Source organism: Chenopodium quinoa, unplaced genomic scaffold (genome assembly GCF_001683475.1).
Source record: "Chenopodium quinoa cultivar QQ74 unplaced genomic scaffold, ASM168347v1, whole genome shotgun sequence".
NCBI classification, from domain to species: domain Eukaryota; kingdom Viridiplantae; phylum Streptophyta; class Magnoliopsida; order Caryophyllales; family Amaranthaceae; genus Chenopodium; species Chenopodium quinoa.
The window spans coordinates 1,840,684-1,912,772 of record NW_018744501.1 but is presented as its reverse complement, the minus strand read 5'-3'; the positions used below and the strand labels follow the sequence as shown (position 1 = coordinate 1,912,772).

The following is a 72,089-nucleotide window of genomic DNA, read 5'->3' as shown; positions in this document are numbered from 1 at the left end:
GGCTAAGGTGAGTTGAATGGCATGGCTGGCTGTTGCTTCAGCCGGTAACTGTAGTATGCAACCTTTCTTTTCTAGTGATGGCAAGTATGTGGCAAGCTGCTCTTCTTTTTCTTTGTTCTTTTCTTTCTCCTCCTAATACCTATCTTTGTTCCTTTTCCCCCTCCTCTCTTTCACTAGCAACCAGCAATCAGAGTTCCATTTTACTTTATTTTATTTTTTTCATCACATGCATCTCTGTCAATAACTAATTGGGCCTGGTATAGTGGTATCCTAAAACTCCTACGATTTATTCTTTTTTTTTTTTTTTAAATTTCTGTTAATATAACACAAAGACAAACATATGTATGTATGAATTACATAAAAAAAAAAAAAAAATATATATATATATATATATACATATTAAAAGTAAAATAATGTCATATCTTCCTACCCGTGTCTAAATTTAGAATGTTGTCCCCGCACCCTAATATTTAAAAGCTTGTGTATTGAACACTTGGATCCATACACGAATCCGATGCTCATATGAGTCTTGTACCCGTGTCCATGTAGATAGGCTAATTTTCAAATGACTCATTATCCAAAACTTCTATAATGAGAAACAAGATGATAAACCAATCTATGTAATAAAAATTCTAAAAAGACTTCAAGACCAACTAGGAATATTTTCAAGTTCACCTAACTCTAATTATTCAGCAAACAATGGCACACATCCATTTGAATTTTGCTAGAAATTTAGTAGAAACATAAACAGTGTAAATCTTCACATAAAATTATCATGCATGCATTGGGTGAGATTTTACTTCATACAATCTTAAAGAGGTGTCTATTGCTATTTTGAAAATTCTTATAAAGCATAATAAACGTACCTTTAGCACAAATCTCTGCAGTGATGGAGATGCCTTCAATAGCTTTGTGCAGTGGCTAAGGCAAACATCAACATTATCTACTGTTGTGCTCAATTTCAACCATCTAAGTTTAATAAACTTGGGAAGCTTGGGGAAATATTCATGCATCTGTAGAGTTTAGGACACCATGCACCAACCCCAAAATAAACAAGAATGAGAAAGGGAAAGGATAGACAAGATAATATTTAGTGACAATTAATATTCTATTCTGAAAAGAAAAAATTAAAAAGGCACAAAGACAATGAATAATTTTATCCTACTAACCCATTTCAATCGTTGTGGAGGTAGGTTTAGAGATAGTAACTCTAACAGAGAAAAACAACTTGAAAATTGGCAAATATTCTTGACCAAGAAAACTTCATCAACATCTGCTTCGACTAGACAAGGAACTTCCTTAAAATATTTAAGTATATTAGGACCACAATAACCGAAGGACTTAAGATTGACAGCATGAACTTCAAGGTACCGCATAAACCAACAATCCTTTATCACCAGACACCTAAGATTAGGTGATGGGCCAGCAATTTTCAGCTCTACTAATGATAACCCATGGAGGTGCAAAACTTGAAGCAACGGGAAACAGGATAACATATACCCAAGAACTTCTCCAGTCACCACAATGCTTTTCAAATGAAGAGTAGTCAAGCAACTAAGATTACAATTGCTAAATAACTGTGCTCTTAAAGCATACTTTGGATAAGTGTTGAAACATCCATAGCCTAGATCCAATATAAGCCTTTTAGCATGCTTTTCTAATGCAAACTTGATCCAGCTATCTACAACATCTGAACTTCCAATTTCAAAATTTAAGCAAACTTTAAATTCATCTATTGTTGGAGCCTTATGTAGGCATAAGACCAAATTCACCCATTCTACAAACCTGCTCCTTGCAGTTTCAAGTAAGTTCTCCCCTCCATGAGTACGCACTGCATCACATATTGGTACAAATTCAACAAAGTCCAATGCGCCGTTGGTGAGTGTCCACATAAATCTCCATCTGTGAGATAAGACACTTGTTCTTGCCGCTTCCCTCAGCTTTAGGTGAGATATAATTGATATTAGAATATCATCTGGCAAAGCACTAATTCGGTCCTCCAAAACACATTCCCTGTGGCAACACTAATTTTCACAAGAGCATACAAAGTTAGACCATAACAAACTTCTGAATTTCCTGTTCCGTTTGTTTAAGCAAGAAACATTTTCAGCAAGTCATATTCCATGATTAGATCAAGCATAAATTTCAACATACTCCAAATTGCTAAAAGGCATGCACATGTTGATAAACACATGTACGAGACAGTCTGGATATCAGAAGCTGGATCTATATCGGATTACATCTATATTCTCCAACCCCCATCTATCATCTGTAATGAGCCAACCCACGCCACCACTACTCCATACTTACAGCAGGGGATAGAAACAAAGGCAGCAGCAGCAACAGGGGCAGGGGAACACTCTCCACCCACAACAGCAGCCTGCAACACCAACCCCTTAGAGCTGTAGCCGTTGGTGTCTGATTAGTTTACTTTTTGTTGCTTTGTAAATGACAAAATGTAGTAAAGGTAGTAATTAAAGCTTGATGCCACATCACTAGTTAGTGTAGTCCTATATATAGGGGAAGCTTAGGAAGGAGATGGAATTCAGAAAATTGTAGCCTTGAGCTTTGGAGACTTGTGACCTAAAGTCACTACTTTTGTACTTACAACTACTTACTCAATCAATCTGTCTTTCCCTCTATTTTCTCCTTGAACCCGACAATTATTACTTAGTCGCGTATTCCGTTGCATCATCCCAAGGAGAATGTTAAGCTATATTTTCTTATCAATGCTGAATAATTACGTAGTAAGTAACTCTTATTCAAGAGAGCCTTAAAACCCCTATTGGGAAACTTTCTACTTCTTATTATGATGGACTAAATGATATGTTAAATGACCAATACTTTTCAAACAAAGGGTCTTAAGTCTTTTCCCTATTAGAGAGGTATAGTTGGAGCCTTGCAATAAGCATTATGTCAATTGTCAACACAAAGATAAATGTCTATACAATACAAACAGAATATGTTTATCATATTAGCAAGAAACACTTAAACACTTAACTTACAAAAACCAGCAGGATATGAGAACAAAATATAAGTAACTGTTAGGTCTAACCTTCACTAATACAGGTGTGAAGGTGGGCTGGACCATTCTATGAGACTTATAATGTGATATTGATGTGTCATCCATATAAGAATTTATCACCTAAAGACAGCCTGAAAAAAGCACACAACAGCAGACTAAAGTCAATCAAATGTCTACCCAAGTACATAAAAAATATCTAAAAAACAAGGTAATGATAGAGAAGAGAAGACCTGTTGATAACATCAACAAACTTGGAACAAGTTATGTTATAAAATAGTCAAAGAAAATGCACAAAGTATTTAATGGGAAAATGGAAGTAACCTTCAAAGGTTCATAGACAGTATCAAACCAAGGAACATAACATCCTCATAAACAGAACCTCCATCTGGTTGTACCAAATATCCTAAGAAAGATCAATATCCGAGATTGACCACAACTCACACATTCATTGTAGGGGTTGTGTTTTCAATATAAGAATTATCTAACAGCAAGTTCACCGATTTTTGGGAAGGGGAGAGTACTAGATTACTATAACTCTAAAGCTATTATGATATTTCCTAAAAAGTGTATCTGTATGGATGTATGCCAAACATTCTATATTCAAGCCTCAAAGGTTCGATCTTTGTTGGCCAAGTTCATTCCCAATTATCACCCTTCCTCACTTCCAAGTCGATCTATCTCGCAAATCGCAAGTAGGACATTCATGATCATTATGCCTATACCTTCTCTTACCACCCTCCTACCCAGCCACCTACCACCACCCTGTGACAAACATCACGATATCATATGGATTCTAAATGCTTAAGGAGCTCTGTTCATAATCCTCATGCAGGCCCGTCCCTGAGGAAGGGCAGGAGGGGCGGCAGCCCTGGGCCCAGGGAAAAGAGCTCTGATTTCATAGTTGAATCCTAACATTAAAGTGTTGTGCAATACATTAGCAGCCAAATTTGATTCAATTATCTCATAATTTTAGGGATATTTGATGTGATGACAACAAATACAAACAACTTACCTCAACATTAAAGTGTTGTGCAATACATTAGCAGCCAAATTTGATTCAATTATCTCATAATTTTAGGGATATTTGATTCATAATTTTAGGGATATTTGATGTGATGATAACAAATACAAACAACTTGCCTCAGAAGCTGCTTCAATGGAGGATACAAGAACTAGATTCAACGGAGAACGGCAACTGCGCTTCAATGGAGAACGTTGAATGCGCTTCAATAGAGCAATTCAATGGGTTGGACGCCTTGGATCCCTATTAAAAGCAATGACCCATGACCCGCCACAGTTATTAATGGGTTATATCCGTCTAATAAATAAATGGGTAGAGTTGTTATACGATCGTTCAATTAAGGGGCAGGGCAAACCTTTTATGGGTTTAGAGTAAACTGTTTTAAAAAGTACGGAGTATTAGTTTATCTTTACACTTTCCTTACATACTCCTTGTGAACCAACCCATTTCATTTAAATAAACTCAATTCTTTTATTTGAACCTTTGTGGGTCAAATATTTCATAACTAAAGCCTATTTTTTTTTAAGCCCAACCCTAGTCTTTATTCCCTACTCTATAAATACCTCTCAATACCCCAAAATTTTCCCACACAAGAGATCAAAAATCAGATTTTGGGGTAAGTAATCTTTTCTTTTCCCTTAATTTTCTTTTCTTTTCTTTTCCTTCTTTTCTTATTCTTTCTTTTTCTTTTTTTTTATGATGTTGTACGTGAGAGTTTTGGGAGAAACAAACCCCCACCTTGCACCACCTTGCTGCCGCCTCCAACATCCCGCCGGCGAGCCACCTTCGGCCGCCCAAAAATCGCCGGCAACCACCCCACCGTGAGCCACCCTTATCTCCCCTCTTATTTTAATTATTATTCCTATAATTATATACTATGGATTTTAGATTTTAATTATTGAAATGTGATTAGTATGTTTTATAATTGTGTTTTAATGATTAAAGATTATAAATTTCATATTGTAAAGTGTTTTATATTATGATTTTTATAAAGTATTAAAAGTTAGGGTTTTAACTATTAAAGTGTTGATTTTTAGGGTTCTAATAATCAATTAAATTAAGGATTTCATTCCTATTGAATTTATAAAGATTTATTAAACATAAAAACGAATTTTAGGTAATCAAATTCCGATCTCTGTTCTTAATTATTTTTAATCCCGTTTTAATCACACTGATATTGTAACTCGTCCGATTTTTACAAAAAAAATAGTGTTTTTCGTGTGTAAACAACATTCTAATCATTTTTGACGAAGGTTTAATGTTTTAAAAATAATTTTCAGATTTATTTGGGGGGTTTAAATTTTAAAAAGTGTGCTGGAATTTTTATATAAACACCATGAATGAGTTTTTACTTTGTGGTTTTAATTACCCACTTAAAGAAAGAGTTTTAAAGGTTTTAAACCAAAATTTCGGCTTATTAGAGAAGGTTTAAAGTGTTTAAAAGTTGCTAGAAATTTGTGTAATCAAGGAAGTAATTGAGTTTATATATTTGGTATTGTAGGAGACTTTAAGTTGAGTAATTTCTAGCATTGTGGCTAGTTAGAAAGATGATTTAATTAAGGTACGTATAAAAATACGAGAAAACTTGATTTTAGGAGCATGTTTAGGGACTTGGAAAAACCTAGAATCATGCTAGGGAACTTGTGGATTGGTTGACATTGTTTGGTAATGAGTTGATTGATGATAAATGTGATGATTGGTTTAATTTATGTATGAGAAAATTTGCATTGATTTTCCTTATGAGCATTATTTATGCAATAATTTGCTAAGTAAGCTTAGAGGCAAAAATACAAGGATATATGGAATGAATCATTTTAATTACTTATTCATTTGTATTGAAATGGAATGAGTAAAGGAAGAGTTAAAGTCTTATAAGATAAGATTGTGGATATGAGGTGCCTTATGCATTTAAGGTGTTTATACACCGAGGTAGTTAAAGGATTCAATAATAAATGTTGTTTGTCACTGATAAACTAAGAATTGAATTGGAAACTTGAATGATTGATGTATGATTGGTTGTGTTGTTTGCATATGAGTCATCACCAAATTTAAACTGGTAAATCACGTAAAGTGCAAGAAGGATGAGCAATAAAACTCTAGATTTGTGCACATCTAGAGTAATGACAAATAGGGGTTGGGGTTCACGGGGTATTAGTCGTGTACTTTTTAGAGGTCGTCTGATCTACGAGTCTCTTGTTTTAAATTCTCTTAAAATTATAATGAGTTAGATGAGATCTCATACTAGCTATGGCCACGTAGTCGCGCCCGTCTGCCATTGGATGTTTATTAATGTCTTCCGAAAGGAGGCATAGGGTTTTCTTATTTAATGTTCCGGAATGGAGCACAGGGGGACAACCCGATTTATTGCTTAATCCAATCAATTAATGAAGTGGTCAATGCTACTTAAATAAAAACCTTGTAATAAGTAACAATTGAATCATGTGTTCGAGTCAATGGTTATATTGAGTGTATGGAATGCTTGTTAGTATCATGCTAAGGCTCTTTACTGTGTTTCGTAGCCTGTATGTACTCAGCGTTGCTGATGACGTGCTTTTGTGTGTTTCTCTTGGTCATGGTCTTCGCCTTCAATGACCCTGTAATGATCCAATTCTTACACTTGTAAAATTGGGGAGCAGATTAACCACAGGTTTTTGCATAAACTGATTTACATCAGGGTGATGGGATTTGAGTGGAGCGTTGGTTATTCACTTAGCTTATTTTATATCATAAATCGAATTTTATTTTGGTTCTAATTCCATTTACTTTCTATTTTACTGGGTTTAAATAAGGGCCGTTATGGTTCCAACTTGTAAGTCTAAATTTGGTTTTGATTATTAGTTTTGAAACTTACATTTTCTTTTAAAACTAAATTAATTTTCCGCTGCTGATTTCTGAAACTAGCCTTAACGTTTTAACACGTGGCAGTAGCACACCAGTAATTCTCTCACATGTTATTAAAAGTATTTACAGGTTACTACAAGTTATTACAGGTTAATACAGGTTTTGAAGAGAGAATTATTGGAGTGTTACAAAGGTTTATTTTTAATTATTTAATAATCTTGAAAATATTTTATTTAATGATTTAAAAATATTGGGGCATATTATTTTATAAAAAGATAAATTTTAAAGTCAATGATATTTATGGAAAGTCAAAATACAAGTTTGACTAGGAAATGGATCATTAAAGGTAGTAAAGGAATTTTAAGTAGGAGGGATTGAGAGGGGGTATAAATACCCATCATATGCCTAAGGTGGAGTGCACCCAAAGGTAAACTCTCTCTCTCCTCTTATTTTCTTTTCTCCTTAATTTTTCCCCTTCCCCTTAATCTTAATTATTCTATTTTTAATCACCACCCACACACCACCACACACGGCCGACGCCACCACCACACGCCACACACGGCTGACGGCCACCACCACCGGCGCACCAGCAGCGGCGGCCACCAGGCGGGCGTGCGGCAGCCGCCCAGCTATGGTGGTCGTGCGCCATGCTTTTTTTTTTTAAAAAAAAAAAAAAAAACTTCTTTTGATTTTTAATTAAGTCTACCTAAATTTAATTATTGTTTTTGGGTTTTGTGATGATTTTAGGATGTTTAATAATAAGTATTTTGTATATAAATTTTCATATTTGGTTTTGAATTAAAAAGCCCCAAATTGAAAACCCTAGGTTTCTAAATTAATGTTTATTGATGGGATTTGATTGTAGGTGATTTAAATTATTGAAATAGGTGTTTTAAAATATAATTACAGCAATTTAAGATGTTTTAATAATGCTGAAATTTTTATATATTAGCTATAATTAAGTTTCTTGGAAGGATTTTTAATTACCCATTAATTGGGAATAAAAATAAGGGTTTTAAATTAAATTTCAGAATATTTTAGAGGGTTTATGAGTGATTTAAAGAGAGTATATATTGCTGGAAATTTGTGTGAAAGAGGTATTAATACTTCTTAGTAATTTTGGTTTGTAGGAGACTTCCAAATGAGTGATTTTATTTAGTCGTGGCGATTTTGAGATCATATTCAAGGTACGTTCGCGTACTTGGTAATGCTTAAGGGTGTAGAGGCATGGTAGGCTTTGTTTAATTAATACCAAGTAGTATCATGATAGGTGTTGGATGGAATTTATTGATTGGATTGTTGTTGGTGAATGATTTGTGATGTATGAATGATTTGTGATGAGTTGGTGATTAGAATTAATTATGTTGGCATGTTGAATATGAACCACACTTTTATTATGGCATGTTAGAGAGCATTTTTAATTAAACTAAGTGTTTAATTTGGTTTGGAATATTGAAAAGGAATTTTATTATGGTTCATATAATTTTTATTGATGCTATAAGCATGAGGAAGGAGCTATTTAAGTGTCTATGTACACGAGGATTAAATTATATTTTTGGTGCCCAAGTGCACTTAAGGTGTTTTAAACACCGAGGGATAGGATTTGTGGCGCATTATGTGTTTAAGGTGTCTCACACTGAGGTAGATTAAAAAGGGTTCAACATTAAATTTATGTGGTTACTAATTATTCAAGAATTTAAATTGGTATGTTTGAATGCTTGAATAAATTATAGTGTTTGATTTGTGTTGTGTTTGAGAGTCATCACCAAGTCTAATAATTTGTAAATAACGTAAAGTGAAAGAGATTACGCACCAAAACTCTTAGAACGTATATACCTTGAGTATGAGCATATGGGGGGAGTTATGTGACTTTATATTTGACCATAACTTCTACTGGAGTACATGACGCTGTATTTTCCTTTTTATTATGCGCAGGAATTCCGCCACTTACAAGTGGTTTATTTTATACTTTCACGGTTAGCTCCCGTGTTAGTACCCCTTTATTGGGGCAGGTTAGGGGGAAACTCGTTCGATGCGTAATCAAATTTAAATGAACATTGATATTTGTCTAGTTAGGTGTTGGGTGTCTTGTATGCTTGTAAACAGCTGCAACACGGTAAGTTATGTATTTGCATGTTTGTTTGGCCTTGTCTTTGCGTTGGCCTACGACGATCCATTTCTAAGGGCGAGTAGTGGGGACAAGTAGAGAGAAGCTTAGTTCTCATAGGAATGTGATGTGTTTTATTTGCTTTAAGTATTATTTATTTATATTGATCGTGAGACTAACGCAAAGGTTTCAGTATTGTTTGGTTTTAAGGGCCTACGATGGTTCCAAGTTGTAGGTTGACTTTGTTTGACTTTTACTTTCGTTTGGTTAGACTTTTTTTTAGTTGACTTGTTTTAATGGTTTTAAAGAAAGTCTTCCGCTGTGTGAGTCTTTGATATTTGCCTTAGCCGTTTTCACGGTGGCGGTAATGTCTTAGATTTTCTTTCTTCGTATTTTGAAATGGCAAAAATTTGGTATTTTAAGGAAAGGAATTTCTAGGGTGTTACACAATTCTTATTTAATAGAGAGTTAATTATAGTATAAGTCAATTGATGACTTGTTTCTACGGTCACAAGTCAAATCTAGTACTTAAATTATTTATGGAATATAGACATCAATGTTAGACTTATTTTTTAATTCATTAAAGTTGACTTAATATTGGAAGGTCACCTAAAGTTCGACTTATTGTGGTTATTTTTTTCATTATTTTATTATATTATACTTTCCTTTTACTAATTATCTGTATATGAATTTCTATTTTACACAAATATTTTCTATATGAGAATGACAAAAAAAGCAAAAAAAGAATGGTGCATAATCTCACCAAGAATCAACACGAACTTTTTTAGTGTTCATTAAGTATATAATTATTGAAATATATACTTATGGATTATTGATTGTTTATTATTTATTGATGATTACTAGTTATTTATTTAAGTAATATAAAAATATGATATTTAATTATATTTTTTTTCTAACGTATAAATCACAAAAGAAGATCAAAAGAGAAGTGTGAATGAAAATGTCCAAATGGTGCAATTAAAGAAAGAGAGAAAGTATTTAACAAATTATATAAAATTATTTACGAATTAACAAATCACATAACTATTTAACAATTATATAAATAAATGATTTTTTTTAATTATCACCTTTCCCTGGGCCTCCAAAATGTCAAAAACGACGCTGGCTATCATTAATTACAATTGTTATATTTTATTAAAATCTTATAGTACTAATAATCACAAATTAGTAGCACTATAAATTAAATCTCTCTAATCAGCCTTTCATTTCAACAAAATTACGATTGAAAAACTACTTTGAACACCAGAAATTTACATAATCTACATTCAAAAATCAAGATTCATTACAACAAAAAACAAATTAGGAGTTTAAATTCTTACCATAAATTCTTGGGAGTTAGTCGCCATTTATTTGATCTTCAATTTATTTTCTCTTCAATTTCTTCTGTTGCTTTGTTTTTCACTCTCACTAGAATTTTTAAGCTTGTAAATAATAACCCCTCTTTTGTTCCTATATATAGAGAACTAATATTCAAGTGTAGAATTCCCGCGTATTCAATGTTTTAAAAGAGTTAAAAGTAACAAAAATGGTGTGAGTCTAAATTTGTGTTAAAAGTGTAAATTTTCATTTGTGTTAAAAGAGTAGCTAGTTTCTAAATTGGTTTGATGGATTATGGCTGGAGTGGAGGTTTTATTTTTTTTATTATTATGCCCTCCGTTCCTAAAATAATATTACCTTTGGTGATATTACGTGGTAATTAAGAAAAATAAGATAACGATAAACAATAAAGTATATGTTTACTTGTATGTAAATAAAAATAGTTGCATTACGGGTAGTTAAATATTTTAGTAAATGTCAATAATTGTATTGAAAGTTTATGTATGAGGGAAAATGTGTAAAAAAAAATTACAATAATAATTGAAACGTAACCATTATAAGGAATGCTTACAATGACAAATGTAACCCTCTTTTGAAAACAAAGAGAGTAGTTATTATAGGTGGTGTTTTACGGATGTTTATTAAATTATTTCTGTTTTTATATGTTATTATAATAATGATGTACATAAGTAAATTAACTCACTTATAAATGATGACATCATAAAGTTTGATGTTGATTGTACTAAAAAGGTTAAATTGAAGTGTTAATTGTTTACAATGATAGTTATAACAAATGATACTCTGTATTACTCCTTCCATCTCCGAAATAATGACCCTTATGGCCTAAATCTAGTCTCAAAATGATCATCTCATTTGCAATAAATACTTTCTAATTTGCAGCAATATTTGTACAAAGTTAGCTTTCCTATGTAAATTTTGTTTTTCCACATACTTTTATTACTTTCTCTCTCCACTTTTTTGCAAACCCCATGTGAATTTCATTTTCCAATGTACTTTTACTACTATCTTTTTCAACTTTTTTAATGCCCGCGAAATCAGCCCAAAAAAGTCGTTCTTTCCAGGACAGAGGTAGTAAGTATTAATTATTCTTTTTTTTAAACAAGTATTAATTATTCAAAATAATAGTTATAATAAATGATGTTCATTTACCTTTTTCCTTATGTAAACAATAATAATCATATAATGATTAATGAATGACAAATTTAATTTGTTAAACCATATTAATGAAATTATGGTTACTCCGTTTTTTTAGTTGTTCCTAATCACTAGTGTCAATGTCAGTGTGACAAAGTTGAATGTTACAAATGTCATGATGCTAGAAATTGTTTCGGCTACGTTTAAATTTCAATTGCATTTACGTATATTTTTAGTATTATTATTTCAAAAAGTCAGCAAACTACTCACTCTTGACTCTTGTTAAACACATATACTCTCTCTCTCCATATTTTTTAAATGCATCACTTGCTATTTAGGGGCTTTTTTTAATGCAAAACTTTTATATTTAGTACTATTTATATACTATTTTTTTTTAATTATTTTTCTCTCTTTCCTAAAAACATACTCAAAATATTTTATCATTTCTCCCTCTTTCATGGTCCCCAGTTCCTACTTAGGCTTGTTTAGTTCATCTTAATTTTGCTTATATGATCTGATTAGATCTAATCTAATTGTTTGATTTGACGAAACTTTAACCTTATGTTTTTTTTAATGGATTACTTTAACCTTATGTATATAATAATCTATAAAGAAAAAATTATATCAAATGAGGTATTTTTAATTCGTAATAATGAGTATTTTATTAATATGTAATTTTGATAAATAAATTTTTTCATTACGAAATTAAAGATTTTTGGTGACAAAAAACCGCACATAAAACGATAACTTATTTTTTCTGATATGATTTGATTATCTAAACTTATTTATTCTGAAATAAGTAAAATACGATGTTATATAATTACAAAAAACTACTCTCTCACACATATTATCACTCTAATGATCACTGTTGTACTTTAATTCAAATAAAGTATCATTCACTTTTCTACTTGTGCAATATAATATTAAAGGACTCATAATGTACCGTGTCAAGCTCGGGCAACTGTGCAGTGTCGTGGGCGGTGTGAGCGGCGTTGTTGAACAATTGAAGTGGGCGTTGAGGCGTTTAATAACGATACAATTACGGTTTGTGTTTTTTTAGTAACTATTCTAACAGTTAACTGCATCGGTTAAGGATTAACAGTATGGTTAATCTAACGTGAACAACCCTATAACTAGCCGTTTTCAAGGAATCATTTCAATTGTTGGCAACATAATAAGGACAAATATGTAAACAAATATTTTAAGGGTATAAATGTCCTCACACTATTTTTAAGATTTAAAAAAAAGGACAATTAACGTTAATGAGGTCAAATAAGTAGATAAACTATTTAGAGGATATAATTGTTCAAACATTATTGATAAGACTTAAATAATTAAATTACACATATTTAAAAGGTAGGGATACATATTTAAAAATATACTTCATCTCTTTATTTTTTATTGTAACGTTGAGGATTTTAAGTTTGCCAATGCACACATGTTATAACATTAATTAATATTTTAAATTATATTTTAGTAAAAATTATAAAAGCTTGATACTTTGTAAGTATACTATTGAAACGAATCAAACAAGATACCGCATGAGTATATATTTTTTTCCCGACATATATATATATATATATATATCACAAAAGGATGATCAAGAGATTCTCAATAAATAAGAGTATAAACTTACATAAGTACTCCATAGTTTCCATTGGACGTTTTCCCAAATTAAGCCATATTTGCAAAATATTTACGAAAATGGTTGCATGGCAAAAGTATTTACCAAACTAAGCTTACAGGGTAAAACGCTGTCTCGGACAGCGTTTTATGCCCTGGTTTTAAAAAAAAAAATTCAATTTAAAAACGCTGTCTGGGACAGCGTTTTTAGTTGTTAATGAAATGCTGTCTCAGACAGCGTTTCTTGCGTTTTTATTTTTTTGCCGTAAAAAAAGCAGCGTTTGTTCCTCCCTTCTTCATTCCCAAACTTCTTCATTACCAAACTCCCCTTAACTTAATCCCTCTCTCTCTCCAAGATAATTGTGCTCCTCCCTTCAAGCCACCGCCGCCACCTCCATCGTCGCACTCCGATGACCGAACGCCGGAAACCCACTAAACCTAGCCTCCCCTCACCCCGAAATTGGTATTTACTCAATCTCTCTTTGATTTTTAAATTCTAGGGTTTATGTTGGTGGTTTATAATTTTTTGGAATTGTGGTTAAAATCTTGATAATGTTGAGTTGTTAGTGTTAATAATGTTGAATTGTTAGTGTTGATATTGGTAGTGTTGATATTATTAGTGTTGATAATAGTTTGAATAATGTTGAATTGTTGTTGTTGGTTATGTTGAAAATTGTTGATAATGGTTGATAATTATTAGTTTTTGAACAATTGTCATAATCTACATTGTTGTGTAGTAATGGTGATTTAAGGGTTCTTAGTAGTTATTTTGTAAAGTATGTAAACATTTTTTGTTTGATTGTGGTGATTTAGGGATGGTTTAACGTCTTTAAGTAAAATGTGTTTTGGTTGTTATGTAGAATATGGCTGGACAAAATGTAATGTTGTTATGCTGGTGGGAAGGTGAAATTCTGTGCGATGGATATGTCTCCGAGTACAACACCGCGTCCCTCCAAGTGCCCTCAAACCACATTCCATTGAATGAATATGGGATGGGATCTTTCAGTCGAATGCTGTAGGACGAACAATTTCACATGCCGTTAAGTTCTCATACAGCTTCACCAGTACATGCGGGGGGATGTGTGACAATGTTCGGCCAACCCGGCCCTTTGTCATCGAACACCGTGGCACCTTCACCGATGCAATTGCATAGTTATTGCCCTATGCATGATGATGTTCAAGCATCACCGTACCGTCTCGAGAAAAGCCAAATCATTTTGATGATATTGTGAATAATGAATTGTCGGTGTATGATGTGTATGCGGAAACAAATTATGAGGACGAGAACGAAGAGGAGGATGATGAACCTGCATAGATGGAAGTTGGCGAGCCCTTGGTTAGAACTCCCATACCTTGGTTCAGTGAGGTAAACGAGAATTATGAAGTTGATCAGTATTGGGCCGAATCGGGTAGCCATACATCGTTTGTTCCCGAGGGAGAATTTGAGAAGGGAATGTATTTTGAAAGTAAGGAAATGCTTCAAGAAATGGTGAAGATGTATTCTATACAGAAGAATCAATTCTACACCACAGTGACCTCGAATGATAGTGTCCTTCATCTGCGATGCAAGAAGAAATGTGGTTGGATGCTACGGGGTACCAAATCCAGTGAGCACTCGCGTGGTTTTACCATAGTCACGTACAAAGGCCCGCACCGAGAAACATGTGTCACTGAAGTACTATCTACTGATCATCCACACTTGGATTCGTCCATAATAACAGAGTATGTGAAATCCTTTGTGCGGAAAGATCCGTCCTTGAAAGTTGAATTCATACAGGAACCAATCTCCAAGCAATTTCATATCGATGTCCCGTATCAGAGAGTGTGGTATGCCAAGAAGAAAGCTATAGTTGAAATATTTGGGGATTGGGAGAGTTCTTACGGCAGACTTTCGCACTTCATGCAAGCACTCCTACGGTCAAACCTGGGAACATGTGTTGTATGGAAACACAAAGCTTTGGTGGACGGTGTGTACTACAACAACATGGAAGTGTTTGAACGAGTGTTTTGGGCCTTCGGTCCTTGTATCGACGACTTTAAATATTGTATGCCTGTAATCTGTATCGATGTGATGCACTTGTACGGGAAGTATAAAGGAACAATGTTGGTTGCTACAAGTGTTGATGCAAGCTTCCAAGTATTTCCTCTGGCATTTGCGGTGGTTGAAGGGGAAAACACTTCCAGTTGGTCTTGGTTCCTGGGTTGTGTTCGGGATCGTGTCACGCAACGGGATGGCCTCTGTGTTATATCTGATCGACATCCTGGGATCATTGCAGCAATGAATGATCCTAATGTTGGATTCACCCGGCCGCGAGCCTATCACAGGTTTTGTGTCCGCCACATAGCTTCTAACTTGAAGACTCACGTGCGAAGTAACGACATGAGAGATATGTTCAAGGCTGCGGCGTACCAAATGCAGGAAAGAAAACTTCAAGCTGATCCGTGTTTCATTGGTGAGGCATGTACCAAGGCCATGGAGTACATTGCTCAAGTCCCGTTCACTATGTGGTCTCTCTTTCACGACAATGGTCGCAGATATGGGATATGTACTACAAACTTCTCAGAAACATTTAACAATGTGTTGAAGGGAGCTCGGTTTCTACCAATCATGTCCCTTGTCAAGTTAACCTTCCACAGAGTTAATAGGTATTTCACTTTCAGAAGGGAGTCTTCCGAGGCTAGGTCTGATCAGGGACTTCCATACACCCCAAAGGTCATTGCGATCCTGGAGAAGAACACCGCAAAAGCCATATATCATAGAGTGGATGCGTATAATCGCCGTTTGCATATTTACCAAGTGATAATAGAAAGGGGAGAGCGATTTGGTAGTAAAGGAGGCCACAAGCATACTGTTAACTGGCAGTTGAGAACGTGTACATGCAACAAACCGAAGATATTCCACCTCCCATGTTCTCATGTTCTAGCAGTCTGTGCGACGTATTCACTATCGGAGCGGCCATGGGTGGACCCTTTGCTGCAATCGGCCGCCTACACGAACACCTATGCACCACAGTTCTGGCCTATCCCCTATGAGACAACCTGGGCACAGTACGTAGGCCCTAAACTCATTCCGGACGGCACCATGGTTTGTGGAAAAGGTTGTCCAAGGTCTAAGCGCATACGCAATGAAATGGATGACACCAACCGGCCCCCGACCAAATGCATTCGTTGTCACCAGCAGGGTCACAACCGAACTACTTGTCCATCTAGACCGACGTAGGACCTAAGTTTATATTTGTTATTTGTTGTAGTAGTATGTAGTAGTGTTATTTTGATTATTTTGTACCAGATTTTCTAAAGTCTGTAAAATTGCGGTCACTTGGATGATTAATATTTTCTACTTTGGATGTTGTTAGAAATTTTCAGTCTTTGCCTTTAAATCGTCCACCTTATGTTAAATTGCTATTCCAGTTATTGTATTGATGTTTGGCATGTAACGTTTTCAATGAACAGATACCATGGACGGACAGGATAGGACAACCGGACCCGTTGACCGTTCTGTCCTGACTCTATAACACACACATCGGAGCGTCGACATATGGAACCAGACGGTAATATTTCACCTGTTACTTTTCTGGATTTATTGATGTACTATCTAATATTAATTACAAACGGCCAATACTTTTTCAGGGTGACTTAGCGAAGACATTGGGTTGCAGGCACTACACTACCCGGGTTCTGGGCGGCTGGGTGGTAGATGAACGCTGTCTTGCGTACGTCGAGTACGCTGGCTTTGGCAGTATTCATCGAATGGGGTTCAGGGAGATCGACCGAGAGCTTGTCACTGCGCTAGTGGACAGATGGAGGTAGGAGATGCACTCCTTCCATCTACCAGTTGGGGAGGCGAGCGTTACATTACGGGACGTCGCGATACTGACGCGCCTTCCTATACATGGGACTGTGGTGATAGGATTTGCGATAGTCGATCCCGTTGGTTTGGTAGTCCGGGTTCTCGGGGTGCAGTTGGGTCCCGACGATATTAGGGACTCCAGGTTGAGGACCGGCTAGTTACGAGATACTTTCCGTGCCATGCCTGCGGACGCTGATGACATCATAATTCAGAGATACGCTCGAGCATACTTGTTCCTGCTCATATCCAGCGTGTTGTTCGGGAACAAGAGCGGGAGCCATATGCAGCTTATTTACCTACAACTGTTAGACCACGACTGGGATCATATTCGTGGATACAGCTGGGGTAGTGCCTGTTTAGCGATGTTGTATAGCCACCTGTGTAGAGCCTCACAGAGTGGTGCACTTGAGATCGGTGGACCTCTGATCGTGCTTTAGGTAACCAACCTAATTTTTCACAAGCTATTTAGGCAATGACTAACGTCATACTTAACATAGTTTTGTATTTTGCTATTGCAGTTATGGGCTTAGGAGCACATCCACGTAGGAAGACCAGGTAGGCCTACTGTACATCGTCGGGGGCAGCAGGACCAGGATGACCAGTATGAGCCGTACATCGCTCCACCGCTCCCTGCAGCTTGCACATCTACTGGATCATCAGGCAAAGTGGCGTGCTAGGGTCCCCTCTATTTGTTTCGAGGTTGTGGAGAGTCACCTACCCGACCGCGTCATGCGACAGTTCCGACTACGCCAGCCTATTCCCCAGCATTGTGACACTAGTGTATGTTGTCACGGCATTGACCGACGGGGAAAGGGGGAGATAAACTGGTCACTGGAGCATTGGCAATTCCTTCAGCTATAGCAGCAACGGTTGGATTATGTCGTTCGAGGTGATCTGATGCAGGGCGTTATGGATCCTCACGATCCGTACATGGTGTGGTACAGGCGTATTACACGCCGTTTCATTAACCCCAGCTACACACCATCGTCCACACATTACCATCCAGCATATGACATTAGCGGATATGTGAGTTTCTTTTATTCTACTTATTGTCCTCATTTTTTATTTTTTTTATATATCATGTAACTGACTGATCGATGATTACTGCAGGCGGCGGATATGGTGGCGATGTTTGATGCACTGTCACTTGCCCTTGCAGACGGACCCACCAGATCCCAAATCGAGCGGATGCGAGATATGTCCGTGACTTCCTTACAGAGACATGGTCACGGTTATCTCGTCCACCAGTGGGATGGACCCACCAGACAACGTTTTATGTTGTACATAAGACGCTGTCGTTTTATGTGTTTATTAATTTTTTTTTCTTTTTATTTTATAAAAACAGAAATTATAAATTTTTTTTTAAAAAAGTCAACAACTAAAAAAACTGTCCCAGACAGAGTTTTTAAATTGAATTTTTTTTTAAATTTTTTTTAAAAAGCTTAGTTTGGTAAATACTTTTGCCACATAACCATTTTGGTATTTATTTTGTCAATTGGGCTTAGTTTGGAGAAAAAGTCCGTTTCCATTAGAGGTGTCAAAACTTCCGATCTATACGAATTTAAAAAATATTTGATTCAGATCTTGACTCATATGAATACGATAATTCAACATGGCTCAAATTTGAACTTAGACCACTCTCAATGGTGAGCAAAAAAAAAATGTCCACCTACTATCTCTCTACCCATTTTCTCTCTTAATAAATCTGTTTTGTCCATGGGCAAATTTTTTTCACAATTTCTCTCCCAATGGTGAGCAAAAAAAAAATGCTTGTCCACTACTATCTCTCTCTTACTTTTTCAATACCCCACCATTACTTTCTCTCTCCTACACAACACTTTTTTATTTATTAATTTCATTTATATTTTAACAATATTACTCCAAATAAATAAAAACTAGTCTAAATTTGTGTAACTTTTTTTTTTTTATTTGTGTCTGATTTATCGTTAAAATAAAGAATATGAAGGATTTATGGTATCTCTGAAATTATACCAAAATATACCAAAATGCATGTCTATTTATAGAGAATTAAATTTTATGACCGTTGATAATTTTAATTTTGTTTTTAATAAATATTTATTTCAGAATTTGCATTACAAAAAATATAACCATTGCAAATTGTGGGGCCCACCAGAGCACTATTCATCTTAAAAAATGCTGAAGTCTTGGCATTTTCAGAAATGCTCATGAGCATTTTTGGGCTTTTTCTCATTTGCTCACCATTGTAATGCATGAGCAAATTTTATGCCTACCCAAAATGTCCATAAGCAGATTTTTAGCTTACCATTGGTAGTGCTCTTAGAACAGACCCAAAATACATTACTCCGTACTTCGTAATCCGTACCAGGAAAGTAATCCTGGGCACCGTGCCGTGCCGGGCCGCGGGCTGGTTCGTGCCGTGCCGGTCGTGCCGGCGGGCCCAGGATTTCGTGCCGTGCCGTGCCGGCCATTTTCACAGGCCAGCCCACGGCACGGCACGGCCCTCGTGCCTGGCGGGCTCGTGCCGTGCCGGCCACGTGCCGGGCTGCGGGCTGGCCTGCGCGGGCTGGTGCAGTTTTCATTTTTTTTTTTTTTTTTTTTTTTTTTAATGACAACATTATTAATTAATAAGTTTATAATGTATATAAGTTATAAAATTATAATTATAAGTTTTATAAGGTAACTTATAAGTTTATAACTTATAAGTTATAAGTTATTAAGTTATGAATTTTATAATTATAAGTTGAATATTTATGTTTTATAATTTGTATATTCAATATTTATATTTATATATTTACTTTATACTATTACTTTAAAATTTAATGTTTATGATTTATTAGTAATTGGTATAATTTTATTTTTTTTTTAATATGAATTTACAAATTGTAACAAAACGGGGAAAAAAGGCAAATTGGACTTTGGATGTGAATAATGCGTACTTTATATTATTATTACTTGAGTTGAGAAAATTGTACAATGATAACAATGATAAAAATCATACAATGATGGTATTAAACAAAAATTGGAAAATGATAAAATTGATATTTTTAAAATCGTACAATATACAATAATTGTCTATTCTTCTTCTCCTTCTTCTTGCTCGTCTTCGTCTTCGTCTTCGTCTTCGCCTTCGCCTTCAAGGTCATCGGCTAGTTGCATAGATTGGGAACTAGCCGAACCCGAACCGGAAGCGGAGGTTCCTTCTTCGTTGTCGTTGTGGTCGTAAGAACGGTCTTGTGAGCGATTTTCCGCATCCAACCAATCTTTGAAACACATGCACATTTCTAGTGTTTCGGGTTTTAGACTTGTTCTTCTATCGTCTAAAACCCTTCCGGATGCGCTGAAAGCTCGTTCGGAGGCGACGGAGGAAACTTGGATAGCAAGAATGTCTCGTGCCATTGCCGCCAAAGTTGGATGCTTCGAGCTTTGTTGTTTCCACCATGCAAGGAGGTCGAGGCTGTTTATCTCATCGTCGTCCATGCCTTTGGTGAAGTCGTAACTCAGGTACATCTGCAACTCCGAGACGTCGCTTTGCGTTCTCCTGATTGATGAATCACCTGAAAACCTTGAAATCAAGTTAGTAGCTTGTGAAAATAAATGTTTGGCCTTCTTACTTACGTTTTTAGATGGTTGGGAAGGCCCTGAGCGAGGAACGGTGCCATATTTGGCTTCATAGACTCTATAAAGCAAAAAACTGATCCTTCACATTAGTCTTATAGTTTTCTACATCATCGTCAAGAAACATGCATTGAAAGTAAATGTCAACTAACATAAATGTGTTTTCATACTTTTGCCTAGGATCTAATATGGAAGCAAAAATATAAATCAAAGGAATCTGACTATAATATTTACGCCACTTTTTTTCCATTGCTGGAAGATACTGATCATAATCACTTTGATCGCGATGATCAGCGAAAAGTTGGGCGAGTAAGCATGCATTAGAAAGAAAGTTTTGAGCACAAGGATTGTAAACAGTAGAAAAACAATACGTCATGTTATATAATAACTGTAAAAATTGCATATATCTTTCACAGTTATTCCAATCATCATCATACAAAGCATTTTGTGGAAATTTTTGGTTGTAAAATAATGTTAACGGGCCCTTGTACTCAATTGCCTTTGTTAACATGTCATAGGTGGAATTCCACCTAGTTGGGCAATCGGTTCTAATTTTTATTACCCTTATCTTTTGTTGTTTTAGAAAACTCTTCCATTCTTGGTATCTCATGTTAGAGCTATTAATAGACATAATAGCATCTCTGATTTTGCTGTAGTATGGGCCAATTGCCCGAACTCCATCCTGTACACATAAGTTAAGTACATGGCAAACACATCTAGTATGAAGAGCTTCACCGTCTAATAGTACATCGGTTAAGTTTTGTTTGATAAGATTAGCTGTGTATGTCATAGAGGTTGCATTATCAAAAGTCATAGACATCATTTTATCTCGAAGGTTGTATTCGTCTATTGCTTGCATTAAATGGTGAGCAATGTTAATGCCGGTGTGTGGGTATTCCAGCATTTTGAAATGTATTATTCTTTTTTGTAACATCCATTGATCATCTACCCAATGGCAAGTCACACATAAATAGTGATATTTATAACCACTATCCCAAGAATCGGCTGTTAAAGATACTCTACAGTTAAGGTTACTCAATTCGGCTTGTAACCGGACTTTGTACTCTAGGAAATTTTTCATTGCTGCGGAACGAACGGTTTTCCTAGAGATTCTTTTATGTTGGGGTTGTAGTGCTTTGTTAATGTAGGTGTTGAATGCGTCACTTTCCGAGAAAAGAAAAGGTTGTTCGGCGTGTACTATCATTTTTCCTAGTTCATCCCTATCCCTCTCATAGTTGTATGTAAAGCCGTATGGATGGAATTGGGAAATTTTGGGCTGGGTTGGATCACTAGCTGGTTTTGCACAAGCTTTCATGTGTCTAGATAAGTGTCCCGTCCCGTTTTTGGTAACTGCCGTGAATACACTATTACATGTTTTACATTTTGCCCATTGTTCACCATCTTTACTTAGGACAAAATAACGCCATACCTCACTCCTTCGGTTTTTCAAAAGTAGCATCTCAGTTTCGGTTAACCATTCATGATGTGTGTATTGGTTAGTAGGGGGACTAGTGGGAGTGGCAGTAGAAGGGGTAGAACCGGAGGGAATTCGGGTACTTTCTTGGCTACCTTGGCTAGAACAATAGTTTTGTTGATTACCGATATAATTAGGTGGAAATTGGTATGGTGGTAGTGGAAATTGGTTTAGTGGTGGTGCTGGAAATCCCGACGTATTATATGGCTCATAGCCCGGGGGGAAGTAAATGGGGTCATTGGTTTGACTCGTAATTTGGGGGCTCGTTGTATTTGGTGGTTCCCTAGAACTACTACTACGGATAAGTCGGCCTTTCCCCCTAGACCTAGATGATGGGTTGTTCGATGCCATAATTAACAATTAATTTTTTAATAAAAAGTGGTTAACTATAATAATAATAATTAATAACAACAATTTTAACAATAAAAATATCAATAATAATAATTAATAACAACAACTATAACAATAACAATAACAACAAAAATAAATAATAACAACAATTGTAACAATAATAATAATTAATAACAACAATTATAACAACAACAATAACAATTAACAACAATAATAATTAAACAAGATTATTCTAATAATAACAATAAAACAATAATAAATTTAAGATTAGTTTAGATCTTACAACCGTGCTTCAACGCTCCACTAATTACGATTACGAACTTTTTAATTTTTTCCGATATTAGGAAAATAATTAGAGAATTTAAGAGAATAATTAGAGAATTTAAGAAAATAAGGATTATTAGAGATTTAGAGAATATAAGAGATAAGAAGAAGAGATTGTGATTTTGTGATTTGGGAATGAAATGGAGGTGAGTATTTATAGAATTTTTGGCAAAAAACTAGCCGTTTATAGCCGTTTAACTAGCCGTTTAACTAGCCGTTGGCCCGCGGGCCGTGCCTGCGGGCCAGCACGACGGGCCTTGCCCGTGCTCGTGCCGGGCCGTGCCTGGGAATTCTCCACCGTGTCCGTGGCACGGAAGTCGAACTTCGTGCCGTGCTTGACTTCGGGCCGTGCCGGGCTGCTCCGAACGGCGGGCCGTGCCGGGCGGCACGCGGGCCAACCCGGCCCGTGCCCAGGTTTACAATGGACGAGGAGTAGGAGGGAGGAACGAAATTCATGCTAGGTTGTGAGGGAATGCCTTCTTACTGCTAGACCATCCGGGGGTCCCCCCGTGGTCAAATGATGAGGAAAGGATAAACCTTCATCAACTACCATAACTACCAAAATATTCCCAAAATTTGAGCCCTTAACTTTAAAATAATCCTCACCAATGTCCTCCTCTTTCACTCATTTTCTCTCTCCTACTTTACTCCCTCTTTCATCTTCTTCCTCTACTCTTTCTTCTCTTCCAACCCATCAAAACTTTTCATCATTGCTGCAAAAACCTTCTGCAACTCTAACTTCCTCTGCTCCATTTCAAAAATCCACTTCAGAAATCCTCTCTAAGCATTCATGGGTCGAAACCCTTCGTTCCCAAGCGCGTTCTGGGCTTCTCCTGGAAGCCATTGCCACCTACATTTCCATGTTAATGGCGGGTGTTGTTGCGGACAATTTTGTATTTCCGGCCATTTTGAAGGTTGCAGCAGACCTTTATGATTTGAATTTTGGGAAACAGATTCATACCCAGGTGTTTAAACTTGGGTATGGGTCGAATTCAACTACTGTGGATAATACCCTTGTGAATATGTATGGGAAATGTGGAGATATTAGGGATGCGCGTAAGGTGTTTGATAAAATGTCTGAGAGAGATCAGGTTTCGTGGAACTCGATTATTTCGGCTTTGTGCAGGCATGAGGGGTGGGAGGATGCTTTGGAGGCGTTTTGGGTGATGCAAGAGGAGAATGTTGAGCCTAGTTCGTTTACGTTGGTGAGTATCGTGTTGGTTTGTGGGAATTTAGGGGTTGTTGATGGGTTGAGGCTTGGGAAGCAAGTTCATGGTTATAGTTTAAGGAAGGGAGATGTGAGAACTTTTATAGTTAATTCATTGATGGCTATGTATGCGAAATTGGGAAATGTTGATTATGCAAAATCGTTGCTTTACACGTTTGAGGAACGAGATTTGGTCACTTGGAATACTATGATAAGCTCATTCTCACAGAATGATCGTTTCATAGAAGCATTGGAGTTTTTAAAGTTTATGGTTCAGAAAGGGGTTAGGCCGGACGGAGTAACAGTTGCAAGTGTTTTGCCTGCTTGCTCTCATTTGGAGTTGTTGCATTTAGGAAAAGAAATTCATGCTTATGTGATTAGAAATGAAGTTTTGAGTGATAATACTTTTGTGACTAGTGCTTTGGTTGATATGTATAGCAATTGCAAAGAGGTAACTAGTGGTCGCTTAGTTTTCGATAACACCCAAGTGAGAAATATAGCTATTTGGAATGCTATGCTAGCTGGTTATGCACTAAATGGACGTTTTGAGGACGCATTGAAGCTTTTCATTGAAATGCTTGAAGTTGCAGGGGTTTCCCCGAATCCCACCACTATGGCAAGTGTTTTCCCGTCCTGTGTTCACAGTCAAGAATTCTTAGATAAAGAAGGTATTCATGGATTTGTAATCAAATTGGGCTTTGACAGGAATACTTACGTACAAAATGCTCTATTGGATATGTACTCTAGGATAGGAAAGATTGAAATTTCCAAAAACATATTTGATAGCATGGAACAGAAGGATATTGTCTCCTGGAACACAATGATAACTGGCTTTGTTGTCTGTGGACAGCACAGCGAGGCTCTTCTATTGCTTCATGAGATGCAACGACTTAATGATAGTGAGGATGAACATGAGTATGATTTTAGAACTTTTCATAGGGCAAATTCAATTACTCTTATGGCTGTTCTTCCTGGTTGTGCTTCCTTATCAGCACTGGCTAAAGGGAAAGAGATCCACGCCTATGCCATTAAAAACAATATGGCATCAGATGTCGCTGTTGGAAGTGCATTAGTTGACATGTATGCAAAATGTGGATGTTTGAATGTATCGAAAAGAGTATTTGATCTTATGCCGAAGAAGAATGTGATAACGTGGAATGTGCTTATCATGGCTTATGGTATGCATGGGCTAGGAGAGGAAGCACTTAGTCTGTTTCGGGAAATGGCTGCTGAGGCTTTGCAGGGTAGTGACACGAAGCCCAATGAAGTTACAATTATTGCTGTGTTTGCAGCTTGTAGCCATTCTGGCTTGGTTAATGAAGGACTAGATCTTTTTTACAGCATGAGCGACAAATATGGAATTAATCCTACTGCTAATCACTATGCTTGTGTTGTGGACTTGCTTGGTCGAGCAGGGAAACTGGATGCGGCATATGAGCTCATCAGTAGCATGCCTGCTCAATATGATAAAACAGGTGCTTGGAGCAGTTTGTTGGGTGCTTGCCAGGTGCACAAGAATGTAGAACTGGGAGAGGTTGCCGCAAGGAGTCTTATTCAATTGGAACCACACATAGATAGCCATTATGTTTTACTTTCCAATATCTATTCGTCAGCTGGGCTTTGGGAGAAGGCAACAGAAGTCAGGAAAAATATGAAGCAGATGGGAGTGAAAAAACAACCCGGATGCAGTTGGATTGAGTTTGGTGATAAGGTTCATAAATTCCTTGCAGGTGATGCATTGCACCCACAAAGTGAGCAGCTGCATGGTTTCATAGAGGACTTGTCAGAAAGGATAAAAAAGGAGGGTTATGTTCCTGACACTTCCTGTGTTCTTCACAATCTTGACGAAGAGGAAAAGGAGAGTCTATTATGTGGGCATAGTGAGAGATTGGCAATAGCATTTGGCATCCTAAATACGCCTCCTGGATGTACAATTCGTGTTTCTAAGAACCTAAGAGTTTGCAATGATTGCCATACAGCTACGAAGTTTATTTCTAAGATTGAAAAGAGAGAGATTATTCTTCGTGATGTGAGGAGGTTCCATCATTTTAAGGATGGAGTCTGTTCTTGTGGGGATTACTGGTGAACAGTACTTCATCTCTTTCCCTTTCATATCCTCAATATACGAGATCCTCATCCTACACAATATGTATCTTTCATATTTTACTTTGTTGTAGAAGCTGTATAAAATGTATTATTTTCAGTTGTGAAGACTGGTTTGGAAAACTGGACATACAGAATGCTGTCAAAAATGTTGGTGCAATACAATCTTCTCATTTATGGTATCTTTTGTTTGTCTTCTGATTGCCATGCTTCTAAAATGAAGTTGTTTTCTGCTAATGTATTCAGGATCAAAATTTTGTAACCTCTTGTTTGAAAAGAACTACAAAATATATGAAAAAAAAGAAAAGAAAATCTGTGACAGTTTGAAAGATGGACTTTATTCTCTCTGCATATGATTGGGAAGTTAATATGATTATGTAAGCTCACAAGCCATGTATGGTAATCATGTATTTTCTCATTTCTTGTTGTGTAGATGTCATGGACAAAAGATAGAAACTAATGCATGTTTAAAGGTCTCCTTTAAAGGTACAATGCAACAGTGCTACTGCCCTGAGGGGAAAAATCTGCTACAGTAATACTTTAAAGCATCGAATCTCAGTCTCTTGATCCAAGAGCAGGTATAAATATTTCTTTTATTTATATTATTTAATTCCTTGCAATATTGCTAAAGGAATTTATGTCTAATGGTTGTGGCTTTATCTATAGTTCATATGCACTTTGGATTGCAGCCCTCTTCCTCTTTGATTTGTTTAATGGGCCAGATAATTGCTTATGGTATGCTTATGACTGGACAATGAAGCAGTGTATGGCTCTGTTATCTTCACCTGATTTATGAGTATTGAACTGACATATTTTTTACCTGTTAGTCTGATTTTATTATTGATTGCAACTGATAATTACTGATTGCAGCTGGTTTTTGATGATGAAAATAGAATTTTATTGATTAATACTGATTTTTGATGATTCTAGTATATTTAGTATATAAAAGTTATTGAGTTTAATTTGAACTTTATTTAACGAATTTGATTTTTTTCAAAGTTCAAACTCAGATAATTACTTTATTTAACGAATTTGAACTTTATTAAATCTTCACTGAGTTTCAGGTCATGCATGCTATGTCACAAATATTCCAATTATGATATACAACATTTTTTTTGACACAGATATACGATATTAACATTAAGTATTACTCTCTTCTTCTAAATTAAATGTTTGTGCATGTCTTAATGGAAAAATGTTATGCTTGGTTTGCACCCTAGGCTGCTCATTACTCTACTATCTCCTTTCAGTTTGTGACTTTTTGAGCTCATAAACTGTTGGGGTTGCTACAATTTTTTGACATTTATCTGAGGATCTAGGGAATCAACTCCTTATCAAAATCTTTGACAATTTTGATCGGACATGCCTGTATAAGTGGAATAAAATTAGTGTTACTTCAAGTACTGATGGAACATCAGCTTTGAGTCGCCTATTTTTCATAAATTTTTATAAGAGAAAGAAGATCACTAATTCACTACTCTATCTAGTTCTGAGTGTTAGCAATAAATATTTCAAAGAACCCAAACAAAACTGCACCTGGACGAATTAGAGAACACAGAGGGGTAGGAAATACGAATAAAGAGAAGGGAAATTCCAAAGTAACAATAGAGTTCTACATGATAGAGACTAATAGAAAATTTTGTTTCTTCCATTGATTGGAGCTCTGAATTCCTCTGTGCCAGTCAGTCTCCTATTCTATATTTTGCCTTTCAACATATTCTGGAAAAACAAGACTAATTTCTTTTACCTTTGATCATTGTTTTATGGTCCTTTCTGTTCTTTTACTGCACTGGCTGGGGGATTCTCCTCCCGCCCTGTTTTGTTGTTCAGATCTGGTTGTTAATATTCTATAGTGTGATAAGGGATATCTTCGTTCATTTTTAGGATGTGGCAACCTGGCAGAAGAAAGGGCGGAGAGGGGGGGGGGGCATTAGTAAAATTAAGCACAGTATTTCAGCAATTCAGCATTTGCCTTTTCAAACAGGACAAAATCTTCTAAACTTCATTATAAATGTCTATGAATAAGCTGTTGTCTGGTGAGTGGTGGTTCAATGGTCACCTTAGCTCATTATGCTAATTCTTGCTAGTACTCACTTTCCTTTTCCTTATCCTTTTTTCTAAATCTATATGCTAGCTAAGATTTAAAAAAAAGTCAAAAAACAGGTTTAAGAAAGGAAATCAAAAATTACTTATCCTCTCTTAATCCTAATCAATTGCTTGTATTATTAATTGGTTCTGTTCCAAATCCATATGGCACCAGCATCCATTAACATGGGTACGAGTTTGCCTTGGACTTGGAGGCTTATGACATCATTAGCCCCGCCTATGAGCTTTTGGCCTATGAACACAGCTGGTACTCCTGGCTTACACCCTAGCTTTTGTAATGCTCGATCTATTTCCCTTCCATTTGGAAGTTCATCCAGCTCATATACTGTTGGGTTTGCTCCGTAGCTGCTTATCAGTTGTTTCATGGAATGACTCATGCAGCATGAGCTCTTGCTGAAGATGACCACTGGTTTGTCTTCCACTAAACGGTTTACTGTATCCATGATGCAGTTACCACAGCTATGATTTGATGAGAAGGAGAGGTTTTAGCAAGATTAGTGATTCAAAATGTTGGTCTTTTGTTTTCTCTGTTTGAAAGACAAATGGTTCTTTGCATGTATATCAAACTATTGAAGTAAAGGCCTCTATTTATAGAGTGCTAGTCTAGCATTCCTAAGAGTTGTCTGATAAAGAATATGGTGCGGAGCAAAGTAGTCCCTTTCTATTCTTGGTTAAATCCATCGCTGGTGGATGATGACATTTTTCTCCTTTTTAAGACTTTTAACCCTACCTTGCATTGTATATCAACTTGTATATTAGGGCATTTTATTTAAGTAATATGCCCTGTCGCTCAAGGACACATGACGGTCTTGGTTTGTCTTATAAATGCCAGTACCTTAGTATCAGCAGCAACCTTTTATTGGATTGACAGTTTATAGGCAATGACAACCACCTAACCTCTATCCAATTTAACTTCAGAACAATTTTTCGTTTCTTTAATATATCACTAATTTTCTCCTAGGAAAGTTTATCATTTTTCATTTGTATGTCATTGTTCTTTTTTTCCCACTGCAGCAGAAAAGAAATAATTAGTCAAGGAATGGGACAAACTAGGAATGTAATGCAGGTCAAGGATTGGGTGTTACCAGTCTTACCATTGTAATCTTCCCTTAATGCTCTGGATTAATAAATCTCATAATAATTTAAATTGTTCTGTCTTACCCTCTTATAGACATTCTTCTGAATAACCTTTTAACCATTTTTCCTGTTTAGTTAGTCACTTAGTCTGCCTCATGCCTGTTAAGATCTTATAAGACTCCATATTGCACTAAGATTTTAGTACTAAGCCAAAATTAAGAACTTCAATTAAATCATATAGAAAGCTTTGTTGATTTCGAAAAACAATTTGCACACATTGAGGGTAGTGGAGTATTTTGTGAATACATATTAGCAGTCAGTTTGACCAATACATCTGCGTAGAAGACAAAATAGATTATACACACCAGATTTTACTAATAAAGACTAAAACCAGATTTAATTAATTGGTTTTAGATATTCTTGATCTGTGTTGATAGCTTCAAATTAATACAGATATTACTGAGATTCCATCACTTTTTTGTTACAGATATGCCTCATACTATAGAGTTCGTGAAAAAAATCCCTTGCTCAACATTCTGCTGTCTAATACTTGTGTAACCAGCTCAATGTATGCCCAAGGGCCAAAAAAAATTCCTCGCTTTCTGTGACAAGCTAGGGGCAACTGACCTCTTCATATATAAGAGATAGGTATTCTTCTATTTCAGAGATTCCCTGCGCTTCCTTTACTCTTTTTATTTATTTTTAATTTTTTCTTTCACTTTTTGGATAGATGAAATAAGAAAACAACTTAGCCATAACTTTTATCTGCATTTAATTTTTGCTTAACAAAAAAGTGTCTTGCATTTGGACTGTAAAGTAGAGAAACAAATTTGTCATGTCTACTGTCGTTTGTTCAATTGCAAATTACAGGCTGAAAAAAGCTTTGAACTTGATCACAATTATCAATTGGAAAAGTTGGTAAAAATAATCCCAACTTTTACGTATTTGCTTTAAATAATCCCAATTTTGGATTATTTTTAAATAATCCCAATTTTGGATTATTTTTAAATAATCCCAATTTTGGATTATTTTTAAATAATCCCAACTTTTTTTGGTCCCTAACCGATTACTAACCTATTATAACAGGTTATTGGAACATGTGGCATCACGTGATTTGTTATTTTTTTTTTTACATAAAAATAAGTTTAAAAATAAAAATATATAAATTAAAAAATAAAAACCCAGCCACTAATGCCTCCCTTTCTCCACCACTGCCGCCACCGCACTCTCCCATGACCACCACGAATACCCTCTCCTTGCGCAGCCACACCACCCACATCCCCTCCCAGCCAGCCATCGACACTTTCCCCTCCGCTTGCTGCCTAGCCCAAAAACCTTATCCCTCCCCTTGCCCAGCCTCGAAATTGCCGCACCTTTCCCAGCCTTGAAACCATCCTCTCTCACCTTCCTTAGCCACGAAACTACGCCCTCCGATCCCGTCAATTAACCACCGCCCTTTTCTTTCTCTCCCCCTCTCCATTTTTGACCTTTCGGTGCAGGGAGGAGGTCGGCGGCAGTTGGGTAAGGCGGGGAAAGGGAGAGAGGAGGTGGTTTGACACCATTGATGGTTAAGTGGTGGTGGCTAGGAGATTTGGTGGTTGGGATGGAGGCAAAGGGCGGTGGTGGGTATTGAGTGTAGTCAAAGAAGAGAAACAATAAAAATAAAAAAATAAAAAAACGGGTAACTCATAATTCGGATTGTTTAAAAATAATTCATATTTGAGATTATTTAAAGCGAATACATGAAAGTTGGGATTATATTTTACCAATTTGTTATTTATCACTTTTATCATCATGGCTGTAAAGTTGCCTTATCTTATTAATTAGTACTTTCTTCGATTTATAATAATTGCATCATTTAATGATGCACTTTTGCATTACTTTAACCTTAAATATCTTTAATTATATTCAACAAAAATTAACCACAATATATTTTACAATATAGATTCAGATTAAACCAACCACAATAAAAACAATGATATTGATATTGCCTTAAAAAAAAACAATGATATTTATTGCTATATACTTCAGTAATTAAACATGGTCACAGTTAATTTGAGAATAGTGTAAAGTCAATTTAATGAAACTATTGTGAAATGAAAGGAGTTTATTAAACTTGACTTGCCAGTTTAAATTTATATATGTACATTAAAAATGATGACTGCAAAAAGTTTTATATATTTTGACTTCTGGTTGCAGAAAATGGCCAAGTACGGAAGGGTTTCTGTTATTGTAGTTAAAGTAATCTTATCTGATTATATATTTAATTTATTTAAAATGAAAGAAAGAGAGATACAAGAACGACTCCTCGCATCTCATAAACATGACGATATGCAAGTTGCCAAAATTTGCAATCCAAACATCTCTTTCTAGCTTTCTAGAGAGCTTATTGGTGAATTGTTATAACTTTATTGATGCTCTGATGAATAGGATGCTACAACAAAAGGGATTCTTATTCTTGATCCTGAAGATAAATACTCACTCTTAATGTGGCATACGTGATATCATAATTGAAAAAGTTTACTTTTTCTGAAAGTATTCTTATCAATTCTGCTACAAAAATCATCTTCACTTTTAACATCAGATCAATGTATGCAGGACAAAACCTTTTGTACTCTAAGCTGAAGATCCCTGCTCGACGTGGCTTCTTCATATTGGTGGGTTTTTCCTTCTCTTTTTTAAATATTTTTCTTGATTGCTTTCTGGATGGAATAATTAAATTTGCTCAAAATCTGTAGAGTATGCGGAATTCATCTTGATTTCACCTTTATCTTAGTTTCTATCGTTTATAATGAAACTTTACGATTTGGAGTTGTAAACAAACTTGACTTTGCTTGTAGGAAAGTAACTTAACTGCCCATTTGGTAGGCGGCAAAAAATTGTGGAATCAGTAATGGGAGCATTTGTAATTTTGCATTGGGTAATCCGAATACATAACACTACCCTAAATATGTGTTTTTCCTAGAATATCATTATTACTCAATAAGTCAATACCACTCCTTCATGAAAACGAGTAATAATCAAAATCATGATGAAAAACATGTGGGGGTTGAGTTGCGTTACTGTAGACATTAGAACGGATCTTTATCTTCATAAATACACAAACATCTCGTCAGTACCATAAAGTCCTTAAAATGTCGTAGCCGTCAGCTGTATTGTAGATCCAACTTTGTATTGATAACATTTGGTTGCCAAACTAGCCTTGTATCAAATGTCATTTACTACACCATATGCTAGTTGGGGGCACTTAGTGTTATTAAGTAGGTTACAATGTTGAAATACTTGTGATAATGTAGAGTTTTAAATTGCAATCATGACGGCTGTGATTGCACCCACTAGTCCACTACAGTAATGTCTATGCATCACTGAAGCATACTTGATTTTGGTGTAAAGGATCCTCTTGATGTACAAAATTTTCCAACATATAGGCTGTATAGATCTGTTTCTTATTTGTATTAGTCTTATTGATTCGTTACAAGTCAATATACTACGTATAACAGTCCTGACTCCTGACCCTGTACCTTCACTTAAATAGATCACAATTCATCATTCTTTTCCTTCTCCATTCTCTTTTATGATTTCTACTTTTGAAAGAACCAGAGAAAGAATAACTTAGCTAGTAGCCTCCATATTTGCATCTCTCCCCTAGAAATCAACTCTTTACAATTTTTAATATTTTAGCTGCCTTATTTACTAATAACAGGTTTACTTTTTGTCTAATATTGCAATTATTAATGTATAAGGTGTAATAAAAAGAAAGAGCTGCAAATCTGTATCTTGCTGTTATTAAAATGCATGCCATTTTGGCTTGGATTAACAAATTGGAAATATTTCACCATGTCATAGTTTTCTCAAACCTTTATGTTTTTTTACTCTTATGTTTTAACCACTCCTTGAAAAGTTTTTTCAAAACTTTATTGAATTTTATTCTTAGTTATCTTTTAAACTCCCTTAATTTTTCTTGGATGCTCTCTTTTTCTCACTTTACTCACCTTTTTTCAAACTCTTTCAAATGGTTATTTTGTTATGTTATTTTATTATAATATCGTACGGTTTCTTATGACGATTCATGTTAGCCGGACCCAAATCATTTTGGGACTAAGGCTTCTAACATGGTTCAAAACAATATGACACAAGATATGAATTACTAACTGAACACTTACTTTTTAGCATGCTTCTACTATCCAGTACTCTACGTATCGAACTCAAAGCTTTGCTCATTGATATATGTTCAAAATGTGAGGCTATGAATAATGAAATATATATTTTGGATGACCATCACAGTTCGCCACCATGGAGTAGCGATCACTGAATAAGGATATAACTAGTTAAACTAGAATTTTTGGAACAGATCTGGATAACTGATAATATGGATTTTGTGTTCTTGAGTGTCTAATGTGTGAAATTCATACATTCTGTGTGATTTATTGCCTTTAGTTTTGAGTGTTAATTGTAAGTTCTATAAATATTTCAGCTTCTTTTTGCCGTTTCCTTCATCTATTGGCTTTGCCATTATGATTGCTCAAAACAAGTTCCTTTGTTTTGATGCTTAAGGTGCAGTGATATACCTGTTTGGTGGCCTGGGAAATTCTTTTTCCCCCAACTATGATCCTTTAATAGCAGCTTTCAGCAAAACATGTAATTATGAAATAAATGGAATTATTTTTTCTCATCCAGGTAAAACAGCATATGAAGATTCTTTAGGGGAGTGAACATCCACCTTTGCGGTACCATATTACATAAGAGGGATGAAGGTAAATATGTTGGCTTATGGTTTATATTAGACTTCTAGCTGAAAATTAGTTTAAAATGTTATAAAATTTGGATAATTGAGCATCATGAAAATGGAGGATTCAAACAAAGAAAGTGTACATGTACAAATGACTTTTTCTAAAGTTTTGGAAGTGTTGATAACATATATTACATTATAAATTATAATCATGATCTACAAAACTAGTTCCAGACCTGATTTAAGGGCTGAATTAGATAGAGGATTAAGAGACTCTTATGATGTAGAGAGTGGGTAAATAGGGGAACAAAAAATAAAGAAAAGGTTACAAATCTGATGCATCATCAAACCCAAATGGCCTTGGCTTCCATTAGGATTGGCACCAGTCTTCCTTGAACTTGAAGGCTGATGACTTCTTTAGCCCCACCAACATACTTCTGCCCGATAAAGACCGCAGGCACACTAGGTACTTGCCCAAGTTTTTGCAATGCAGTATCAATTTCATGTCCCTGTGGAGTTTCATCGAGCTCATAAACTGTTGCATTTGCTCCATAGCTGCTGATAAGCTGTTTCATTGAGTGGGACATACAACAGGAAGTCCTGCTGAATATCACCACTGGCTTTCCTTCTACTAAATGCTGAACTACTTCCATATTTAGAGACTTAAACAATATTGGGTTTCTTCTTTTGTTTTGATTTGGTGGAAGAGTGATGATGAGAAGCCTGAGATGATGTTATATCTTTTGAAACTTGTGAAAAGGCTATTGGTTTTGTGCTGAGTTTTCTGAGTTGCTACACCCTTCTATTTATACTACCCGGGCAACTAGTAAAATTCCTTACGTAGCTACCTTTAACTAAAAGGATAATAAGGAATTATCCTGAAATAATCCTTCCTATTTCTCAATGTTGACGCCTCAAGATTACAATGGGAGACTATGCTTAACATTTTTAAGCACTTTTTTTTTTTTTTTTTTTTTTTTTTTTTTTTTTTTTTTTGCGAAGTGTCATATCTCAGAAGTATCTTACTGTAGAAACCCATAAGTTTTGCTTCGGACTTAAGTACCTTCCCAAATCTCTTCCATATCTCTTTATAACTAGTTACATATAATCTAAGTGCAATCCTATGAAAACGAGAGGAAGAAATAAAGAAATGGGTGATTTTATTCATTGAGAAAGTGACTAACTACGAGACAGATTATTCAGAATCATTGAACTCATCATTTTTTGATGATGATCTGGTCAAGCCGATAGAACATACAGCAAAATGAATGATTTTTTTATTTTTTATTTTTTATTTTTTTATCTTATTACCATTTGTTTAGATAGAATTTCAATTTCATTTAAAACTATGTACTCTCTTTTTCCAGAATTAATTGTCACACTGCCCTAATTTCTCATATATAAGGTTTCACCTTTCACCACAAGTACACATGCCTTTTTTAATAGCTGCTTTATTTTCACATGTATCTAGCACTCCATTTAAGTGGGGATACGTTTGAAAATTTATGCGTGATTAATCTTTATCTAGCAAATGTAACATCTGTTTTCGATCGTCTCAAATTTCATATGTAACTATGAATTCTAGACTGAGGGAGTTATAGTTTTTACGTGTTCAGTTACAGGCTATAATCAAGAGTGACACATAGGTTTTAGATTAATTCATTTATTTTTGAAGTTATGCTATTTTCATGGTTTGATTTTATCTGATTTTGTTTAACAGCCACAAGTCTCACATTTATGCTGTCCTTATACTACCACGCTGTATAATTAAAACGAAGTTAATAATACTTAAGTCATATGTTTCATACACAAATTATCATTTGATCAACTTCATATTATTACATATCAATTTTTTCTTTCTGCCACTAAACCAATATTTGGTCAAGTAGTTGATTATTGCTCCTCGCAAATTATAACACAATCTGATATGATATGAGAAATTTACTGTTCCTTCTGAATATTCATTTGGTACGGCTAATCTGTGTTTTATCTGTTAGTTTTTCTATTTGCATAATAAGTTAGTATATAATCAGGGGATAAAATATGAACCAATACTTCGTTTCTATTCATTCTCAGAATAGTTCAAATTGTTGTAATATACAATATTTGATTCAAAAGTGATCAAGAATCTTAGGACTATTTCTATTGCTTCACAAGAGACCAAAAAATCTAAAGGTGGCCGTACTAAAAGTGGAAATTCATGTGGTCCAAAAGGCATTTGGTATGTAATTAGCATTGTACAAATTCGGGAGTAATTGCCTTATTTGTTATTCTCTCATGTATGGCAGGATTACAATATGCTTTTTTCTCTTTTTGTCTACAACTTTTCCACCACCTTTGGCTATGGAGGAGCCAGGTATGTTTATTAATGGTATGAGTATGAGGTTCTACAGGGTGTTCATTTATGCCTTTATAAAAGCCATTTATATGATTTCCAGTCCCCTATGATACCTTGATGTGGATTCAAGTTTCGAGTATGACCGTATGAGTACATATACAAGTGTCAATTATGTAATATATTAAGCATATACAAGTGTCTATTATGTTATATATTAAGCATATTAACATTGTCGTATAATTGGACTAGGGTGCGGGGTATAATGTGCTTGAAACATATTCTAATAATAAGATGAATTTTGTGTTAACCTTTCACAAACTTATTAATTCACATTTTAAGTTCACATACTTGCTATACGTTATGTTATTCCCATCTCCACCCTATACTTAAAAATTGAAGTTTTTGATAAGTTAGAAGCGCCAAAATACTATACATTATTCCCATAGCATGAAAAAAAAAAAAGAAAACTTTTCTGTAAAAAAAGTCATAAGCACTGCTTTAATAAAAAAATTCTTTCCAATTATGGCATCTCTAAGCTGATAAATTTTCACACGTTTTGATGCTATCCTTTTAAATATTTAATTAAAAGGAACATATAGTCATGTTAATGAATATAATTCTTGCTTATGGTAATGTAAAATATAGAGAATTACAAACCCTTACCCTTACCCAAGTATACTTTAACTAAAAAGTGAAGGGAGGTTACTCCACTTCATATGCTACTTTAGAGTTTCTTCACATTTTATGTTGTAGATGCTTTGAAATGCATGGTCTGAAAGTGCATGAAAAACTAGTGAATATTAAAATGAAATGGAGTAAGGTCCACAAAATTTCAACATGTATTTTGCTTTTGTTATTCAATTTAGCTTCCTTGTTTTTTTGTTTTGACCTTATGTTTGGTAGGATTTCTGTAGTGGTGATTTGATTATTGTTGCTTTCTTAGTTTCTTGTTGATTTGACTGTAGACCCCATCTTATATCCTTACTGCAAATCTTGATAAAAAAAAAAAACTAGAGATTTGTAAAATGTTTTTGGATGGGTCCATCTGCAAGTTTGAAGCTTAAGCTTGCGTTTCTTAAGGATAAGGACAAGTAAACTGAATAGTCCTAGGAAGTAAGTTAGATGAGGACAATCCCAACAAGTGGAGTGGTTTATTCCCTCATCATGGCACCAAAAGAAATCTTTATCGAAAATGCATATGGCTTAATAAAACCTGAAATGACTACTGCATTTAACCTACCGACCTTAAATTGTATTATTCTTTAAGAGGTTCAGATTCAATATTTGTTGACAGTAGGAAAAGGTTGGAATAGGAAAATAATCCATAGAATAATCATGCTTAGCCACTTCAGGAATGATTTTGGAAGATTTTTCTCAATGTCCCTTGTCATGTACGGATGTACTTTACATGATGTAAAGAATTCAGTTTAATGTTAATTTGTGTTTCTCCATGCTTGACGTAAATTCAGATTGAATATATTTTGAAGGCTATGGAATTTGGGTCTCACAACATTTTGAAGAGTTATAATTTTCAACACTATACAATTAATGTGGTTGGTAGTATAGTCTCTTCATTATGCTATCAAATATCAATATTGAGTCTATTGACTATGAATATTGACTATAATGCACCTTTTAAATGGGTTGGAACTGAAGAACAATAAAGAAAAAAAAAAGGGAAAAAAGAGCAAGAAAAGGGGAAAAAATTAAGATCCCTGAGTTTATTGCAAATCTAAAAATAAAAATTAGATTTTGAATACCTTGTAGATTCATGATTGTATTAACACATCAGCTTTACAGGATGCTAAGGGCCATATTAGTCTAGGGACAACTACCCTCTTAACAAGTAAATATTTTGCAGGAAGGGAATATGCTTCTTCAGATTGATTTATTTGATGGTACATTTATACGGACGGAAAGCAACAGTCCATCATGCAACAAATTCTAATCTTTTCTCATCCATGAAGCCAGGATGTAAGGTCAGTTCTTGGCATCACATAGATTTTATTTTATGCTCTCTTATAAGATATCTATTAATGTTTGCAACTTGCTAAAATTGATGATGTTGGACATGTGTGCTTTAGCTAACTTTCCTGATGTCCAAAGGAGAAAGTTCCTGTAGATTAAATCAAAGCCTGAGAAAATAATATTATCTCAATGTTAACATGATGGTATAATGATAATTTCTTCTTAAGTATTCTATGTGCAAGTGTGCAACTGCATGCCAAAACTGTGACTATCTGCAAATTATATTCTTAAGTCTGATGTGGCAACTTGATGTAGTGTGAAGGAAATCATTCCGTTTTGCATCTTTGTTGGTGCTTTCTTTTCAATCTGAGGTTCGTCATTCATTTGATCCTCATTCTTTACCAAAGTTTATTAGATTTTGTCGAAGGCTTTGGATTGTAGCTAGCTTGTCTTTTTTGGTCATAACCTCACTTTGGCTTTTCATAGTCATCTACCGACCATTTACATTCTGCCTACATTACTTTGACCAGACTACTAATTATAGATCAGGATACATGTCTAAGACTTAGCTAGGCGACTCTGGAAAATACACATGTTTTTGGTTGAAACTGGAGTGTCATGCGTCGTTAATTGTAATGTCACTGTCTTATATGAAGTATAATGTTTGTTTACATAGTGTAGCAATAGAATTTTTAATTAAAGTTTTATGAATAAACAGGAATTTTAGAAAATCAATTACCAAAGAATAGAAACTCTTTTTAAACGTATACAAAGAGTGATTAATTCTTCAAAAAGGTTTATGACTAGAAATCTGATGCTCAGAAAGTCAGAAGTAACAAGAGAAACAATGTTGCACTGAATTGTAGAAAAGTTTTTGTTTTTTAATGTTGTAAGAAGGTCCTTTCATCGAAATCACTGAAAGACAAGCATGGAAATACAGTAAATATAACAATATCAACCCCCCCCCAAGATTAACCCTCTTAAAACCTGTTTTTGATTAACATGGAACATTGGTGTCTTAGTCATATACAAAAAGCCTGGTTTTCGGCTGACATTAGTCTAAATTTTACTTCAGGACAACTCTTTCATACTTTCTACACCACTTCACTTGAAAATATTCTGTTCCAAGATGAGGTTCCTAATTAATTGACTAAATACCTACGAAGTATCTTCGTATGTAGAATCAGTCAAGTCAGGATAGCGTAACATTTTTTATTTATACTGTTAATATATTATCAGATAAAGAGGCGGAACCAAAAGGCTGTAATAGGAAGAGTAACAACCCTAATAAATGACAAAAGTTTAACTTAAATTATTTCGTACAAGCAATTATAGAATCTAGTCATTTGTGTATTTGAATAATCTTCATTTACACTTAAAATTAATTCAAATATTTTCATTTATTTTTTCTACTCTTGGTGCTCCAAGATAGTTATTGCTTTATCCATATTTATTATATTTGCAAGACTATTCTCTTGTGTCATTTTTATGTATATTTGTCTCCAAACTGGGACTGCTCCACAATAATAATTTGTACAACTCAAAAGTTTGACATATGATGCTGGATTTATATGATCAATCGAGGCAATGCGAAATATTACATTAATGTGGAAGGTTTACAAAAGTTTTTACGAAATAGATACTCATTACTTGAATATTTTGATTACGCCACGGAATGTAGCCAGCTTCTTACACTAGGGGCTAATGTATATACCCTTCCATCTAATCATTAAAAAGATAGATAGAAGGGGATCAAAACGAAGAATATACATCCTTCTAGTTACAATTTTGAAAATTAAAGCAACAACAAAAAAACAAAAACCTGAAAATTATGGATTTATATTTTTCTTGCTAGATGTAAGTTCTTTTATTCTAAACCCATAAAGCTCCTGCCTCCTTCAGCATTGGCACAAGTCTTCCTTGAACCTGCAGACTAATAATTTCTTTAGCTCCACCAACTAATTTTTGTCCTATAAAAACAGCAGGTACACTTGGCTTAACCCCTAGTCTTTGGAGAGCTTTATCTACCTCTTGTCCATTGGACATGTTATCCAGTTCATAGATTGTTGCATTTGCTCCATAGCTGCTTATGAGTTGCATCACTGAGTGGCTTATGCAACAAGAACTCTTTGTAAAGATTACCAAAGGCTTCTCTTCAACCAATCTGTTCACAACATCCATTGCTTGTAAATTACCAAGAATTTTGTAACCTTAGGTTTTGGGAGATGAAAATGGCTCCTTTGTTGTTGTGTTTTTTTTTTTTTTTTTTTTTTTTTTTTCTATCTTTGTGAAATTTCTGGATTTAAAAAGGAAGCTGGTAGATGAAGACTGAATGTAGTATTGTGAGAAGGATTCACAATTGGATGTCTTGCTTTTGTTGTGAGTAAGTATGAGCTATCATGCCATCTATTTATAGTCCAACTAGGTCACTGCATTATACCTTTTTATAAATTTATTTGATAAAGTGCTTAAAAGTTGTGGAAGAAATGGTGCTCGATAATGAGATTCCTTTTATTCCAAAATCTCATCTCTCATTTCTGCTGGGTACCTAGTTATTTCTGGAGTTCTGTAGAAAATGAGATATGCCGATGTTCCTAAGATGCAATCTTCAGTTTGGAGCTGCTTATAGTAGAAATAGAATATAAGAGGGTTCCATTTTTTTCAGTAAAGATATCTTTAGAAAAAATCAATGTGTTGATTGACCGTACATGATGTAGGACCGTGTCTGGATTCAAAGTATTATGAACTTTTTCACATTGGAAGACACCTAAGAGCTACTACAAAAGATTCGCCGTTGGCGAGAACTGCTACAATTGGATTAGTCATCAAGGACTAGTAATGAGTTTGAATTGGAAACATTGTTGTCATGATTTGTTAAATAGCACTTTCTCCTGCTGAAATATAATCCATAGTGTCATTTGGATGCTGAATATCAGTACTTTGTGTTCATTAGTTGACATAATAAGGGACTAATGTAGTTATAAATTTCAGTGTATCCACAGGATTTTAAACAGTCAAGGGCAGCGGTCAATGTCTGTTGAAAAGGAAGTGCAACCGTGGTTTAATAAAAAATGTGAGCTGAAACAACTTCATTAGTCCTTCAGAAATCTAATTACCTTACAGTCTGTTTTCAACTTTAAGTGTTGTTTATTTTACTTCCATGACATACTGCATTTACAATTTATTATTGAAGTTAAATCACATTTTGCATTAAAATTTCTATTGTCATTATAAAACACAGTCTCTTAATGCTGTAAAACATGTGATGCAAGCCAGATACTTTTAATCAGACAAGGATTTCACGAGTCTATAGTGTGAACTGACTGTCAACATAGTTTATTCTGGATCATGTAGGACAGGGTGCGAAAGTGTATGAGGTGCACCGGGAGAAGTAATAAGGGATGCAAGCTAAAGGTTGATTATTCACAGCACATAAATGTGTCGAATTAGGTTCTCTTGGCTTTATATTTGTCTATTTCTGCCTCTTCTTTGCAATAGATAACGTGGAGCTCTATATGCACATAAATTGCAGCTGTACAAGTTGAATGAAAGCAGTGATTGTGTTAACCTTGTTAACCTAGAACACTTTGTTGATGTAATTGGGATTAGATGCTATCACTTTATAACACCATACAAAAAATGTACTCAGTCACTCATTATTGAGTAAAATTTTCACAAGAAGAAGGGGCTGCAACCTTTGGTTTATCTGAAATTCTGATCAGTCATAATTATCCTGATTTTCCATGATAATATTCTATATACTTAGCAATTAATATTCTTCAATATCAATTTGCATTCATAATGGTGTCACTATATTAAAAAATCTATGTTACTATGCTAAGGTTAAAGGATAGGATTGTTTGGTGATTATGAGAATCTAAAAACAAATGTGAAAATTAAAAGAGAATTTAAACTTATCTAAACAGATTGGCTCATTATATAGTATAGTAAAATGTTTTCGGTTCATTGATTGTCTATTATGTCACGACAGCCAAGAATATGAAGGATTCAAGCAGCTATTCTTTTGCTTTAGGTGGAAACGGGGTGGAAAATTCATAACCTTAGCATTGAGGTATGAATTTTAGCATCTTAATTGATTCCTGACAGCTTTTTATTTTTAAAAAAGAAGGTTCCATTCATATTCTTTTGATAAGCAGAATTTCAGAAACAATATAACCTCTGGTTTCAAATGACAGCCCAACGAGAAGCCAATGGCCAATTCAGTTGGCAACCTTTCTATAAGGATCTAGGGCAATCTACCCTTATCAACGAACTGAGGCCTGAAGGGATAAATACATGCGTGTGTCAGAGGAATAAAATCAGCTGTACTTCTAGTACATCTGGAATATCAGCTTTGGGTCACTTCCCTCCCTTATTTGTCGTAAACTACAATGCAGGTAAGAGATTGCTGCTCTGCTATCTAAAGTCTGTTACGTACCCTGAAATTCCACCTTTTCCTTTCTTTCACTTTATTTTCTGAATGAGAAAAATGTTTATGTTATCTAGATAGTTTTATACCGTGCATGATGCAACTTGATATAGCTAGTCGTGCTTCCTTGACATGCCTCAAATTCCAATAGTCAATATTCCTGGTTTTTCAGCACTTGATCTTCTGACCTTCCTTGGTGTCTGGTTTGGAGGATTATATAGGTCCACTTCATTCTTTGGAATAATATTTGGATTTGGTTGATTTATAAATTTGTGAGGTATTGCTACTGGACTGTACTGATTACGTACCTTTCTATAATTAAATATGCTTGATTGTACAAGATAAATTGATTCTTGAGTACATTACAAGTAAACCGTGGATTACACTGACATAATTTTTCATTAACTGACCTCTGCAATTTATATGGTGGACCAAGATTCACAATGAGCACTATGAACTCAAAGAACACAAAAACTTAAGTAAAAGAACATGACATTATGATAAAAGAGCACAAAACATGACTTATATTTGTAGCTAAAATAGTAAATAAAAGAGTATATATATGTTTTTTTTTTTGTTTTTTTTTAATCACAATGACACGTTCTTTTACATAAGCACATTTGCTCTTTGGGCGCAAAATGAGGAATGTGCGCTCTTGCCATAGTGTACAAATTGTTATAACCTCCCAAACCTATTTTCTGGTGTACAGATAATTCATACAATATTGTTCAGTATTAGTTTTTTCTCAATATATTGATCACAATGATTGAACCTTGGAAATTTACTGTATATCTCTCTCAAGTCTCTCCTTATTTACTTGATTACTTCCATAACTGCATTGTCTCAAGTGCCAAGTCCCAAGCATGTGCTGTTTTGAATTTTTACACTATTATTTTTATTAACTTAGACTATATATTTCACTAATATATAAAAATATAATAATTATATGTAAAATATTGTTGGATTGATTTCAATGTATATTTTCAAAATATAATTTTTCTGTAATTTTTTAGTAATGGATAAATACAAAAAATAATGGTCAAATTTGTGATTTGACATAGCAGATAAGTCAAATCGTTGCATCTATTGTAAAACTGAGGTTATCTTATTTAGCTCATGTTCTTTTCACCTCATTTTTGCGATACTCAATTATTTTTAGAAATTAATTTTAATGAAATTAAATTATTTTTGCTAAACTTAAATTATTTTTTTACTGAACTCAAATTATTTTCATGGATCCTTATTATTAAACATTCTTACAATTTACAAATTTTTACTAATTAAAATGTTTTTTTTTTTTTTTTTATCAAACTTAACTTATATTTATTGAACTTAAATAAGTTTTACCAAATATTATTTAAATAAGGTGTGGAGAATAGTGCCTTAATAAAAATTGTAAGAGTTTTGATGCTAAAGAAATACTCATCTTTGATCTTAAATTTCCCAATATATTCGCAAAGAAACCTTCTCATATCAGTAGCTTTGATATTTAATTTATAGTTAAAGTGAAGTGTTGTTTTAGAATCTATTTTTTTGCTTTTATTTCTATTTAGGCTGTTCGTGCTCTTGGTGCTTTAAGTTTATACAGCTATGTCCGTGTATAGACTTTTGCTCCAATCTGTGATCAGGTAATTACTGCTCTACTGGTCTGTAATTTTGTATGACAACTGAAATTTGTTCATATTTGATGATGAATTTATAATTAACTAAAATCACACTAGATAATATATAATTCTAGTGGTTATACAAGTGTTTATTGGAATTGATACTTCAATTACTTGAACTTTATTTACACAACAAAATGTAGGCTGCTGCTTACATTAGTATTTATGTATGAAAAGTAAAACACCCTTCCCTCCTATTCAGAAAAATGTAGATGGAAGGGAATCAAAATGAAGAATCTAGATCCTTCTATGTTAAACATCTGAAAATTTTGATATTATGGTTTTCTTGTTACACATAAACTAGTTTATTCTAAACCCATAAAGCTCCTGCCTCCTTCAGCATTGGCACAAGTCTTCCTTGAACCTGCAGGCTAATAATCTCATTAGCTCCACCAACTAACTTCTGGCCTATGAAAATAGCTGGAACACTTGGCCTTAGCCCTAGTCTTTGGAGTGCTTTTTCAACTTCTTGCCCATTGGACATGTTATCTAGCTCATAGATTGTTGCGTTTGCTCCATAACCGCTTATGAGTTGCATTACTGAGTGGCTTATGCAGCAAGAACTCTTGGTGAAGATTACCAAAGGCTTCTGTTCCACTAATTTGTTCACAGCATCCATTGCTTGTTAGGTATGTAATTTTAGGTTTTGGGAAGTGTGAAGGACTTCTTTTCTTTCTTTGTGAAGCTTCTTGATAAAAAAAGAAGCAGGCTCTAAGGATTGAATGTGATGTTGTGATCAAGTTTTAGGACTAGAATTCTTGCTTCTGCTGTGAATAAAAATGAGCTACCAGACCATCTATTTATAGGCTAATTCGGTTATAGTGGATGTTACTTTTTCTCTGATTACATACTCAAAAGTTGTGGATGAAATCTTACTCAGTAGTAGTCCTTTTATTCTTAAATATCTCCTTTCTCAATGTTGACAATGACCATGGTCTTCTATCTCTTTTAGAAGGAATCTTCTTTTTGCTACCGAACTAACAGTGCTTACTTTTTTCTATTGAAGAACTTGAGCTGATGATGGTAGAAACTACTTGATGTTAAACGGGATCACATATAATATAATGAGGGTTTTAATATCCTTTCATAAATCACTATGGTAATTAACTGTACATAGTGCAAAATTTTTATGGACTTTTACTATCTGCACTACACCTACGAGCTTCCACAAAAGCAATAATCAGGGATTGTGAACTCAATGATTTTACTATTTGCCTTTTTCTCTTTATTATTAGAGGGCCTATTGAATTGCAATTATAGGCCTTGCTGATTTGTTAATATGCACTCTCTGCTACAGAAGTTCATTACATAAAAAAAATAAATAAAAAAAATGTATCAGCCTTCTAGTGAATCGAACAGTTTTAATGAAATGGGATGGAAAACCGTTTTTAACTTGCAAAATGAAAGTGTAGAGGGAATGGTTCAACAATTTATCCGTGTCTTTTGCATGAAGTTTCTTACCAGCACGCTTCCTGGATGCAGGTCAGTGACCTCTTGTGATAGTCTGTTCAAATTTCAATTGCTTGCCAAAACTGCAGTTAGCATGAAATAAAGTTGCATACTTTCCTGATTGCATCTCTTTTGGATTCGTAGGGTGGTTAGTAAAGGAGAAATGATAATTTAAAACAAAAACAACTAAAACTCTTATAATTTAGTGTCAAATTGAGTCTTTAAACTAGTTGTAAATGTTATTCTATTTTCATGTTACAAAAATCTTAAACAGTCTAAGTGCAACAGTCGATAGGTCTTGTCAAGGAAGTGTGAACTTGATTCTTTTGAGAATGCAAGATGAAAGTACCGCATAAGCTCTTCCAAATCTTATTACTCCGTATCATGAATGACATTTTTTATGTGTGGCACATAACATATACTGAGTTTTATTTTTATTTTTATTTTATTTTTTAATAGCTAACTACATTTAATAATGCTAAAAAAACATTCTTTCTTTTGTTTTGTGTTGTTTTGTTTTGTTTTATTTTTGAATGTTAAAGAAAATGTTATGTTTTTGTCATATGCAGGGTAGAAACAATTTTATTAAAATAAGGATAAGATGAGGATGTAGTGTGAAAGGAATGTCACCATGGGTTATTCTGGATCATGCTGGACAGTTCACAAAAGAGTATGAGACACGGTGCAGAAAGAAAATAAGGGATGCAAGGTTAGGTTCTCTTGGCATCCTTTTATCGTTTGTACAATAAATAATGCGGTGCTGCTTTTGGCAGAAATGGTATCAGCAGGACAAGTTGAATTGTACTTGGGTACTTACTATTAACAAGTGATTGAGATAGCTTCGTATATCTTGGCATCTCTTTTGATATGAGTGTAATTGGGATTATAAACTATCAATTTTTCACACTATGGAATTTATCTATTCTGTCATAGGATTATGGGACTGCAATCTTTAATTTATCTGAAGATCCTGATAATATCTTCACTTTTTCTGATTTTCCATTATCATATTTATGCCATCCATAATGGTGTCATCATAGTAAAAAATCAATGTAAATTTTTTTAGTTTTTTTTTTTGAAATATGTCTCGAGGGTTAAAGGGTAGCATGACTGTTTAAATGTTAAATTCAAAAGATCAAATTCAAATTGATTGGCTCATGACATAGTATATTTATGTTCTCTTTTGTGAGCCACGTACATGTGGTATTCATGCAGCTATGCTTCTGGTGGTTGAGATGTGGAAAATTCATAGCCTTAGCATTAAGGTGTGCATACTGGCTTCTTATCTGATTCCGTCAGCTTTATCTTAATAGAAAGGTTCCATTCTTGTTTTACAATACCATATTCTATTGTTAAGCAGAATTTTGGAAGAAGATTACCTCTTAATTTCTAAAGGTAGCCCTACGAGAAGCCAACGGACAACCTTTCTGGAAGGATCTAGTGAAATCTTCCCTGATCAAGGAACTGGGGGGGGGGGGGGGAAGGACATGCCTATGTCAGAGGAATAATTAGCGGTACTTCAAGTACAGCTGGAATATCTCATTTGAAGTCTAATGTCTAAAATCAGTTACGTACACTGAGCATCTACCTTTTCTTTTCTTTTCAGCTTTTCAGAAGAAAAAAAGTGTGGTGCTGTTTATGTTATCCTTCTCAAATTTATTTATTGACTTAGGTCACTTGACATAGCTGCTCGTGTTTTGTTTACATGCCTCAATGGTTGACATTCCTAGTTTTTCATCATTTAGTTATATTATAGTACTTGTGCCTAGTTTAGGATTACAAAGTCCATATTAATATGATCAGTTATTTCTACTGGACTTGCAGATTACATACCACCATCTAAGTAAACTTGCTTGATTGTACAATTTATAAGAATTAATATTGAGTATAATACAAGTGAAGCATGGATTGTATTGAACTATCTGACATTCTGCTCTCATAACATATTAAAAAAAAAGAAAGAAAAAAACAAAAAAAAACTCATATGAATCCATGTATAAAGGGTCACATATGTTTCTCTTCCTAGCTTCCCCATTTTATTTTCGGGTTGTATTTACCATGCAATATTCATAAATGACTTGGTAGTATTGTTTATCACAATTATCAAAATGGGCTATCCTAGATTCTAAGATAATTGAAGCTTATGATTTGTTGCTCTCCTTTCGTGTTTGATTCTTCAAGGGCAAGGTCTCAGCTATCAAGTCATAAGCATCAAAGTCATTGATTGTATTTTTACTTATTCTCTTGATCAATGTCGTTTGTGAAATTTCAAATGTATTAGAAAACTTAGCATAGGTCATTTGGTTCCAGATTTATCCTTTTAGAGGCCATCTCACTTCACTGGCTTTGGTACAGAATGACATGTTTTGGCTTATGTATAGTAGATGTGGTGCTTTAGAACCTACGTAATTTTGTTAAAAATATTTCTAATGTTGCAGGCTTGTTTCCTTTTCTTTATCTCTTGTACTCCGGGTGTTTCAAGTTTTAATGTCTGTTCGCATATAAATAATTTCTAGACCATGTTTTGGTCCCATCTTCTAGTCATTTTTGGCTCCCAACTGTGGTCTACTTTTCACTGCTCTACTACTGTTAATATATCATGGCAACTCAGCTAGCTGAATGTGTATGATGCTGAAGTTTATAATAAACTAAGGGAACTCTAATAATAAATCAATATTGAAGGCTTTATAGTAATTTAGTGAAATACATACTTCATTAGTTGAGCTTCAAAAACATTATACAATATATATGCTACATGTAAACATGTTTTCATCCAATAATGAAAAACATGGATGAAGGAATTAAAAAGAAGAAGCTAGTTCTTTCTTAGTTACAAGTTTTGAAAATATAGTAGTATCTAAAAGACAAATTTAGAATATTATGAAATTTACGTAAGCAATGTTTTTCTAAACCCATAAAGCTCCTGCCTCCTTAAGCATTGGCACAAGTCTTCCTTGAACCTGCAGGCTAATAATATCTTTAGCTCCACCAACTAATTTTTGGCCTATGAAAACAGCTGGAACACTTGGCCAAAGCCCTAGTCTTTGAAGCGCTTTATCTACTTCTTGCCCATTGGGCATGTTATCCAGTTCATAGACTTCTGCTTTTGCTCCATAACTACTAATGAGCTGCATCACTGAGTGGCTTATGCAACAAGAGCTTTTGGTAAAGATTACCAAAGGCTTCTGTTCCACCAATCTGTTTACAACATCCATTGCTTGTAAAATAGCTAAAATATTTGCGGTTTTAGATTTTGAGGTGATGGAAGGTCTGCATTCAGAATACAAAAAAGACTGAGGCAGATGAGGATTGAATGTGGTACTGTGATCACGTTTAAAGAAAGGATTTCTTGCTTATGCTGTGAGTAACTTAGAGCTATCATGCCATCTATTTATAGCCCAACATGGTCAGTGCATGATACCTTTTTGCTGATAATATTCTCAAAAGTTATGGAAGTAATAAGACTATGGGAATCCTTTTATTCAAGAATTTTCTCTTCTCAGAGTTGAAAATGACCATGGTTCTACTAAGCACCTATTTTTCTAGAGTTCTACAGAAGCAAATAGATACATTGATGTTTTTAAGCAGGAATCTTTATTTTGTTACCGGACTATAAGTGTTTACATTTTTTCTACGGAAGAACTTGATGGAGCTGCTGATGATAGAAGCATCTTGATGCTCCTTAGAATAAAATAAGGGTTCTGTGTCTAAATCTTTGTTACAATTTCCTGACCAGAAAGCTGGTTGGCTGCAGAATGACCTGATGGGATATAATGTATCATTTTTCACCTATTTGCCAAAATTATAGGAAACATAGCATGAATGATCTTGGGACACTTGTCAAACTGAACTATGTTGGGTTCATATGGTGTTTGGTAAAGGATAAATGATAAATTCTAATGGAAAACAAGTAGTTCCTGAATGCATTTGAAGTAGGAAATGCATTTAATCTCAGTCTTTTATGAGTTAATATTTAATCTTCTTTCGTGTATTTTCAGGATAACAAACTTTTTAACAGTAATTCATGGCAGTATATTATCTTGGCAAGGAAGTGTTAACAATGCACAATGAAAGCACTGCGTAAGTTCTTCATCCAAATATTTTGTTTTGTCTCTTATGTATTAAAAGTGAAGTGTTTACATTTTGTTACATAAGCTAATTAAATGTCACATCTATTCAAAAAAAAAATAAAAATGTCACATGAGAGTTGCTGTCATATAGGTCAGGTAAATGACATTCTTTTTTTTTTTTTTTTTTTTTTACTGTTGAAAACATGTCAAGATATCATCATATGCAAATTAAGAACATTGTTAGTACAAGGATTAATTGAGTATGCAGTGGGAATAGAATCTCAACTTGGGTCATTCTGGAGAATAATAAAAGAGATGCATGGATGATTCTTCCTAGCACAAATATGCTTCAGATTAGGTTCTCTTGATATAACATTATTTTTCTTCTTCCTCTTTTATTTAATACAAAGTATATGATATGGCGCTGCTTATGCGCAGAAATTGCAGTATAGGTGGTACTTGTCAAAAATGTACTTTGGTATGTAACATATCTGTGTCATTGCATTAGCCTTAAAAAATTTAAATCTCCTGATATTACTGTGATTAAAAATGACTGAATTAAAAATTGTCAACGGATGAATGGGCTGCTACCATTTCTTTATTTGAAGTCCTGATTACATCTTGATTAATCATTACCATGATTATAATTGTACACATAGCACTCAACATGCTTCAGTATCTGTCAGCATCTATAATGGTAAGCCTGTATACAAAGGGTTAAGGATAGCATGAATATTTTTGTTATTATCAGTAATTCAAAATAAAACTTATCTAAAATGATTAACTCATTTCAAAGTATAGTGAAACGTTTGCTCTTGCTTATTTGTCTATTTTGTCATGACAGCCATGTACATACGTATTTCATTAAGCTATTCTTTTGCTTTTCTGACCTTAGCATCTTTATTGATTCCAATGATTCTTGTAAACTTTATCTTAATAGAAAGGTTCCATTTTGGTTTTCTAACACTGTCTTTTGATAAGCAGAACTCCAGAAACAAGATAGCCACTGATTTCGAAAGGCAGCCCTACGAGAAGCCAATGGCCAACTCTATAGGCAACCTTCCTATAAGGATCTAAGGCAATCTACAGGATTGATGAGATAAGGACATGCCTGTGTCAGAGGAATAAACTCAACTGTAATACAAGTACAGCTAGAATATCATCTTGAGGCATCCTGTTTGTGGTAAATTACGTGAGCAAGAAGATCCTGGCTCCGACATCTAAAATCAGTTACGTACCTTGAGATTTCACCTTTATTCTTCTTTTCGTTCTGTGTTTTCATATGGAGAAAATTTTGATGATTTCTATATTATCTAGATCAGTTTCGTACAGTGAATGAGGCAACTTGACAAAACTACTATTGTCCCCTTGAGATCCCTCAATTGTCAATATTCCTGGTTTGTCATCACTTACTGTATTTGGTGCCTTTTTTAGAGGATAGACTGATTCTTTAGTACAGTAAAAGTGAAGCATGAACTATATTGAGATAATTAAAAATATGCCCTGAAAAAATTACAGTAACTAATCTTTGGTAATGAGAAAAGTACTTTACCTTTTAACTTTTCAATTCTTTCTCCATGTAAAACACTGGATCTTTTTGATTGATTGAATGAAAAACTGAAAACTCCGATAAACTTGCAACACTCAGAAAATATAGTTTTCTAGAGTTATATAGAAATTAGCTATTTTTTGTAAATGGTTACTCGTAATAATGCACAATTGCACACTGAATTATAGCAAACAAAGAACGGAAAAATGTAGCTGTAGCATCATTGCTCAATAAATTTTCTTTGATGTCCTCATGCTACAGCTAAAAGAATATATAAACTACAGTGGCTATGACAAACTGAAACCATTTATCACTAATTGTCCTAATCCTTCTTGACCTGATACTGCAGACAATGCAAGCTGTTGGAGTGCATCGAAAATTTTATTAGAAATACTGCTTACACAACCAGAGCATTAGTTAGTTTCTCTAGAAGTTCATTTGTTTATGATAAAAATATAGTAAGTGTTGTTGTACTTTTCTTGCGTTCTATATAACCTTAAAACACTCTGTATTGTTAAATTTAGTGCTCACAACAAATTAAAATTTGCTCTTGCAGCATAATTCATCATCGAGTAATTTGAAATTGATGAAAGTTAGAAGGGCTGTTTCTAATATGGTATCTTCATTTCAATTTGTTCTACAGGATTTTGTATGGAAAATGTTCCATTCTTATCTCAATTTTTATCATGTGAAATGTGTTTCTCACCAGTAACCAAACACAATTACTAGGAATTTAGAAGGACATGAAGATCCCTCTTTCTCTCTCTCAATTAATCTGCATAAGTTTGACAATTTTTTTTCAATGTCATCAACTATGAGATTCAGAAGCAACTGACTGGAGTCAGAATATTTTTACCCATTTATTCAGAATGTACACTTTCTCACTTTCTTTGTCGATTACCATGCATTATTGAGGATAAAGGTTATAATTGGTTAATATGGCTTGCTTCTTTTCAACTAACAATTGTATATCGCTTTGGTTAATTAATCCTTTTCCTTTTTTCCCATCTTGCTGCTTATCAATTTTTTTTTTTTCTCTATTTGTGATAATTAAGCTCAGTTCTGACAAGTTAATTTTGAATTGATGATTGACATTCCCATCAAAGGATAATGCTGAGTCTCAAAGATTATCTTTTGTTGCATTTCATTCATAAATTAACTATATATAATTACAGACTACATAAGGGCCACTTATACATTGACATGTGATGCATTCTCTTTTCAAAAACCTTGAATTCTGCAGACATTGCAGAATCAACACGGTTGGAGCCTCTATTCCTGTATATTACAGTCCTCTTCTTTTTTGGGCAAGGAAAAAAGAAAGCTTTATACATCAACATCGAAAGGGAGGTAAAGTAACTAGTGAGTTTTGTTCCAAACCCAAATAGCCCCGGCCTCCATAAGCATCGGAACCAACCTGCCTTGGACTTGCAGGCTGATGATTTCCTTAGCTCCACCAATTAACCTTTGGTTTATGAAAACAGCTGGCACGCTAGGCTTAAGCCCGAGTTTTTGCAGTGCTTTATCAATCTCATTTCTATTTGGTAATTCATCGAGTTCATAAACTGTTGCATTTGCTCCATAGCTGCTTATTAGCTGCTTCACTGAGTGGCTCATGCAACAGGTACTCTTGCTGAATATTACCACCGGCTTTCCATCTACTAAACGCTTCACTGTTTCCATTTTTTAGCAAGTTAGGATAATATTTTGTTTCCTGCAGGATTTTGCTGCGGTTTGGTTTCTTTATGGATGTAAAGTGAAGAAGATTATGAAAAGAGAAGTTTGTACGAAACAGTTAAGATTTGTTAAAAGACTTGCTATATTTGCAATGACAAAATTGAGCTGCTGCAACAGCCTATTTATACAGGTTAGTCGATTTATATTCCAGATTGCTTTATCTTGCTACCTTTTTTAAAGAATGTACCATGTCAAAAATCTTGATTTAAAGTGAATCTAATTCTATAAAAGATTTCCCATTCTATTAAAGATTTCCCTTTTATATATGTATATAAAAGTAATTTGTGGAGGTCAACCTTTCTTAGTACTACGTATATAGTACTTCATATGTCACTATGTGGACTATGGCCTATGGGAGATGTATACATTGCATGTTTGGTCATATCAAGAAGGAAAAAAAAAAGTTTACAGTTTGTTAATGACAATTTTTTTCTTCATGGAAAAAGAAGAGCCCATGACTAGAAACTTTGCGAATTCATCAGTAACGCATTACATGTCTTTGGAAGAACTTCTTATCACACAGTTTGTTAACTTGTACATTGCATCAGTGCCTTTGAAACTGAGCGTAATTTTCAAGTGTACAAAAGAAGCTGATTGTCACTAAACCTTTCGCCGTAGAAATTTTTGTGTCGATATCTGTACTTCTGTTTTCACCTAAAATCCTACAGACAGTGTTGGATGACTGGTGACTGAAAAATAGTTTGGCTACCTGTACTGTACTGTACTGCATTGGTACCTTTTAAACTAAGAGAACTGTCTGAGCCATACAAGAAGAAATGGTACTTTAAATGAAGACGTAATGGTAGATCTGTGGTTTTACCATGTACTTCTGCTTAATGCCTTTACTTTGGCTCCCAGAATTAACTAGCTAGGATGTTTTCAAAAAAAACTTTTTGCAATTCAAATTCACCTTATTTTCATTTATTTCAAGAAAATACAATTTTAAAGTCAAGATAAATAAGTTCTGATAAGAGTTACACAGGTTCAATTTACAATTAAAATATGTTCTAATAGAGTAATAAGATTTGATAAGTTATTTTAGATAAGATAAGTTTGTATGAGTAAAAAATAGGTGAATAGAAGGTATTTTAATCCCATCAAAACAAAATTTTTGATGACATCCAGATTTATACATATTTAATCCTGAATAGTTAAGAACTTAAAATAAAAAAAAGTTTTTATCTCTTTTGGAAAAGATAAATACACTAGATGGTTTGAATATTGGAAATAGAGTGGAAAACAAATAAGAGGGAGGAAATAAATCATTTAACTCTTACGTTTTCATTTGTCATGTTTATATCTTTAATTGGGGTTTGGATTAACAAAATTTTGCATTGAGGTATTTAAAATGAGTTTAATGAGGTAAAATGGGCATAATTAAGGTTAATAAGTTTTGAAATTGTTGGATGTGACCCCAATGTTAGAAATTTTGACAGAATCCATTAAAAGGCAGTGATACCAAAATAAACATAATCAAAGTAAAAGCTAGTTGTTTACAAAGTTTAAAGTATAAGGTAATTATTCGGAAAAGTTAAACTTGTAAAGTTAGTTGTTAACAAAATTTCCTACAGTATGAAATGAGATTCAATGAGAAGTTATACAGTTCTACGACTTCTACCTATGATGTTAATAAGTAGTCTTACGGTTCAAGGCCAAAAATTGGCTGATAAAATCATTTGGCAATAGCAGTTACCCTGAGATTTTGCCATTTTGGTAGTTAAAGTTGGAAGGTGGACTTAGGCTATACAAAGTCAGTAATATTCCATATTTCACTCAATCTAGAAAAAAATCTACAAAAGTGGCAAAGGTTTTGCTACTTGTGCAAAGAATTTTAGAATATATATCAAGTAGCACAGAATTGCGCGCTTTTTGTACAATGTTTAGCATACATCTTTACCTTCATTCGGAAAAAAAAGTAATGCTCGTGTATGCAATTGTCAATGCTATCTTTATCATCCTGAAAAAACCGAAACATATGTCATACTTCAGGATGATAGCTCTAGTAGATCTTCTTATAAAATCAGCTAAAGAAGATGGACATATTTTCTAGTCTGTTAGAAATGAACTTTAGAATCAGATTCTGGTTTGTGCCCTTTTATGAGTATTATGTATACTGATAAGGCCTTTTATGTTTTGTCAGAAATCAGTACCAGGATGTACTGAGACTGAACACTAGTGTGATGCTAAGGTACTTTTCATTATCTGCAAGTCTACAAGATTTGGGTTTGGTACAATGCACCCCTCTAATATATATGCAGCTCAAAATGTGGTTGAGGTAGACTTTATCTGAAATGAAATGTCAAGGATCCGACATAGGCACTTGAAGTGTAAGGGAAAATCCGAGTAACTTAAGGTGCATTCATCTAAAAGATGAAGCTGAATGCGTTTGAGGTTGACCGGTGATCACATCTAAAAGTATAACAGGTGAATAAAGCAAAAGAGGAATCAAGGCCATGCTGCAAGCACTTGAAGGAATTTGAGGCAGAATAAATACAAGTAGCTCTATGTTTAGTGAAGGGCCACTTAATTTGAAGGGTAACTCGACTGCAGATTGAAGATGGTGATACATGTTATGAACCTTTTTTTTACTGCTTTTGTCGAAAATGGGAATTGACAGGAAGATGACATAACATACAGAGGAATAAATGCTGACTTGAGATAGTTGTACATTGTCAGTACGGAATGGAATGTCAACTATACGAATTCAAGATGAGTCTAGACTCTGAAGGCTTTCAAGCTGGCCGGTTGGAATCATTCAGCCTGTAGCTTTTTCCACACACTGCGAAAATTCGACAATATCTTGACTCTTCTATTACTACATAGTCTACATTCCTGCAATGTCTTATTAAGACTATATGAGACTGGATTGTAAAACCTTATTAGGATGATAGACATACCTATACAAACGAAATCAACAAAACGGTGTCTTGACTCTTGGGATAGTTGTACATTGTACAAAAAGGAATGCCAACTTTAGCAAATGGGTCTGGAAATTTGAGCAAGCTTGGCACCTAGTTGCTACCTTTACGAAAACTCTAGTCTCAGAGATTTTTAACTCTCTTGCAGGGAAAAACCATTGTAATGCAGGAATATATGCTAATCATATTATGAGTATACAACGATATGTCATAATTGACTATGTATGCTATTCAAATTTAACCAAAAAAAAAAAAAGTTATACTACATGTGATCTATTTTCACGTCTTAAATTTCTCTACAATATTTTAATAAACAAGAGTATAGTTAGGGGTGTAAAAAAATAAACCGACCCGAAAGGTTTACCTAAAATCGAACTGTTTTCAAACTAGATGGATCCGGGTATTTTTTTATCCGAATTCGAGCTGGAGTTGATCCGATGTTAACTTGAAACTGACTCCACCCGGTAATTTATGATCCAAACCCAACTTGGAATCGACTCATATTTAATTCGAAACCAATAAGACCCGATAATATAAAATCCGAATTCGATTTAGCCGGAAACAAAATCTACTCGAAACCTTTTAGACTCGAAAAATACCTCTTTTTACCCGACATTTAATTACCCAATTTGAAACTTTCCATAACCCAATTAAAACCGACCCAAAATTACTCATGATCCAATTAAATCCGACCTATTATTAACCTAATTAAAATTTACCATGACCATAACCCGACATGACTAAGGTAATTTGTAATTGCGCTGACCATATAATAACTCATGGTCCAAGTTCTGAATTGTAGAGAGAATATATAAAGAAGGGTGACAGAGAATGGAATGGTAATTGGTAATAAAATGGTATAAATAAAAAACTTTAATTTATAGATTAGATTGAGATACTACAAAAGTAAAGAGTGGTGCGGCAAAGCAATAAGGGGCCGTTTGGTTTACACAGGATAAACGGAATGGAATGAACAAAGGGAATGGAAAAGAATGGAATGAAATTACCTTAAATTTTCTATGTTGGTTGTTTTAAAAACAAAGGGAAACACTACCACCAATTCAACCACCACACCACCACCACACAACTACCTAATTGCTACACTTCCCACCATTTCTAGCCACCACCCAGCCACCCCACCACTCGATGCACCTCCCCGTGCCCGCACAACTCTCCCCTCCCCTGAAAAAACCTCCCCCAACCCCGCAAAACCCTAGAAACAATTCCCTCTCCCCGTAAAACCGTCGACCGACTCTCCCACCACCCTTGAAACCCCGTGTAAACCCATCCGCTTCTTATTCTTCCTCCTCTCCTACCACCACCACCACCGTCTTCCGTAGACCCTCATCAACCCTACAATACACTCCCAATTTCAAATCTCCACCCAAACCTATTTCGGTGGTGGGCGAGGGGTTTCGGTAGGGTGGCTAACTATTTCGGTGGTGGGGAGTGTGGTGGCTAGTTGTTCTGGTGGTGGGGAGCTTTTCGCTAGGGTGCCTGGTTGTTCCGGGGGTGGGGGAGGGACGGCGAGGGTGAAGGGAGGGGTTTCGGTGGGGTGGCTAGCTTTTCCGGTGGTGGGGAGGGTGGTGGTATGGTGGTAGCTAGGGAATGGAATGGAAATACCTTGGGGGGGGGTGGTGGGGAATCAACTTGGAATGATTTTGGGGAATGGAGAAGTTAAAGGGAATGGGAAAAAAGACCTAACAAACAACAACAAAGGGAATGATTCATGTTGATTCTCATTCCCTTTAATGAATACCCCCAACCAAAAAGTGTTTGAATGGAGTCAACATTAGGGACAGTACAATGATCGATATATTAGTCCATGATTTTAGTACTCTAAAGTCAAACAATCCTAAATTATCATTATACCATAAAATATAGTTCCTAATAATATATATATATATATATATATATATATATATATATATATATATATATATATATATATATATATATATATATATATATATATATATATATATATAAATGGGATCATGTGAGAACCCATGGCTTAGGTGAGAACCATTTTAAAATGAGAACTCATCTAACACCATTCATTTTTATTAGATGAATGGTTCAGATTTATTGTTTCATTAGTGGGAATTCACGTGTGCCACCTTCATTAATTGTAATGATTGTTTGTATTTTTTTTTTTTATAATTTTTGTGCATTAGGACACAAAATCTGTCATTATTACATGTTTTTTATTATTTATTGCATTGAAACACAAAATGTAGTTGAAGTGTACATCGTAAATGATGTTTCATAAAATATATCAAGTGTTTCAATTAATAATATTAATGTTTCATATATATTATTGTTTGTTTCATATAGTTGGGCTCTATATGAACTAGGTGTACTGTGATTTCTTATACCTTATCTGATGTTTAAAAAAATATACCTTATGTTTCATTTTATAGTGCTTATGTTCCATAAAATATATGTGTTGTTTCATATACTAATGATATTGTTTTTTGTATTGGGACACAAACTCTGTCATTATTATATGCTTTTTATTATTTATTGCATTGAAACACGTTAATTTGCATTGGAAAACCAATAGATTGTTCAGTAAAATGCAAGGTTCACATAAATTCGAACGTTACGTTAAAATGTAGTTGAAGTGTACGTCATTAATGATGTTTCATAAAATATATCAAGTGTTTCAATTTATAATATTAATGTTTCATATATATTATTGCTTGTTTCATATAGTTGGGCTCTATATGAACTAGGTTTACTGTGATTTCTTATACCTTATTGATGTTTCAAAAAACACACCTTATGTTTCATTTTATACTACTTATGTTCCATAAAATATATGTATTGTTTCATATACTATTGATTTTGATTTATACATAAAAATCATTGATGTTTCATATAATATTTCATTCGAATATTATTTATATTGTTCCAGAAATATGAACTATTGTCCCATAAATATTATACATTGTTCCATACCATATGTGTGAAATGTACCAATGACTGAAATGCGTGTTCCCAAGAAAATTAAAAAGCATGTACCAATGACTGAAATGCTTGTTCCCAAGAAAATGCATGGGAAAGTGATAATTAATCTTAGTCGTCATCCATTAAGTGTAGTTGGTGTACGTTAATGATGTTTCATAAAATATATTAAGTGTTTCAATTTATAAAATTAATGTTTCATATATATTATTGCTTGTTTCATATAGTTGGGCTCTATATGAACTAGGTTTACTGTGATTTCTTATACCTTATTGATGTTTCAAAAAACATACCTTATGTTTCATTTTATACTACTTATGTTCCATAAAATATATGTATTGTTTCATATACTAATGACATTGTTTTATACAAAAAAATTATTGATGTTTCATATAATATTTCATTCGAATTTTAATTATGGTACTCCAGAAATTTGAAATACTGTATCACAATATGGTCTATTGTTCCATAGACATAAACTAGTGTTCCAATTGGATGATATGCCCGTTATTGTCAATACAATTTATATTGTTCCAGAAATATGAATTATTGTCCCATAAATATTATATATTATTCCATATATAAGAATTAGTGTTCCAATTACATGATATGCCCCTAGTTTTCGAATTTTAAATATGTCGTTCCAGAATTTTCAACTATTGTACCACATACAGATTTGCTCTTTTTTTGCACTGCTTCGAAAATTCTACCAAAAAAATATCAAACGAACTTCAAAAATTCTGAAATTTTGTACGCTTATTCTACACAAAAAAATAAGAAAATTCAAAAAAAGAATCGCTTCAAAAGGGTTTTTATGAGAGAGAAATCTTCATTTAAAATCTGTCTTTCCTGATTTGCTCCTTTTTTGCACTACTTCGAAAATTCTACCCAAAAAAATATCAAACAAACTCCAAAAATTATGAAATTTTGTATGCTTATTGTACACAAAAAAATTAATCAAATTAAAAAAAAATCGCTTCAAAATCTTTATTTATGAGAGAGAAATCTTCATTTGAAATCTGCCTTCATTTCTCTCTCTTCAATGGCTAAATTAAAATGAAACCAGATTTTGCATTTTCTCTCTCTTCAATGGCTGAATCTCTTGGTTTTATAGTATATAAATCGGTGTTTCAATGCAGAAAATAAGGAAAAAAATTAAAAAGCATGTACCAATGACTGAAATGCGTATTCCCAAGAAAATGCATGGGAAAGTGATAATTAATCTCAGCCATCCATAATCTCAAAATTGATGGTGTAAGATTGGTTCTTATTTTAAGAGGGTTCTCATATAAGCCTTGGTTCTCACATGATCCCACCCCTATGTATATATATATATATATATATATATATATATATATATATATATATATATATATATATATATATATATATATATATATATATATATATATATATATATATATATATATATATATATATATATATATATATATATATATATATGTGTGTGTGTGTGTGTGTGTGTGTATATATATGTATATATATATATATATATGTGTGTGTGTGTGTGTATATATATATATATATATATATATATATATATGTATATATATATATATATGTTATAAAATCAAATTATTTCAACTTAATTGAACTTATCTGAATTTATATAAACATATTTGAATTTATCTGAACTCATATCAATCTGAACCTATCTGAATTTATTTAAAGTTATCTGAACTTATTTAAGTTTATAAGAAAATATCTTAATCATCTAAAATAATCTGAACTTTATATTAATTTATCTGAACTTATCCGAACTTATTTCAAATTATTTGAACTTATCTTAATTTATCATAAGTTATCTAAACTAATCTGAATATTTCAAAAATTATCTGAACTTTTCTGAATGTATCTGAAATTATACAAACTTATCTAAATTTATTTGAACTAATTTGAATTTATCTGAACTAATCTGAATTTGTATAAACTTATCTAAAATTATATGATATTATCTGAACTTATAGTCTTGAAATAAGAGAAAGTAAGGTGAATTGAACAAACCCTTATTTAACTTATTATACCTTATTATATTATTTGAGTCGTAATTTATTTATATTCGCATTATCTTAATTAAAACTTATTTTAGTTATACGTCAAGCTCAAGTAACATTTATTCATTATTGACCCTTAGTAATGTGTCCTTACTAAATAAGGTGTTAGAATTGTTATGAAACCAACGTAAAATAAATGTGTTGCAATTATTACGAAATGGTGGGGTATAACTTCATTAACAATAACAAAATTCAAACATTACTAAAATTTGAAAATCTTGTATTCTTAATCACGATTTAGATGCTAATATATAACAATATATAATTGCCAATGAATTGACGATGATAAATAGCCGCAAAGACGACGATAAATGCAAAACGGTAAGGAAAAAGACATTTTACAAGGATGTGATAATTACCTGATCAAGGCGATAAGTCATTTTCTGTAATACCTTGAGTTGTCAATTTTATAACAATTCTAATAAGGCAATACGAAACTTAATTAAATGAAACCCAACAGACTATATATGAACGAAAATCTCCAATAACAAAAATGACATATATGACATGTATTCTAGTATAGCTAAAACAACTTGAACTGAGATTGACCCGAATTCAAGTTAGCTGACTCAAATCCGAAGCTAAAGAAATTTTAACTGAGAATGAGCTAATAATCGAAGTATTTAGATTTAAATTTTAACCGAAACTGAATTAATTTGAACCGAGATCTAATCGAATTTGAAATGACCCGATCCAAAGTCAAATAAATCCATTTTATTTGACCCAAATAAACCCGATAAGATCCGGATCCGAGTTCATCTTAACTCGATATGACTCGACCTGAATTTGACTTGACCCAAATTCGATTTGTATCTGACCATGCTTGAACTCAACTTTAACCTGAATCTGACTAAGCTCAACCCGATTTGATTTGGTTTGTTAGATTAAAATGACCCATCATTACCCGACCCAAACATCTCGACCCATCGTGGGTCAACCCAAACTCCATTTGGGTATTCGATTTGACACCTCTAAGTATAGTGATCTATTTTCATGTCTTAAAGTTTTAATAGAAACTCTTAAACACAGTAATATAGTGGCGGATGTAGGGTTTTGATTATAGGGTGTCAATATTTTAACGCCAATATATTAAACATATTTAAAGAAAATGATAAAAGGAGTTTGATGGTTCAATGGGCCTTTGAAAGACCAGTAGAATCATATTATATATCATCAAGTCATTTTTGAGGTTTAGGACAATATATGATTGTAGGCGTCATTCGAAGCGCGCCTACTTAAGCATGTTGTGAATATGCTTGACACTCTTAGGAAGTGGGAATTGACATACGATTAGGGACAACGATTAGGGATAAAGCAAAGTAGGGAGCCGCTAACAAGTTATTTTAAGGAACTTGTAAACCGTTCATGGATCATTTAAGACTAACACGATTAAAGGATAATGATAGGCAACAACGATTGACCCGTAAAGGTTACAACCCATTCATAATCCATGATATTACTAACTCCATATGGTTCGGAACCACGAAAGGAGGATAGGGATGATGGTACGAAGTGAGTCATGGAGTCACATTCGCCCGTATTGGCCTCTACTCGATTCTTATTGTGAAAAGTGATTCCCGCGATCTCAAAGGCATACAAACAAAGATTCAATTTGCTCCAAACTATTATTAAGCTAAATTGGTTGAATGTTAATGCAACAAATAATTCTAATTATTAGTGATCACTTGATTAAACAACAAGATTAAAAAGAAACCTAAACCGATTGTCCAAATTATCTTATTAGGTGTTATATTCAATTACATATTCCCTTTAACATGCAATAGGAAGATCAATAATAATAATAGAATAAACATCAACATTAGAAGCAATTTAACCATAATAACAACGATTAGTACATGACAAACATAACAAAAACCGCCAGAAATATAACAAGAAAAAAAGGAACATAATTCCTTTCTTTGATTGCTTTTGATTGCAACTATAAAACAATAAACGCGTTAGTAACTTCAAGGAAAATCAATAATAATATGGAAATTAAATCAAATGAAAATAAAGTTGATTTGGGGCCACATCCTCAAACAGTTCTACCTTTCACACCTTAGTTTAAGTTAGAACATCGGGTAAAGTACAGACTCTGGGGAGTGCTTAGGGGATGTATTGTGAAAGAATAGGGAAGGCAAGTGTTTAGGCTAGAGCATAAAAGAGAAAGAGAGAATTATTTGGTGCCCTGAAACTGATGAAATCATCCTCGTATTTATAGAGGAAATTTGAGGGGTGAGCTACGGAACCCTAGAATTGAGGCGTCGCAGAGAAATGAAACCTAGAAATTGCCGTGTCATGGAAAAATTGTCGTGGGGTGGAAGAAATTGCCGTATTGTGGCAGAATTTGTCGTGGCGCGACAATTAGGTTTTTGGAATTTCGTCCAAATTCATTTTTATCTTTTATTTTACATTAATTTCAGGATAATTAGGCGCGGTTTCAGCTATTTCGAGCTTATTTCAGATTTAGGGTTTTAGGGTTTTAATATTTATTAATCGGGCTTAATTAATAAATAGAATGAAATGAATTAAAAGGGTTTGGGCTAGAATGAGGATTGGATAGAGTTTGAATAAATACTTAGACTGAAAATGTGGACTGATTTGTATGCTGTGTTTGATTGAAAAAGGATTTTAAGCACTCTCGAGATTAAATACTCGACTCGATCAATAATGGCGGTGAAAGGTTGTTCATCATCGGGTTTGGTTTTGGGGAGACATTTTAGATGTCTACAGAAACCCCCACTTTGACTGAGTTTGTAGAAACGTAAGTTTTGAAAACGATAGTCAAAGTAGTCGATTGGGACGGAGATTGACTTAAGACGTTCTGCGATCCTAAATCACTCTGTATACGCCGATACCTGCAGAAAAGCATTAGTTCCACAGATAAAAGAGTGAAGGAATAGAATGCGTACAAGGATTCAAAAACCTTAACCTTAGGAGCATGTTTAAGGACTTGGAAAATTTAGAATCATGTTAGGGAAACTTGTAGACTGGTTGAAATTGATAGGTAGTGAGTTTGATTGATGATTAATGTGATGATTGGTTTGATTCGTATGGGAAATGCGTATTGATTTTTCTTGTAAGTGTTATTTATGCAATAACTTGCAAGATGAGCTAAGAGGCTAAGGTACATAAATATGTGGAATGAATTATCTTATTACTCGTTCATGTTTATGAATTGAAATGAGTAAAGAGAGAATTAAAGTCTTATAAGACGAGGTTGATGATTTGAGGTGCCTTATGCACCTAAGGTGTTTATACACCGAGGTAGTTACATGATTTAATAATAAATATTGTTTGTCACTAATAAATTAAGAATTGAATTGGAAATTTGAATTGTTTGAATGATTGATGCATGATTGGTTGTATTGTTTTGCATTTGAGTCATCACCAAGTTTAAACTTGTAAATCACGTAAAGTGCAAGATGGATGAGCAATAAAACTCTGGATTTGTGCACATCTAGAGTATTGACAATCAGGGGTTGGGGTTCACGGGGTATTAGCCGTGTACTTTCTAGAGGCCGTCTGATCTACGAGTCTCTTGTTTACAAATGCTTTTTAAAACTATAAGGAGTTAGATGAGATCTCATACTAGTTATGGCCACGAGTCGCGCCCGTCTGCCATTGGATGTTTATTGATGTTTCCAAAAGGAGGCATGGGGTTTTTCTTTTATTGATGTTCCGAAATGGAGCATGGGGAGACAACCTTGTCTATTGCTTAATCCAATCAATGAATGAAATGAAATGAATTATCGTTAGTAATTAGTGAAGTCTTAGTAATGTTAATAGTTGAGGCATGTGTTAGAGTCAATAATTAAATTGTGTGTGCTGATTGATTTTTAGTAACATGCTATGAAAAACACTCTTTAAATTAATTTAACCACCTACCTTTATTCCTAATTAATGGGTAATTAAAAATCCTTTCAAGAAACATAATTCTAACCTTTATATAAAAATTCCAGCTCATAAAAACTTATAAAATTGATGTAATTATGTTTAAAGACACCTATTTCAATAATTCCAATCAACTACAACCAATTTCCATTAATATTCATTAATTTAGAAACATAGGGTTTTTAATTTGGGGCTTTTTGATTCAAAAACTAAATCTAAAAATTAATTACATAATAATCATAATTAGAACATCATGAAATCATCACACACACCAAAAAAATTAATAATTAAACACAACCGCACGGACGGGAGGGGGCTGCTGCCGATCGATCGGAAGTGGTGGTGGCGGCCGGCCACCATTTGTGTGTGCGTGTAAGGTGATAAACTAAAGGGGGGGAATTAAGGGGAGAGAAAATAAGAGGAGAGAGTTTACCTTTCGGTATTCTCCACCTTGGGCAAGGTCTAACTTCTCATGTGATGGGTATTTATACCCTCTCTCAAAACCCTCCTAGCTTAAATTCCCCTTCCACCCTTAATGATTCCTTCTCCTATTCAAACTAGTCTTTGACTTTCTTTAAATTCCATTGACCTTAAAACTTCCTTTTATAAATTAAAATAGTATGCCCAAAATTTTCTAAATAATAAAATAAAATAAAATTCTTTCAAAACAATTAAATAATAAAAATGGACCTTTAATTAAAATAAACCTTTTTAAATTATTTATAAAATACTATAAATAATTCATTTCGAATTATTTGAATACTTCATAAAATGATGATTTAATTTAAAATACGGTTAAAAATAGAAGGTATTACACAAGTGATTAAGTATAACTAAGCACCACTGTTCAACTACTACTGCCACCTACCTCCATTTACCATCATCATTAGAACATGTATTGTCATCACCCACAACTGCAATGAGAAAACCATCACCTACCACCACCATTAGAACATCGTCATCCACCACCACCATCAAAACACAAGTCAACAACCCACCCACCCACTAGCACTTCCAACCACTAACCATTCCCTTCGAAACACCAAACCACCACCAAGAAATCAAAAGCCAAATCAAACCCACCAGGCCAATAAGGGCAAGTGTATCATGTTTTAATCTTGTTATGTTGCTAAAGCCGAATATAGAAATTAATAGAGACTTGACCTCGTTTGCTGCTGCACGTAGAATATGAGAGAAGAATTGAATAGGAAGCAAGAGGAGGTAAAGGAGAGGGAGCAGATGAGGGAACCATTTTGATAAAATGTTGGTTGTCTCTGCATGTTGGTGGAATGTGGCTGTTGGTCATCTTCTGAATTGAATTTCAACAGTTAGAAGTATTAGAACTGTCGATTATGTGGTATTAGAACTGTTAGACATGTCGTATATAGAGATGCTTCATTATAATGTTTGCTTCACTAAACAACTAAGAGAGGAACCTATCACTAGTCATCAAATTGAAAATTACATTGGAGCCTTCGTATGTGAGGCGTGCTTTTTGTTGGGTCTGCAACAGAATCCTATTAAGGTCGTACAAGCGTTATGGACTCATTCAACATCTACTGATTAGGCTCTAATAAGGTTATTTAGTATTAAGGGTTAGTATTATGAGATTAATACTTTGAATTAAGAATATTTCAATCTTTATGCCTCTTTAGAACCTAAATTATGTGGTTCCAGCATGCATTTTAATCTTGATTTTGTTCATTCTTATATGCAGATGTTTGCTTGATGCAGCTGCTGCTTTTACCAACACCCATGAGTATTTTGCTGCAATAATTGTGGGAGCATGCATATCAAGGCCTTCTGATTGTGTATTATAAGCTGAAGTTTATATATCTAATAAATGATTATTTCTAGCGATGGAGTTATATGCTGTTGTTTTTTGCTTTTGCGAGTAACTTTGAGAGTAACATTTGTTGCCTTCCTTGAACCTTAGATGTGTATAAGACTATTTGTATAATCGACCGTTTGAATCTATCTAAGTTAAGTTCAGAGTTTAATTCAATTGAATTAGTTTTAGAATAATCAAGTTAGGTCATTATTGGTTTGAAAAAAAATTACCCTCTTTAGCCAATTTAAATTGGTTAAAAGTCATTGGATCAAATTGGGTCAGCTCATTATCATTTCTGATCATAATCTGTTAATTGAGACGAACTTTACAAGAGGGGGGAGGGGTGAATTGTAAGTGAGTTTCTAGTGACTACTTTTTGCGGAAATAAAACAAAATAATAAAGGAACTTGCAATGCACACACGATTTTACGAGGAAACTTTCTAAGGCCCAACTGGAAGTAAAACCTCGACCCTCCAAGGGATTTCACACAAAACCAATCCACTATAATAGGGCAACACACCTAGTTACAACCTATTAAGCACAAACCTTTACTCACAAGTTCCAAACTGAACTTGTTACACAGTAGAACCCTATTCTACCTAACCTAAGTCCCTGACTTTGATTCACTCAGCACCCCCAGAGTACTCACACACTTAGCTTCAACCTTAAAGCTTACAATCTGTGTGCAACAGCTAAACACTCACCCTAATACCAAAATAATACAAACCTTTTACTCTAATATGTGATAGGAAATCTACGCATGAAATCCGAGACTAATATGACAAGGTTTAGCCTTGGCAAACTTACACTTTTTGCACTCTTTAGATTTTTCACGCATAAACTCACAAGTTGTGCAAATTATGAATTCTCCTTTATATACAAGTTGCACTCGTATGTAAAGTAGGTTTTTCAAAAGATAGAAATTAATAAACTACCGTTTTCATAATCACACCACTTAAGTAAATCTCTTAGAAGAAAATCTTTTGGAAAACTTAACAAAGATATAATTTTAGAAAAGAATGATATTTTGTAAAACCGGATTTTATAAGATAAAATCTCATTAAAATCTTTTCATAAAATTAAAACTCATCTTTTATAAACTTTCCATATTTAATAGCTTGCCAAGCTTTGCCACGTCTCTAATAGATTCCATGCATAAACTAACCTTAGCATATTTACAACAATCCTTAGAAGAATAAACTTAACAAAACACTTTTATTCTAAAGCTGGATTGTTTCATCAATCGCTATAACGTAAGGATACTTGGGCTTCACGCAGACCAGGACTAAGTTTCTGTTGTCTTCCATTCTCCAGCTCCTTGCTAGAACTCGCAGGCCAAGTTCTTATCAAGCTTTTGGTCTTCAACGCAGTCCAAGCTAATCTTCTTGTCTTGTTGTCAAGCTATTGTTAGGGAACTTCTCTTCGTGTTCTGTTAGGGATCACAGCTAGTTCCAATGAGGAACTCTTCTTTTACTTTCTTTAACTTTTCTTTTAGATCTCCTTGAGTCTTCCTAGATAGGTTACTTTTCCACTTTCAAAATCAACTTTACCTGTTCTAATCAAACACTTAGAGAAATCTCATTAGTTGAAGTTTGCTTTAATTCATCATTATCAAAACTCTTAAGCTTCAACAATTTCCCCCTTTTTGATGATGACAAACTTAGCAAACTTCGAGCAGGAAAGTTAAATAGAATAGAAGGACGTATTTTTGTTTTGATTTTTTAACAAGAAGTAAAACACATACATAAACTTAACGCAAGAAAAAAAAACTTAGCAAAAATAAACAAAAAACAAACAAAACAAAACTAAGCTATTATATACACAATATCAAAGAAATATTTGATACTTTATCATGATACTAGAAATCATAAAAACATCCTAAACATGATGCTAGGAATTAAAATAACTTTGTAAACATAATTTCTACTCCAAAATCAAAAGAATAATAAAGTAATTAAATTGCTTACTTTGATGCCTCAACCTTCTCGCTATTAAAACAATGCACACGTTAGTAAACTTTAAGAAAGTTAAATCAATAAAGTAAATAAATTAAATATGAATTGACATATAGATTTTAGGACCAAACCCTCACAACTACAAATCTTTACGTCGAGGTCGAAGGAAACGTCGAGGATGGCTTAGAGTATTCGAATCTCGTGAATGAGGTATTATGACTGATTTGGGAGAGTATCAAGGATGTGTTTAGGCTAAGGCTAATAGCATTGGAATTGAGAATTCCAAGTATTATGAACTCTGGGTTATGATGAGAATTATGATGGTTGTTGATGGTAATTGTTGATGATCTGAAATGAGGGAAGACGACCTCTATTTGTAGGGAAAAAAGTCGAAGCGAGAAGAAAAGAACAGAAGTTCTAGACGAGATAGAACTTCTCTATCTCGGGCAACATAATTGTCGCGGCCCGCCAATGTCCATCGCGGCTCGATGAAGCTGACGTGTTGGATTGGTTTTATCGTCCTACGATGATTTTTGAAGATGATAAAGCCGTATAGAGTTTGATTTCAAATAGAATTAGATTTGTGAAATATATCCGGACGTCTTTTAATTTGAACGGGTAGGGACTATCATATGAGACGTTTTTAATATTTGGACACGAAATGAATGATTTTGGGTTTAAAGACACGAAATGAACGATTTTGGATTAAAACATTTTAAGAAAGGTTAGGGGCATGGTCAAGGCTTAAGGAAATTCACGCGACTCTTCAACTCTTTATCGAACTCGTTAATAAAAGACGTGAAAGGTACTCATCACTAGGTTTGGTTTTTGGGGAGACATAATCAGGTGTCTATAGAATCCCCCACTTTGACTGAGTTTGGAGAAACGTAAGTTTCGAAAACAAAAGTCAATGTAGATTGATAGGGACAGAGAATAATTCAGAACGCTTTGCGATCCTAAATCATCCTTTTTAACGTAGATACCTGCAGAAAGCGTCAGTTCTACAGACAAAGGAGTTAAGGGGAAATAAACGCGCATCTGAGTTTGTCGAGCATGCGTCTCTGGGTAACATCTTGTTGAATCAAAGCTGTGTTGTTTGACAACCTCCACATTCTTAGGGAGCGCTGTTGAAGACTTCTACGCTTCGAGCCATCTTCTCAAATTGGGTGACAATCTCCACATTCTCAGGGAGCGGTGTCGAAGACCACTTTGCTTTGAGCGATCTTCAAAATTAGGTGACAACCTCCACATTCTCAGGGAGCGCTGTCAAAGACCACTTCGCTTTGAGTCATCTTCAAAATTGGGTGACAATCTCCGCATTCTCGGGAAGCGCTGTCGAAGACCACTTTGCTTTGAGCCGTTTTCAAAATTAGGCGACAACCTCCACATTCTTAAGGAGTGCTGTCGAAGACCACTTCACTTTGAGCCGTCTTCAAAATTTCTCGCCTTCACGCTTAGGAAGTGATAGTTTCTCACGCTTTGGAAAACCTATCGTAAAACCTTACTCTTCAAGATCTTACCGAGCTTAAATTGATTTCCGTAAAAATCTTCCTCTAATGGTTATATCTCACCTGGAGAGTCTTATCAAACCATATTGCGATCGTAATCGGGTCGATCTTCAATCAAATGTGATCGTAATCTGGCCGAACACTTCTCAAGCGTGTTAAATCAATATGTAATCAAAATGTTATCGTCATTAGGCTGATCATCAATCAAATGTGATCGTAATCGGGCCGATCTCTAATTAAAGGTGATCGTATTCGGGCCGATCATTAATCAAATGTGATCGTAATCGGGCCGACCATCAATTAAATTAATATCTTTGGTAAATTGCTTAAGAATAACTTATTTATCAATTTCTCATCACGAGGCTCCAGGAAAAATCAATTGCAAATCATGAGGCTCGAGTGAGATGATCATCATCCGACAGAATGTTCTGTGGCCACGTCAGATTTCATCGCGGGGGGACATCTTTGTCATAACGCGTTGCGCCACGTTCGATATTGTCGTGCTGTGTTGGGATCAGATCTTATAAACTCTTTCTTTTCACTGTTGTTGCTCGCGCTTTCTTGCTTCATTCTTGCTCAATTATTCATCAAATCTTCTGTAAAGGTTCCTCGTCTGCCAGGGACTTAGTGTACCTGCATTTATGTTTTGGACTATATGACTTTGCTCATGTTTGCTTAAGGTTGACCCAAGACTTGGTGTACTTAACTTATTATGTAACACAATATACTCAATTCAACTCGATGTGGTGAAATGACATGACTCAATGTGCATGACTCGTCTATGCATACTCAACTCGATGTGGTGACATGACTCAATGTGCATGACCCGTGTGTGCATTGTGTTGTGATTGTGCTCGTGCAACTTGAAAATGTAGAAAAGCAAAATTTTCTGTCATTTTTGTAGAGGGTAACGACTTTCTCTCGAAATTTTTGAGCTTTCCAAAAAGGAAAAAAAGATGAAAAGAATGAATCTAGTAATGATGTGTGTTGAACGAGCTTAATCAAGTGTATTAATCGTTGTATCTCATGTTGCGAGGATTGATGATTCGTTAATGAAAGTATTTGGTTAACTTAGGCTTAAAGGCTAAGTACTTCATACTTTGTGATGCGATGATTATTATGAGTGATAATAAGTGATTCTAAGATGACAAGACGTGCTTTAAAGTTGTATCAGGATTTCATGACAAAGGGTTCTGAAGTGAAGGATTATTTTGCTATGTGTTTGTGATGTGTGTGAGAGTGACGCTAAGGTTAGGCTACAAAGTCTAAGGGTGTGGAAAATATATTTTTGAGAAGAGCCAAATGACGGTGACACTTAGGCTGGGTAGGCTAATGAAGTATGGATCAAGCCCCCAAGTCTAGCTCCAACTTGATAGTGATGAGCATTGGAGATCCCTTGATATGATCATGCTTGAATATGAGTGAATGCATTTTTATTACGGCCGCACCCCAATGTGAGGTTGCCTACGTATCCGTTAGGAATCAGGCTAAACGTACTCTAGCTAAACCTCACACAAGTGTGTGTACAATTCAAGGAGGTCTTTCAAGGGTTTTAACAGAATTAAGCTAAAGGTTGAAGAAGAAAGGAAAAAGGCTCAAGACCCAAAATAAGCCCCCAAGGTGTGCAACCTTGCATTTTAATCTTGGTATTTGTATGCTTTAGATTTCTTACTTTTTGAACTTGTTTTTGTGTTTTTCTATTTGAGATTTGTATTTGAATATTCTTTGGATAAGTGTGGGCAATCCCGACATGCGGTCTATCACTCACTTGACATTCATGTTTCTCAGGCATGGTACCGAGCACT

At 34.3% G+C, this 72,089-nt stretch overlaps 9 protein-coding genes across 9 annotated transcripts in view; 2 read left to right on the top strand and 7 right to left on the bottom strand.

The window, feature by feature from the left end:
• LOC110697845 (F-box/FBD/LRR-repeat protein At5g56420-like) overlaps positions 1 to 4,264 on the bottom strand; it is a gene marked incomplete at its 5' end in the record, with an annotated part of 7,884 nt that extends 3,620 nt beyond the window's left edge. The window contains 3 exons of the mRNA XM_021875246.1: positions 867 to 1,013; positions 1,170 to 2,024; positions 4,166 to 4,264. Coding sequence (XP_021730938.1) covers positions 867 to 1,013; positions 1,170 to 2,024; positions 4,166 to 4,264 — 1,101 coding nt within the window. The remainder of the gene's footprint in view (positions 1 to 866; positions 1,014 to 1,169; positions 2,025 to 4,165) is intronic.
• A 10,161-nt stretch (positions 4,265 to 14,425) lies between these two features.
• On the top strand, positions 14,426 to 16,330 carry LOC110697929. Its single transcript, XM_021875333.1, has one exon. The coding sequence runs from the start codon at positions 14,426 to 14,428 to the stop codon at positions 16,328 to 16,330; it is 1,905 nt and encodes a 634-aa protein (XP_021731025.1).
• A 6,888-nt stretch (positions 16,331 to 23,218) lies between these two features.
• LOC110697842 (pentatricopeptide repeat-containing protein At3g57430, chloroplastic-like) lies at positions 23,219 to 26,198 on the top strand. Its single transcript, XM_021875241.1, has one exon. It carries the CDS (start codon positions 23,315 to 23,317, stop codon positions 25,997 to 25,999), a length of 2,685 nt encoding a protein of 894 aa, XP_021730933.1. The 5' UTR covers positions 23,219 to 23,314; the 3' UTR covers positions 26,000 to 26,198.
• Positions 26,199 to 27,407: 1,209 nt separating this feature from the next.
• On the bottom strand, positions 27,408 to 28,676 carry LOC110697885 (monothiol glutaredoxin-S1-like). The gene has a single exon (XM_021875291.1). It carries the CDS (start codon positions 28,563 to 28,565, stop codon positions 28,242 to 28,244), a length of 324 nt encoding a protein of 107 aa, XP_021730983.1. The 5' UTR covers positions 28,566 to 28,676; the 3' UTR covers positions 27,408 to 28,241.
• A 5,276-nt stretch (positions 28,677 to 33,952) lies between these two features.
• On the bottom strand, positions 33,953 to 35,648 carry LOC110697883 (monothiol glutaredoxin-S1-like). The gene has a single exon (XM_021875290.1). The coding sequence runs from the start codon at positions 34,579 to 34,581 to the stop codon at positions 34,273 to 34,275; it is 309 nt and encodes a 102-aa protein (XP_021730982.1). The 5' UTR covers positions 34,582 to 35,648; the 3' UTR covers positions 33,953 to 34,272.
• Positions 35,649 to 39,849: 4,201 nt separating this feature from the next.
• On the bottom strand, positions 39,850 to 40,846 carry LOC110697882 (monothiol glutaredoxin-S1-like). The gene has a single exon (XM_021875289.1). It carries the CDS (start codon positions 40,413 to 40,415, stop codon positions 40,107 to 40,109), a length of 309 nt encoding a protein of 102 aa, XP_021730981.1. The 5' UTR covers positions 40,416 to 40,846; the 3' UTR covers positions 39,850 to 40,106.
• Positions 40,847 to 44,380: 3,534 nt separating this feature from the next.
• Positions 44,381 to 45,114, bottom strand: LOC110697881 (monothiol glutaredoxin-S1-like). Its single transcript, XM_021875288.1, has one exon. It carries the CDS (start codon positions 44,944 to 44,946, stop codon positions 44,638 to 44,640), a length of 309 nt encoding a protein of 102 aa, XP_021730980.1. The 5' UTR covers positions 44,947 to 45,114; the 3' UTR covers positions 44,381 to 44,637.
• Positions 45,115 to 48,347: 3,233 nt separating this feature from the next.
• On the bottom strand, positions 48,348 to 49,121 carry LOC110697880 (monothiol glutaredoxin-S6-like). Its single transcript, XM_021875287.1, has one exon. It carries the CDS (start codon positions 48,989 to 48,991, stop codon positions 48,683 to 48,685), a length of 309 nt encoding a protein of 102 aa, XP_021730979.1. The 5' UTR covers positions 48,992 to 49,121; the 3' UTR covers positions 48,348 to 48,682.
• Positions 49,122 to 51,081: 1,960 nt separating this feature from the next.
• On the bottom strand, positions 51,082 to 53,251 carry LOC110697841 (monothiol glutaredoxin-S1-like). Its single transcript, XM_021875240.1, has one exon. It carries the CDS (start codon positions 53,076 to 53,078, stop codon positions 52,755 to 52,757), a length of 324 nt encoding a protein of 107 aa, XP_021730932.1. The 5' UTR covers positions 53,079 to 53,251; the 3' UTR covers positions 51,082 to 52,754.
• Positions 53,252 to 72,089: the final 18,838 nt, after the last annotated feature.

Bases quoted from the DNA above. Each gene is read 5' to 3' on its own strand.
- LOC110697929 (XM_021875333.1), top strand. From the start codon at position 14,426: ATGGAAGTTGGCGAGCCCTTGGTTAGAACTCCCATACCTTGGTTCAGT.
- LOC110697842 (XM_021875241.1), top strand. From the start codon at position 23,315: ATGTCCTCCTCTTTCACTCATTTTCTCTCTCCTACTTTACTCCCTCTT.
- LOC110697885 (XM_021875291.1), bottom strand. From the start codon at position 28,565: ATGGATACAGTAAACCGTTTAGTGGAAGACAAACCAGTGGTCATCTTC.
- LOC110697883 (XM_021875290.1), bottom strand. From the start codon at position 34,581: ATGGAAGTAGTTCAGCATTTAGTAGAAGGAAAGCCAGTGGTGATATTC.
- LOC110697882 (XM_021875289.1), bottom strand. From the start codon at position 40,415: ATGGATGTTGTGAACAGATTGGTTGAAGAGAAGCCTTTGGTAATCTTT.
- LOC110697881 (XM_021875288.1), bottom strand. From the start codon at position 44,946: ATGGATGCTGTGAACAAATTAGTGGAACAGAAGCCTTTGGTAATCTTC.
- LOC110697880 (XM_021875287.1), bottom strand. From the start codon at position 48,991: ATGGATGTTGTAAACAGATTGGTGGAACAGAAGCCTTTGGTAATCTTT.
- LOC110697841 (XM_021875240.1), bottom strand. From the start codon at position 53,078: ATGGAAACAGTGAAGCGTTTAGTAGATGGAAAGCCGGTGGTAATATTC.